This window comes from Nicotiana sylvestris, chromosome 5 (assembly GCF_000393655.2).
Source record: "Nicotiana sylvestris chromosome 5, ASM39365v2, whole genome shotgun sequence".
Lineage (NCBI taxonomy): Eukaryota > Viridiplantae > Streptophyta > Magnoliopsida > Solanales > Solanaceae > Nicotiana > Nicotiana sylvestris.
Window position 1 is genome coordinate 18653787 of NC_091061.1, and position 72089 is coordinate 18725875.

At 36.8% G+C, this 72089-nt stretch overlaps 3 protein-coding genes across 3 annotated transcripts; 2 read left to right on the forward strand and 1 right to left on the reverse strand.

Annotated features, from left to right (window-relative positions):
* Positions 1-15436: 15436 nt before the first annotated feature.
* LOC104234644 (uncharacterized) lies at positions 15437-21112 on the forward strand. Its single transcript, XM_070174282.1, has 2 exons — positions 15437-16030; positions 20483-21112. The coding sequence occupies exons 1-2, from the start codon at positions 15567-15569 to the stop codon at positions 20913-20915; spliced, it is 897 nt and encodes a 298-aa protein (XP_070030383.1). The 5' UTR covers positions 15437-15566; the 3' UTR covers positions 20916-21112.
* Positions 21113-29752: 8640 nt separating this feature from the next.
* On the reverse strand, positions 29753-30786 carry LOC138868327 (uncharacterized mitochondrial protein AtMg00810-like). Its single transcript, XM_070145874.1, has 3 exons — positions 30632-30786; positions 30298-30492; positions 29753-30197 (listed from the first exon to the last, which is right to left on the reverse strand). Exons 1-3 carry the CDS (start codon positions 30784-30786, stop codon positions 29753-29755), a joined length of 795 nt encoding a protein of 264 aa, XP_070001975.1.
* Positions 30787-39189: 8403 nt separating this feature from the next.
* On the forward strand, positions 39190-41627 carry LOC138868328 (uncharacterized). The gene is made up of 4 exons (XM_070145875.1): positions 39190-39387; positions 40165-41162; positions 41248-41345; positions 41458-41627. The coding sequence occupies exons 1-4, from the start codon at positions 39190-39192 to the stop codon at positions 41625-41627; spliced, it is 1464 nt and encodes a 487-aa protein (XP_070001976.1).
* The last annotated feature ends 30462 nt before the right edge of the window (positions 41628-72089 follow it).

A 72089-nucleotide genomic window follows, 5' to 3' on the forward strand; every position in this document is an offset into this window, starting at 1 on the left:
GGATATAGACATACAGAACAGGAGGAGATCTGAGAAAAAAAGAGACCCAGAGAGTTAGAGGTTAGAAAAGAGAGATATACAAACTGGACCTTGAGAGCTAAAAAAGAAAAACACACACACAGAGAAGAGAGCAAAAGAGAAAAGGATACCACCTGGTATTAAGGAGAGGACATACACCGTGAGGATAGAAGAGAAAAGATAGAACTGATTTTAGGAAAACACAGATAGAGAGAGGTTAAGAGATAGAAGGTGTACAATCAACAACCAGAAACTGTTTCCTCTTATTATTATTTGGGTTTCAGTTGTTCAACTTGTCCAAATCAATTCTGATTCTTTGAAGTTCCAGTTGTGTCTACTAGTCGAGTGTTTTTCATTGGTTTACTACTGGTTTGGTCTGTCTGGAGTTCTGATTCTACTCTACTGGGTGTTGCTGTCATTTGGCTACTGTTTTTTCTATCGGCCATAGTTGCATTTCTGCACTCGAGCCTGTTCTTGCTGCTGCTATTTTGCTCACTATTGCTGCTGCATTTCTGTCCTGCTGCTACTGCTATTCTGCTTCCTGCTGTTGCTGATTTCCCTATCTTCTTCCTCTTCTCTTTGGCATTTTCAGTTTGTTTTCAGGTACACATCTCAAGTCTCACATTGGTGTAGCTGAATGTAACATTGAAAAAGCATGAATAGAAAGATTTGAAGGAGTTATAATCACCCGTTTACTGACTACCTTTTCATAAATATTGTTAAGTTTATGTAAATTGTAGTTTATAGCTGATAGAGAATACATTATTAAGCTTGTACTTGTTGATTTGAACTGTGGTGTTCGATTCGTTTAGTGGCATACAGAATGTAAATGGAACTCTTGGAATGTGAAATTATTTAATGTGATTGTTAAAAATTAAATTCACTCCTTCAGCATGTATTGAATAAGTAAGGGCAAATGACTATTAAAATAATGTGGTTTTGAACTGCCCGGTTTTCGATTTTTTTAGGCCTTTACAGGATTAGTTTTTTATCGGTAGTATTCTTCAATAAGGAATTCTATTAACCCTGTTTAAGCAAGTTAATCTAATTTTGACCTAAAGATGTTTGTTCGGATTAAGTGTCGTAGTTCATTAGAATAAGCGGATTTCCTCTGTCAAACTAAAGCAATTTTCCATTGAAGAGTAGTGTTTTCTCTACTTTGTAAATAATTAATCAGGAATTGGTAAGAATCCGGATTAGGCAAAAGCATATAGTTAAATTAGCATGTACCTTTTCTTCTAGTTTTAGAGACAAATGCATTAGAAATGTAGCCACTTTAGGACATCCTTTCTAAAATAGAGATGAGCCTCGCCAAATAAAGATGCAAAATTGCGGGGCCCTCAATAAATAACCATGATAATTATTTAGAATTCAGGATAGGCCATTTAATAAATTTCATGGCCTTCTACAAAATAATAACGCGTTAGACTCTTTAGGCGCGGCTTAATTAAATCATATTCTTAAATTCGGGTGCACATTGATGTGACCCAAATCCAAATCTCAACGAAGTCCAAATGTGTCGACGATCACGGGTGCATTGATTGTGACGTGGTTCGAGATGCATTTTCACGACGTTGCAATTCTATAAAAAATAAGTGACAATGATAAAAGCGGTTTAAACTTAATAAAAGCACGGAAGTCATAACATGTATTTAAATCAGATATTTAGCCATTATAACAATTTAAGCGACCGTGCTAGAACCACGGGATTCGAGGGTGCCTAACACCTTCCCTCGGGTCAACAGAATTCCTTACTTAGAATTTCTGGTTCGCAGACTTCATTTGGAAAAGTCTAAAATTTCCTCGATTTGGGATTCAAGATAAACCGGTGACTTGGGACACCAAAAGCCAAACCTTTCCCAAGTGGCGACTCCGAATTAAATAAATAATCTCATTTCGAATATTGTCACTTAAATTGGAAAAACTCCACCCGCGCATTTAACCCTTCGGGGCCGGGCGCGCAAAAAGGAGATGTGACAGAGCCGGTGAAGGTTAAGGGTGTTTCATATGGTGCTTGTAAGTATTGCGATCGCCGGTATAAAAATGCTAGGGATTGTGGGGCAAAATCTATGTTAGATCACATGCTTAAGTGTCCTAATAGGCCAAGAAATGCACAAAATGAGGGCGATACCGGGGGTGGTTATTTTGATCAAGATGTTTCACGTAAAAAAACTTGCACATGCCATTATTTTACACGAGTATCCACTCTCTACAGTTGATCATGTGGGATTTAGGAACTTTATTGCGAGTCTTCAACCTATGTTTAAGATGGTTTCCAGAAATACAATCAAGAATGACATAATAAAAATCTTTGACAATTTGAAATTGCAAACTTCTATGTTGTTGGAAAAAGTCTCGAGTAGAATTGCAACAACAATCGATATGTGGACTTCCAATAGTAACAAAAAAGGGTTCATGGCTATTACTGGTCATTTCATTGATGATTCATGGAGGCTTCAAAGTCATATTTTGAGATTTGCTTATGTCCCTGCTCCACATGATAAAGATGTTTTGTGTGGTGCTTTGGTTAATTGTTTGTTTGATTGGAATCTTGAACAAAAACTATCGACTATCACAGTTGATAATTGTAGCACAAATAATGCTATGATTAAAACTTTACTGGATGAGAAACTTAATAAAAAAGATTTGTTGTTGAGTGGTCGAGTATTTCACGTGCGTTGTGCTGCACATATTTTAATCATAGCATTATTTGATTAAAACTTTATTGAATATTCTTCATCTCTAAAGCCAAGTCTAGCAGACTGGAGCAAATTAGGCATAAGATCTTTCACATATGGATAAAAACCAGATCCGAGACAACTAAGGAGCTCCGCCCATGCCTTCCACACTTAAGTACAAGAAAATTATGTACATTTTTCATTTTCTTCAAATGGTTTGGATCATACATACTCGTAGAAGGGTGACTTTCAAACTATGATCATCCTCTGATAGATACCATCGCACAGACAAGAGAAGGGCCATGACCTTACATACATGAAAGTTCTCAATAAAATTACGTCGATAGACCTTAAATACAACAGATTTGAGTGCTTGTAAAAGCAGTAACAGAGAAAAATCACCTCTGCAGCATCTTTCTTAAATATATCCTTCCCAACAACCATTGCAACTGTCCAAATGCACTCAACAACATTGTCTTGCAACCGATGGCCAAATCATAGCATCAGCTAGAAATTTCTTTAGGTAAGTGATGACCAGATCATAGCATTTAGCGAAGAGATCCTGTCGAAGACTTTTAATAGTCATGTAAAAGAATGCCTGAGAAAGTTGTAGATGCATGGTTATGAGTCTAAGTGGGAGATTGTTGGGGCATATACTATTAACCATGCATTTGGATATAGTATATTCTAATAATTATCATGGTTAAAAGTCTAAGTGGGAGATTGTTGGGATATATACTATTAACCATGAGTTTGGTTTAGATATAGTATTTATTATGAAATAATTGTTTATTCAGTTTTAATAAAGTTTTAAATAGATCATATAATAGTCTGTGTCCTTTGCTTATATAGTAGATGATTTAGTGTATAGAGTTTAGCTTATACACGGAAGATTAAATCATCGGTTCTTATAAGTATAAAGTTTGAGTTCACAATCTAATGATGGAATTGGACAAACCATCAGGAATGATTGTAGCACAAGATTAAATATAATTAATCTTGATTATGGGAATGGTTTAATTCCAACTTCTTGTGCTAGTACATTTTGTATGTATTGAACGGACCAGGTAGAGATAAGTATTTTATACTGACTTAATAAAATAAACTCTCTAGCCATTAAATGTACTTATACTCTTAATCTTGATATAATTATTATTAGTTGTGTATATTATTATTGTTTTGATTTATTAAAAGGCGAGATTCTTTCGTGGGTCAATATGCCTGGTAAATTGGATAATAATAATATACATTGGCGAAGTAATAGTTAGTTGATGGAATCCATGTCTCGGTTTAGAGATTGATGATATACCTTTATGAAAGCTTATAAGTTTGCATGTGTAAACCCGGCCGGTGGATTTTGTATCCGACACATGAAATAAGTTAAGCGAAAGTCTAAAGGAAATAATCAATAAATTAAATCGTCAGTAATTTAATTTAATTGATTCGTATCTGAATCTTAACATGGGGAGTTAAATAAGATTTAATGGATGAATTTCGAAATTGAATAAGGAGTGTAATTACGAATTTTTAGTGGAATAATTCGTAATTAATTATGGTGGATATTAATTTCGAAAATTACAAATTAATTCCATAATTGGAAGCCTTGTTAATTAAATTCTGTGGTCCCTACTGTGCCTAAATAATAGGAAATAAAGGAATCCTTTTTCTGGTGGAAAAGAAAACCTAACAGGTTTTGGAAAAGGGTCTTAACCCTTAAAACTTGTGCTATAAATACATAAGGTTTTCCACCTAGAGGGATGAGTAGATGGTGGCTGAAATTTTCAGCCAAGTTTTCCTAGAAATTTCGCCCACACGAAATTGCTATTTTCGGGTATTATTTGGGTAACACAGTAGAAGACCGTGGAACGTTCGAGGATCACGATTGTGCGGGTGATGGAGATTCCATTGAGAAGTTATGGAACTGAAGGCTCACGTGGTAGAAGAGATATGTTCACGCTTCAAGAGGTAACCCGTGAAATCCCGTTTATGCTAGTTGTCTAAATTACATGTGATTTTGATACTGGGATTGCTTCCGCTGCATATAATAATCCATCAATTGGTATCAGAGCTCACTCACATCTAATTAGATAACTAAGTTTTTCATGAAACAAGAATATGGTGTTTATGTGCATTTTTTGAATTACATATATATGTGGTTTTCTGAAAAACTGCACTGCTGTTTTGTGAATTAACTGTGCATAATTTATGGATTATTCTTATAATCATGAGATATATGTTTTCTTATTGATATTTGATTGAGATTATCTGAATTTTTTGGGGTAAACCCTAGAAAAACGCAAAACCTGTTTTTGACCGAATAGCCGGAATTTTCGGAGGTCGGCGAACTTGACGGACTCCGATTGAGCTGAAATTTGGTGGGTCCATCGGAAACGCCGTGGTGAGAAAAACTCACTGCTTTAGCAATGAATCATGGTATTTTTCGGCGTTTTGAGGTCGTTTAGACTGTGTTTTGGACGTTTTTCTATTTTCTGGAAATTATTTCTTAATAATTTTAATTCTTTTTTAATTCAATGGTGTTGGGGATGACTCCCCATGGTCCCCATGATTAAATACTAGTCATATAATAGGTTTACACATTGACTATTAGCAAATAAACGTGTTGTTGTATTAAATTCAATAATAGAGGTGTAAGATTTTATTGACTAGGTCTTACAAGGTATAATTCATATTGTGTAATGATATAATTATTTTGTAAGAAAGTAAAATTCTCTATTTGATATCCTGGATGACTAATGATTGGAGCGTTTGGCATGTTTGTGCATAAAAAATTTCTCAAATTTAAGTTTATATTTTCATGCCCTACGTGATTACTAGTTTGGATTTTCGATGAAGAATTTTGTTCTCTGATTGGAGGTTCTAATTAAGTGAAATATGACGGTATGTTGTATGAGTTTTATAATGTTGGTATGACTTTTAAGCTATGGTCTACCATAAAATAATTTTATGAGCTAAATATATATTCACTTGTAAATTGAGAATTTTATGAGTAATAAATAGTTACCACTGAAGTGGTTTGTTTATTTGAACTCATGAAAAATTCTTAGTAAATTTGTACATGTGAAATTATATCTATTCATGGATTGAGCATTATGATTAATAAGTAGGATCCACAAAATGGTCTATTTATTTGAGTCATTGAAATATGTTTAATATACCATGTGAAAATTATCCTTGAGAAATCTACATTAATGGTGGAGGTTCATAACTAGAAAAAGAGTATTTATCTTTGGGTACTAGTGAAACTAACTCCACCCATGAGAAGAGATATTGGGGTTTTCACTGAACGGGAGAAAATATAATATCTCAGGTTCTTATGTATTTAATAAAAGGATAATTTATTGCAAAAGGAGATATTATATATCCTAGAAATAGGAAGAAAATAATATATGCCTTCAGCTCATAGTGTAATTATAAGGAGAATGGAAATCAATATCATATTTATTTTAATTCATGAAACTACTTAAAACGGTTATTCTCCGAGTTTGGTTACAGGCTAGTGGTCATGAATTTGACGGACTCCGATTAACCTGAAACTTGGTGAGTTCATCGAAAACGATCTAGTGAAAAAAAACTCCTTGCTATGCAGTGAATCGTGTTGTTTTTTTTGGCATTTTGAGGTCGTTTAGATGAGTTTTCAAGCAGTTTATTAAATTGAATTTGTTATAAATATGAAAAATTATTCTTTATATATCGGCTATATTTGTGTTAAATCTGAAACATGATGATTTAACTTGATATGATATATATCAAGAATGCAAATCACATGGATTTAATCCTGACTACGCCAAAAAAAAAAATTATTCGAATTTGGTCTAGTTTTTGGCGATCATGAATTTCACGATCTCCGAATGACCTGAAATTCGGTAGGATCATTGGAAACGATCATTTAAGAACAACTTACTGCTATGCAGTAAATCACATCGTATTTTGACGATTTGGGATCGTTTAGGTGAGTTTTTTGGAGGTTTGACGGATTAAAATGTGATTTACATACGAAAAGTCATTCTTTCTATCATTTTATATGTCTAATCTGGAACATGATAACACATGTTGATTTGACATGAATTGGTATATGATAAAAAAAATGTAGGTCATATTTTAAATTCTTAAAAAAATGCTTAAAATGATAATTTTCCAAATTTGGTCGCAATTTTTGATTGATATGAAATTTGGTAGATTTATCAGAAATAGTCCAGTCAACAATAATCACCACTATACAGTGTGAAATATTAATTTTAGTATTTTAAGACTGTTTAAATGGGTATTGAGCATTTTTTTAATATGAAACTTAATCCTCAGAGAAAAGTTCGTGGTTGTGATAAAGTGGTGATGAGAATAAACCCCTATGGTCTTCATTTTTTTTATTTATAGTGAGATAATAAATTTATGCGTTGACATTAGGTCTTCCTCCATATTGGATAAATTTATTATGAACTCACTGGCTATAGTTACTAGTTATTGATAACCAGTATTAACTCTCCATCTGAGCTTAAAGGGTTGAATCAATTTTGTAACTACAATACAATCATGATTAAGTGGTGATAGAAATATATTTCTATGGTCTTCCACTATTAATTTCAAGTGAGTAATAAATTTATGCGTTGACTTTAGGTCTTCCTCCATATCGGATAAATTTATTGTAAGCTCACTAGGTGAAATACTAGTAATTGATATCGTGTACTTACTCTCCATCTGAGTATACATGTTGGATCAATGAAACTAGAGCTATTAAAAATGATGTTCACTTGACTTAAATTAACAGTATACTCTCCATCTGAGTTGGGTCTGTTTTAATTATTGGAGTGAATAATCTGGCATTGCATATGTATGTTGCATGAGTAGTTCTTTCCCATCGAAATTGCTATTCAAGATGCATGACATATATGTGTAGTGTGTTTTAAAATTTTTGTATTAAAAAGTTATATACAATTGACTGAAAATAATAGTATGCTCTCCATCTGAGTTGGTTCTATTTATTTTTGGATTGTATAATTCTTGCATTATATAATATACTTTGCATGAATAATTCTTTTCCCATCGAAATTTATTATTCCAGATGCATGTATGTATATAAATATTGAATGCAGTCTGAATTTTACTATTCAGTGTTTTGACTTATTATGATCTATTTAATATTTTTATCTCAACTCCACAATGATTTTATGCAATTTGTCGTATTACTTGTTAAAATTTTCTTTTAGTGATAAGACATTAATTTTAAGGATGCAATATATGTACTTTTGTTAGAAGGAATTTAATTCCGGTTTCTGGGCAAAATAAGAGATGAATATTTGTTTTATTTTTCGAATAACTCTTGAGTTATTGAGCTTAATAAACACTTTATCTCTTGTGGTACATGAATGCATGACCTTGTTATTATATATTGATGTCTCTCCTGAACAGAACAATATTAGTCTACCTCATAAGAGAATATGTTCTTCAAAATTGAGTAAAACTTATCTGTGCACTTTTATCTAAGTCATATTAATCTGGATAGGATTTCAAGTTGGTCAAGTATGGACCTTAAGGTTCATTGAAAGTAGAGGCACTACCAACTTGTGGATCCTGTTTGGAAGGAAATTTGACTAAAAGATGTTTCCCTTTAAAAGGAAATAAAACTAGTGATAAGCTAGAATGAATCCTTTCTGATTTGTATGGTTAAATGAACATACTCGTAAGAGATAGATTTTGAGTATTTTATGACGTTCATAAATGATTACTCAAAATATTAATATATTTATTTGATGCACTGTAAGTCTTAATGAATTAAGTAATTCAAGGTTTTTAAGACTTGAAATAGAGAAGCACCAAAGAAATATATTAAGTTACTACAATTTGATTGTAGTGGCGAGCATCTCTCTAAAGAGTTTTTTAGTTACATATCAGAATAGGGATTACATCTCAATTGACTACACCGTAAACTCCATAATAGAGTCGTGTAGTAGAAAGAAGAAATAAGTCTCTTTTGGATATGGATAGACTAATGACGTGTTATTCAGATTTGCCTTATTTATTTTTGGAATATTTCCTGGAAACTTCAAATTACATTCTGAATTTAGTTCCTTCTAAGCTAGTACCTGGGACATCTATAGAACTGTGGACTGAATGTAAGCTTGGTCTGTGGCATGTTCAGATATAGGATTATCCCGCATATGTGCTGAAAGGGAAAGCAGATATGTAAGTTGGAACTAAGGATGGATAGGTGCATGTTTATCGAATATCCAAGAAAACGAATGAAGCTTTATTTTATTGTCCTAAAGAAAATAAGGCAATTGTTAAAACAAATGCATTTTTCTAGATAAGGACTGTTTAATAAAACATGTTCCTAGAAGTAAACTATTTTTACAGGAACTGGGCAAAGAAATAACTAGATGTTCAAGAACATCAAAACCCACACGTCAGAATTGACGTTCCATTGCATTTAAGTAGTGGGAGAACGTTAATAGACATAATATGCCTTTATCGAGTGGGAGTGATGTTTGAACATTGAACACTATAGTAAGAAGTCACTAATATTTCAATGTCGTGAGGTAACGAAGGTAATATTAGTGGTACTTCGTCTTAGTGGGAGAAAGCTAAAGAAAATTATAGTTCGGTGTTCATTCTTGGGATAGTTTCGGTAACAGGATCTCTGAAGAGTTTAATACCAAACTAGATAATTACGACAAAGTACTACTGGACAAATATTGCATCAGATATAACTTGGCAAGATTCTTTAACAAAACCTTATTTGGTGAAGACTTTTAATAGTCATGTAAAAGAATGCCTGAGAAAGTTGTAGATGCATGGTTATGAGTCTAAGTGGGAGATTGTTGGGGCATATACTATTAACCATGCATTTGGATATAGTATATTCTAATAATTATCATGGTTAAAAGTCTAAGTGGGAGATTGTTGGGATATATACTATTAACCATGAGTTTGGTTTAGATATAGTATTTATTATGAAATAATTGTTTATTCAGTTTTAATAAAGTTTTAAATAGATCATATAATAGTCTGTGTCCTTTGCTTATATAGTAGATGATTTAGTGTATAGAGTTTAGCTTATACACGGAAGATTAAATCATCGGTTCTTATAAGTATAAAGTTTGAGTTCACAATCTAATGATGGAATTGGACAAACCATCAGGAATGATTGTAGCACAAGATTAAATATAATTAATCTTGATTATGGGAATGGTTTAATTCCAACTTCTTGTGCTAGTACATTTTGTATGTATTGAACGGACCAGGTAGAGATAAGTATTTTATACTGACTTAATAAAATAAACTCTCTAGCCATTAAATGTACTTATACTCTTAATCTTGATATAATTATTATTAGTTGTGTATATTATTATTGTTTTGATTTATTAAAAGGCGAGATTCTTTCGTGGGTCAATATGCCTGGTAAATTGGATAATAATAATATACATTGGCGAAGTAATAGTTAGTTGATGGAATCCATGTCTCGGTTTAGAGATTGATGATATACCTTTATGAAAGCTTATAAGTTTGCATGTGTAAACCCGACCGGTGGATTTTGTATCCGACACATGAAATAAGTTAAGCGAAAGTCTAAAGGAAATAATCAATAAATTAAATCGTCAGTAATTTAATTTAATTGATTCGTATCTGAATTTTAACATGAGGAGTTAAATAAGATTTAATGGATGAATTTCGAAATTGAATAAAGAGTGTAATTACGAATTTTTAGTGGAATAATTCGTAATTAATTATGGTGTATATTAATTTCGAAAATTACAAATTAATTCCATAATTGGAAGCCTTGTTAATTAAATTCTGTGGTCCCTACTGTGCATAAATAAAAGGAAATAAAGGAATCCTTTTTCTGGTGGAAAAGAAAACCTAACAGGTTTTGGAAAAGGGTCTTAACCCTTAAAACTTGTGCTATAAATACATAAGGTTTTCCACCTAGACGGATGAGTAGATGGTGGCTGAAATTTTCAGCCAAGTTTTCCTAGAAATTTCGCCCACACGAAATTGCTATTTTCGGGTATTATTTGGGTAACACAGTAGAAGACCGTGGAACGTTCGAGGATCACGATTGTGCAGGTGATGGAGATTCCATTGAGAAGTTATGGAACTGAAGGCTCACATGGTAGAAGAGATATGTTTACGCTTCAAGAGGTAACCCGTAAAATCCCGTTTATGCTAGTTGTCTAAATTACATGTGATTTTGATACTGGGATTGCTTCCGTTGCATATAATAATCCATCAGATCTTGCCACTGATGCTAGAGTATTTAAGGCCTCGGCTTGCAGCACAGGACTTGGACTCTAACGGGAAGTTAAACAAAAGCAAACAACATGTTTAAGCTAAAGGAAATGCCAATTCAAATCTAAACACCTTCAAATTAGCACAAAATGGTATATCTTTTTCCTAGAAACCTTTAAGCTGATCTAATTCAAAGTTATCAGTGTAATGGAACAGTACTTTTCATTCATTAAATTCATAGTCCAACACATTATAAACTGTCTAAAGTAAAATATAGGAGCGTAATTTGCTATAAACTGTGTACCTGGATGAGGGCAAGTAATTTGCTCACAATTTTGTCCAAGTAAGGTTCTAAAATGCATGACTTGCAGCCCTCACAAAGGTAATTCATTGCCGAAGCAGCATCAGCCTACAAAAAATGATTTTTTGTCAGAAAACAATAAGAGAGTTCATAATAAGGAGGATGGTCATAGCAGCATATCATCAGAATTACGACTTAAAGTAAACGAACAAAACTCTGTCGTAGTTGATTTCATGTCAAAATGATACTGACAAGGAAAAACCATTAAATATTTGAATTTGGCTATTAGCACAGATTAGTCTTCCTCACCTCTCTGTGGGGATAGTGGTCATCTGCAAGCGCCAAATATAGCGAAGCAATAAGCCTGTGACCGTGTTTATCTTGCAGATCTGGAGACAGTTCTAAACTCATAGCTTTAATTGTTCCAATAGCAGCAAGACGAAGATGGGGAGAAGAATCTAGCATTGATTTCAAGACCATATTCATCACTTCAGAAAGATGATCCCTCATCGCCTGAGAGTAATAAAAGCATACCAACGGTTCTTTAGGTAAAAATGGAGTCACAACTTATAAAGAAAAGGTCTTGCAACTTCTAACCAATTGATCCATGAGCCAATTCAGAGGTTCAAACACTCTTAACGATATAAAGCATGAAAAATTTCTGTAATTTCCATTGACATAACAAGAACTTTTGGGGGGAAAAAATAAATAAACATTCGTTCTCCAAACCAACTATCCTATCATATACATGTTCTGCATGAAATGTATATGTGTATATGCTTAGCAATCAACTTGTAGAAGTGACCATTTTTAGCAATCAATTTTCTGATCAAACAGCACATATCCAGGAGAGGAGCATATACCTTCGCGCATCCTTTTGCAATGACACCAATGACTGTAACTGCTGCATATCGTTTCTGCCATTCTGGTGCAGCCATATACGTTGGTATTACCTTGAGTAAAACAGGCATACGAATTTGATCATTGAAATCCTATACATAAAAGTTACTCCAAGAAGATAATTCCGCGAAGTTCCCAAACATAAACCATTCACATAGTCTACATCACCCATTGGTTCATCCTCAATACGCGAAATCATGCCAACCAACACAGAAAACAGCCTTCTTAGGATCTTTTTATGTACCCGTTTTATCACGTTATCATCAAAAAACACTCATCATTTCTACAGCAGGATATCTTGTATCTTCTCCGAATTGATTATTCTCAGCAATGGTAACCATAGTATCAAACACTTCATCCAAATGTGACTCGAAAAATCTTGGTTCAACCCATACTAACTCGACTAATTTCCTTAGACTTTCCTGCGCATACTTCTCCTCGTTATCATTAATGAGAAAACTCAAGACCCCTTTTACCATTGGCATTAGTAGACCATTTAACAGAAAATAATAATCACTAGATTTGTCCAACAAGATGAATTGAAGCAGCCAAGGCTAAAACTTTTCTCATTCCATTACAAGAATTAAGTTTATCCAAGAAGTCTAAATAGAGATAGTTAACATAAGGTTCCAATTGTTTACGTAGATTCATTGGCAACTTCAAAAAGAACATAAGGGCGAAATCTTGAACGAACCATGGACCCGAATGTAAACGCTCGTAAAAGCAACTGAACATACCCGGCCACTCGCCTTGTTTCTTGGTAATAATACAGTTGAATACCGCAGATACTGTCTTCCAGATTGGCTTACAAATTCTACTGGAATTTTCATGTCTAAGAATTTCAAGAAACGCAATTTTTAAGATCGGTTTTGATCATGGGGGAGATGGAATTCCACACACTCTCGTAATGACTAGGCGAATCGAGCAGATTCTGAAGAAGAGATGCAGATTCGGATTTGATTTTAGGGCGAGTCAGAGAGTGAAGTAAAACCTTTGAAATTTTCAAAGACAATGCATTTGGGTATTCACGCATTAAGAAATAGTACAAGTTTTCGGCTTCTGATAAAACTGTTTCAGTAGGTGATGCTAATTTAGAAATGAGTGTTTCTATGGCGTCATGATTTGGAGAGCCAAGAATGTCTCTGGCTTGCATTCGAAGATCGTCTTTTGCGAAATTTCGAGGAGCTCTGGCTTTCTTCCGGGACTTGTTATCATCATTAGCCATTACAGGGCGGAGCTTGTCGTTTCTTTTTGGAAGAATATCTGATTTTACAGGAAGGAGTTTGTCAATTTTGGAGTTCGGAGGAGAAGCCATTGTTGCAGAGAAACAGAGAAGAGAGTGAAGTGTAAAGAGAAGGGATTTTGGCGGGATTTAATGAATTCAGTTACAGCCGTTTACTCATTTGGCGGTTATTGACGGCTTTTACCCGCCTACTTGGAATAAAGACAAGAAAGGTTCTTTTATTTATTTTTGAGTATAAATTTTCAAAATATTTGTTTGGTTAATATACTAATTATGTGAGATTGTAAGGCATGAATTATTTATGTAGTACTAATAATAATAAATTGGTTGTGATTATGTAGATAAATTATAGTGTAAAGATTATTTGATGTTGTGAATAAAATATAGTACTCTACCTCGGGGTAAGAGTAAGGTTTGCGTACACACTACCGTCCTCAAACCCCACACGTAAGATTATACTGGATTGTTGTTGTTGTTGTTGTTGTCATGAATAAAATATAGTGTAAATATTATTTTGCAGTGAACGATAATATTTGTAATGTTATGTCGGGAGTTACTTTATCCTTATGAATAGATTTTTTGCATATATATATAGTATGGGATACAAACGCAACGCGCGTACCTTAAGACTAGTATATTAAAATATTTTCTATCCCCTCTAAACAAATGACCCCTAAAGTTTTCCTTATTCCAAGGCTTGTAATTACTTGTATACGCAACTACAACGAGAAAATTATGCTAGCTAATTTTTTTTTTTTTTTTTGGGTCCTTTTTAATTTCTTGACATCTATTTATACGCATGTTCGTGTGCTCTTCGACTTATTTGTGTGGCTGTATGCATTATTTTTTAATGAACCTATGGCTTATGTGTTAGATAAAGTATGTTCTCTATGACTCTATATTGAATAGCTGCTGCATTATAATATGTTGACCAAATTTTCTTTTTGCGTAAATGCTTTTCAAAAATGTGCTTTTTGAGAGTAGTAATTTGTGTTTGATTAATTAATTTAAAAAATATTTTTGCTAATTTTAGAGCGGCAATTAATTCTTGATCAAAGTTCAAAATATGCTTTTCAAGAAAAGCTATTTTTTCAATTTCTGCTGCTATCCAAAAGTTTTTTTCCCATCAAGAGCTTGGCCAAACACTTAAACTCTCTAAAATATTTTTTTTTTTTTTAAAAAAAGCACTTTTGACTTTTCAAAAGCTTGGAAAAAGATACTTTTGATTTCCCAAAAGCTTGATGAAACAGGCAAATACTAGGCATTTGGACATGATTTACTTGTGATTTGATAAAAATAGTATTTGGAGTTAAAATTGAATTGTAAGTCCAAATTATGTCTGGACATAAAAAAATAAAGTTCAAGGTTTGTGCGTGAAAAGTTGCAAAAAATTTCTAAAACATGTTCTTAAAATCGCAAAGGCTATATTTCAAGTTTGAAGCTAAATAATAGGCCAATTCAATAAATAAATAGTCTTTTGAAATAATCTTCAAATATTATTTCAATTATTACTTGCAATTCAAATTAGTAGAAGCTCCAAAACAAGTACGGAACACCATGGTGAAAAAGCAAATACTATTTATTATTACTACTAGCCTGTTTGGCCAAACTTCTTTTTGGTCAAAAGTGTTTTTTTTTGTTGCCAAAAGCACTTTTGGCCAAAAATTGATGTGTTTAGCCAAACTTTTGGAAGGAAAAAAAGTACTTTTGAGGAGAAGCAAAAAAAGTAGCTTTTCTCCAAAAGAACTTTTTTGAGAAACACTTTTGAGAAAAATACACTTAGAAGCAATTTCTTAAAGCTTGGCCAAACACTAATTGCTGCTTAGAAGTGATTTTCAAACTAATTAGCCAAACACAAACTGCTTCTCACCAAAAATACTTTTAAAAAAAGCATTTCTTAAAATAAGCTGATTTTTGCAGCTTGGCCAAACAGGCTATACAATCACTACAACTTTATCCTTCTAACATGTAGGTTTAAGATTCAAAACTAAAATAAAATTGAGAAATACACACGACGTCGTTCGATGCACTCGATAACTACTGAACCCCGAAAATCTGAACAAAGCGAAAAGCTTCTCGTATAAACTTCTGAAATTGCTCTCCTTCTAGGGTTTAAGATTTTCCCCCAAATCCCCAACTGAAAAATCTATAGGGTTTCAGTTCTTGGCAATTCACAGAACCAGCCATGGCGCGTAATGAAGAGAAAGCTCAGTCAATGTTAAATCGATTCATCACAATGAAAGAAGAAGAAAAGAAAAAGCCCAAAGAACGGCGCCCATATTTAGCCTCAGAGTGTCGAGATTTAGCTGAAGCAGACAAATGGAGGCAGCAAATTATGCGAGAAATCGGTCGAAAAGTAGCCGAGATCCAAAACGAAGGATTAGGAGAACACAGATTAAGAGACCTAAATGATGAGATTAATAAGTTGATTAGAGAAAAAGGACATTGGGAAAGGAGGATTATTGAACTTGGTGGGCCTAATTATACTAAGCATTCGGCTAAAATGACGGATTTGGAAGGGAATATTGTTGATGTTCCAAACCCGGGTGGACGTGGTCCTGGGTATAGGTATTTTGGTGCTGCGAAGAAGTTGCCTGGTGTTAGGGAGTTGTTTGAGAAACCTCCTGAATTGCGAAAACGAAGAACAAGGTAAGTATTTATATGCTTACGAGCATTTGTATAAGTGATTTTTTACTAGCTTGATATTGACTCGTAGTTGTTTGATTGATTGATTGATTGATTTTGGCCTCATTGGTGCTACATTGTGTTATCTGGTTTACGTATCCTTATTGGTGCTTGTTTAGTACAACCGTTATGTTAGGTATCACGAGTAGCTTTTCAGAATTAGTAGAAATTTTTTTATAGGAATTTATTAAAAATGACTAATTTTTTTATATGATACAAACTACCCGAAAATAGTCCCCAGGGCTTAGTTCAGGTGGCAAAGGCTCGGGAACTTGGGACTTAGGCCACATGTTCAAGCATTGTGCGATGCAAACTAAGCTTGGTATTTAAGTAGATAAGGGTAGAGGGGTGGGCCATTATCCCTGAATTTCGAAGGCTACAGTTGGTCCCAAGGTTGCCTGTCAACTTGGCTGCTGACAGATTTCATGGGCATCAAAAAACAAAAGAAGAAAAAAAAACTAACCTAAGACAGCTGGGTTTTGAATTCTCGTTGTACTGATGTTTAGAGATTACATTGAAAGTAGTTGAAGCATATACAAAGTTATATTTTTGCTTTGGCAAAATGCAAATTACTGAAACTTTTACATAGGAAGTAGGGTTTTCAATATTGAGTTAGCTGCCTAGGAAATCCACCTACCCTTCCTAACAATTAAAGGAGATCAGAAGACAATGAAAGGGCGACATGCTCTCGTAAATTGATGAAACACTGTCATTTCAATTGGTTGTTATATTTTGATTTCTTTCTCAAAAATAACAGCCAGTGGTGAATGTGGACATTTCAGTGATCTGAGCACACACTTGAAGTCGGATAGAAAGAAAACATGTTTGCTTAACATATTTAAAATAGAGGTGTTGCGGCCAAAAATTGCTTTTTCAACTTTTTTGGTTGATCAGTTTATTAAATGTCAGTGATATATTCGAAAACGGTGTTTTGACATAGTTCATATTCTATAAATAAGGTCGTGTTGGAAAACTATGAATTGACTTGAGATTGCCTTGGCTACTCAAGCAGTAAAAAGCAATCAATACAAGTATGCAATAGGCTTCCAAAAATTTAGCCAACTACTTACAACAACAACAACATACCCAGTATTATCCCACACCGTGGGGTCCGGGGAGGGTAGTGTGTATGCAGACCTTACCCCTACCTTGTGAGGATAGAGAGGCTGTTTCCAATAGACCCTCGGCTCAGGAAAGCATAAGCACTACATTAATGAAAATACAGACCAGAAGGGACAACACAAAAAAAAAAATACAAATAATGAACAAATTATGTAAAGGGGGCGGGTCTTCTACAAGTTTTTTCTTCTAGCATCTCTGTTGTCTCTACCATTGTCCCTGTGGATACCCATTGGACGATGAGAAGCTTAAAAGGAATAAGGGAATTATTGACATGTATCTGAACCATTTCTAGTAGTACTCATCAGACATCGAAAATGCAGAGTACTATGGCCCATTATTCCGAAGCAAACCACAATGGAACAAAAGATAATCCATGTCCTTTCCATGATTCTGGAATCAATAAAACCATCTAACAGCTAAGTGTCTCCTCCTTTTAAAATGTTCGTTTGTCACTGGCTATACTTCATCCCTAAAAAACATGCTGTCGATATTGTGTCCTCATATTGCCCACAATTTTAAACATGCTACTTTTTTGATAAGGTAAATAATTTTATTGATGATGTGGAAGCCCCGTATACTAGTTGTATACCAAAAGTAGAGAACCTACAACAATTAAACATGCTACTTATGGGTGCCTTCAGTTTCCGTAGAGGCATCCAAATGCGTCTTGAGACAGCTTTGTCAACAAATAGATTATAATATGACTTTACATAAGAACACCGGGAGGAAGATCCTTCCACTATATTATCAACATTTCCAGACTTGTGAAACTGTAAAGTTTGTGCAGGAGTCTCACCACATCTATCTCGCGGTCTTGTAAATTTCTCCTAAGGTGTACTCGCATGCAATTTGCCTTCTATGCTCGCTAAAAGCTCAGCAAAGTGGCCTCTTTTGGCTTTTGCATTTGCAATAGAGAAAAGATGGGAAATTCACGTCTTGGGAACCTTAGCTTAATAGGTTAGAAATCTTTCTCTTGCCAATGCAATCAATAGAAATACAAGATCTTGAGATAAAAACAGTGTAAAAAGGCACTATTTTTAAAAATAGAAGAATTAATCTGCTTTTTTTTTTAAATGACCTTAATATAATGTCTCTTATATATGGAAGAAGTCATAACATTGTCTTCTTATTCAATGATTAAAAGAAGTTAAAAGTATTTCATATCTGATATCTAATTTAGCGATGTTTCAAACCTATGTTGAAGTTAAAAATACTTCCTTATATATAAGTTAAAAGGCGCTTTTTATACGGACTTAATTATGCTTGCAAATTATTGTGATTAAACAAAAAATGGCTAGAACGGGGGTATTATGGACATTTCATATGTGTAAAATGTTTATTATACTATTCATAAAAAAAGTAAGGTTTTGCAGCAGAAGAGCCTCTCTCCTCCTCGAGTTCTAAATCAGCAAGAGAAGAGGGACCTATATGACAGCAAGGAAGTTTGATTTACATAAAACCTCTCGCAAGAAGATTTGGTTTTCTCTCATCAAATTAATTGTCTTATGTTTCCAATGCATTAGTTGATAGTACTATTTTATTTCTTCAATGCATTGGGTGGGAATATAGGCATAAAGAAATAAAATAATTGTTATATTTCACCTATTTCCATTTCAAAAAGAAATAGAATATACTAATGGCGGGAAAAATGCTTTTTGTTGCATGCCACATACATTGAAAAAGTAAGTAGTTATAGCTCCTTTATTCTTTTACAAAGATAACTAATGGAAGGTGTACGGTAAGATGTTTTCGATGCACCTAAACAAAAATTAAGCAGAGAAGCCATATTTGATGGAAGTCCTATAGCGTGCAGCCGTGCCCCTAAATGAAAAGAAGAACCGAAGTAGTTGCCCTTTGTGATAACTAATGGAAGATGTATAAGGTGTTTTGCATGAACATAAATGAAAAAGAAGAGAAGCTATAATTAATGGATGCATGTTATACACCTTATTCCTAAATGAAAAAGAAGAATAGAGGAGCTAATATAACTACTTAATTTCTTCAACGTATGTCTCGTGCTACAAAAAGTTAAAAATAAATCCCTAATATTTTATCCTTCAATGCATTGGGAACATATGATATAATTAACTTGATGAGAGAATCAAATTCAAATTTTAAATTGCAAAATTCTACCTTTTTTACTTCACAAAGGGCATGATAGACTTTTTATACATATGAAATGTCTATAATACCATTCTGACAATTTCAAATGTAGGACATAGTTTTGCTTAGAGCCTTAACAAAGGTTGGCGCTTTCATGTACCTTCCACTTTTGACAACTTCGATGGTCCTTATTAATTAGAGTCATTAGAACTTAAACAGCCCTATTCTCCATTGTGAAGGTGGAGAACTGACCAAGAAGTCTATTTGTTCATCATTAATGAATCACAGTCCGCTGTCAATTATGGGCTTCCCTCTGCAAAACCGTAGAACATTTTTCGAGGAATGAAAATAAGAAGAACGCCCTTCCTCTACATGAGCTTTTCCCTACCAGATGAAAATATTTGCTCGTGTAAAATGCATAGTGCTGTTGTTGGATGAAGATGAATATGTAGAAAACACAAATAAACACATCTTGTGAATGTGTGTGAAGTTGAGAAAGAAGGTTGACAACCCATCTGTTGGCACTTCTTCCAGCCTGCTCACAGTTATCAAGTAAGCAGGTTTTAAAGCTGCAGCCAAAGTCTATAAGCAGTGGTATTTGCTTCATTTCATTTAAGATTGGCATCTTAGTCCTGCTACACTTATCAAATAGCATTTCTTACAGCCACTAGCCTTGTCACCAATTTAATGACCCGCTTCTTTAACTGACATCCTTATGCATGGTCAGTACGAAAGTGATATTAGTAAAAGAAAGCTTGTTAAGATTTTTTCCTTAAAAAATATTAGGAATATGGACAGATTGTTAGTTTAGTAGGTTGCAAGTTTTATTTATGACTTATGAACTTTAGTTTATCAGAAATTTTGCGTAGTTTTAATCTGTTTATGCATGTATGATGGCATCTCATCGACCACAAGTCAGTATCACCCATGCTCATTCTTCATTCTTGGAAGAGTAAACTACATTCTTGGAAAAAAACAGATTTGTTTTTTTAAGTGCAATGTAGCCATTTACATTTTGTTGTATTTGACAATCTAAGTTTGAATAAAAGAGCTTTGGTTGGATACTTCTTTTTCATGCTGTAAATATTACTTTGTTATTTAATGATTTTTGTGGGGATACATGTTAGATCTTTTTATGCTTTATATTATTTCGCCAATCCTTATGTTGATTTGTTTGCTGAAATTCTGCAGGTATGATATATACAAGAGGATTGATGCCAGCTACTACGGGTACAGAGATGAAGAGGATGGAATATTGGAGAAGTTGGAGGGACCAGCAGAGAAGAAGATGCAGGCTGCAGCTGTGAAAGAATGGATGGAGATGGAAGAGATAAAGAGGGAAGCCATGAAGGCGGTAAAAAGTGGGGAGGTAGTGGAGGTGGGTTTGGGATCAAAGATATTGTTCGAGGAGGAAGAGGATGTGATCGAGGAGGAGAGGAGGCAAAAGGAGAGGGAGGAGGAGAAAGAAAAAGAATTTGTGGTACATGTACCATTGCCGGACGAGAAGGAGATTGAAAGGATGGTAGTGGAGCAGAAGAAGATGGAGCTCTTGAGCAAGTATGCTAGTGAGGATTTAATGGAAGAGCAAATGGAAGCTAAGGCCATGCTCAACATTCAAAGGTAGGTGATAACGCCAGGCCTTAGTTAAACTATTACATAGAGCATGTGTTTCTACTCTGATGTAAAGAGGAGACTCTGTTTAGGAGTTCTTGTTGCCTTTCCCCGCAGATCTGGGATTAATGCTACCGTAGTAGCGCGTTTGTACTTCTTTCAAGTGTAGCAATGAATAGAATGATAATTTCAAGCTTCTGTTTTCTCCCAGACCACGAGGCTTCAGTTAATGCTATAGTTCCAATGCTTTCTATAGTTCATTTGCATTTCAAATCATCTATAGCATTGATTTTCCAGTTGCAGAATAATATGAAGAAATGCATCAAATGTGGTATAGTCAATCGAATTTACTTCAATGCCACAAAATCAACGATATTATTCCTTTGTATATTCGAACTGTTTTGACACCTCTAGGGATGTTTAGCTTGTCGATGCTGAAAATGTACAGAAACCACTCCCACGATTTCTTCTCTGAGCTTTAAGCATCAAGTAATTATTTGTTGTATTTTAGTATCAACTATCTATTTGCGTTTCATATGTTATCTGTGGTTTGTGCGGCTCTCTCGACACTGCACATTTTAGCTACATGCCCCTCCAAATCTTTACATTAGTCCATATAAAATTTGAATAAAGGAAAACCCTCCAAATGAAACGAAATGCATAATTAACTCAGATTTCAAGTCTCATAAACTTCTTGACTTCCTTTAGAGAAGCCTATAATTTATCATAAGGGAAATTCAAAGTAGTAAAGGAAATATTGATCTGATTTCCAATGCATGCGAAGGGTCGAGGGAAACCATCAAATGGCTTAGAAGAAGAATTATCATTAGGTCATTGGGTATTGGGAATAAACTTGCTTCCTTATACTAGAACTGGAAGTTGTGCCGCCAATGTGAATCAAGATAGGAAAAAGGCAAGGTTCTAATCAAGAGGTTGTGAGTTCGAGTTATCCCAAGAGCAAGGTGGGGAGTTTTTGGAGGAAGGGATGCCGATGGTCTATTGGAAACAGCTTTTCTACCCTAGGATAGAGGTAAGGTCTGCGTACAGACTACCCTCCCCAGACCCTACTAGTGAAATTATACTGAGTTGTTGCTGTCGTTGTTCTAATCACATTCGTCTAAATTTTTAGTAAGCAGAATTACCTGGTACATATTGCGGTGGGTGCTCGTAAGTTGATTTAGATACCGCGATTATTTAAAAATAAAAAGGTTCCAACCACAATTCTAAAGTGATGGAATACAGCTTGAAATCACTCTCATACTATGATCTCAAGGTCAACTTCACTCGGATCAAGATGAGTCAGTAACACCACCAAAAGATCAGAAGAGACATCTTTCCCATCAGCTATCAGTAACAGATGTGATTTCCAATGGTTTGCCATTTTTCAATTAATACTCTGAGTTCAACGTCTGTCTCTGATTTCTTCCCTTGCCAAAGTTCCTGATTTCCATGCTTACTAAACTTAGGAGCAACAGTTATTATATTATTTCCACTGTACGTACACTCAAGTTCAAAGTAAAGACCTTTTATTTAGCTAGGGTAGTGCAGTGGCCATAATATATTGTGCTGCATCCATGTTTTATACAGTGATCAATTGAACGAAATTTTCCCAGAAAAGACGTGACACAATCTTGTGTATAGGTTTTTTTAGTATATAATTTTCATCACAATCATCAACTGGAAATAATAAATCCCAAAAACCAGCTAGTATTTATTACATGGTCTAAGCCAAGAAGGTTTGTCGCACGAAACAAGCCCATTTTGTCTTTGACATTGAATTGTCAAATCCCTTATTGTCTGCTTCTTGGACCATAACACAAGGAAAGATCACATAATTAATTAATTCGATACGACTACCTCAATATTGTTGTATTTTTATTTTTTATATTTGCTTTGGGCATCCAAAATTCACTGACTCGATTAATCAGAAAATAATTGACCGGATTAATCTTAAACCTGTTTAAAAAAAGGACAACTCGATACACGAGTCATCTTGTATTTACACAGGGTCCGAGGAAGGGTTGCATCCCAAGAGGGTGTGATTTAGGCAACCCACCTAGATGTAAACATTAATCGTTGATTCCACAGCTCGAACTCGTGACCTATAATTTTAAACCCGTTAATCCTACTAATTGGATTTGTGCCAAAGAGGTATACCAAAGGAGAGTAAAACACGATCTAATAAGAAATTTTACATTCCCAAATTTCGAACCTGAAACCTCAGGATCCCAATCATCCCACCATCCCATTTCTAACTTTTGGTTGTATGTGAGTGCCTCAATTGTGTGGAAAAAAGGTAGGAAGGAACTAGACTACTATAGATGCTCAACTTGTTGAGCCAATGGCTTTATGACAGGTCCATAGCCTGAGTACTACTTGAATTTTGGCTTTGGAATAATCAAACAAAATCATATAAGATGGACAAAGTAATTTGGACTCAAAAAGAATGTTGTAAACACTCCCTACTTAGCAACTTACTTTGTGGTTTTTGTACAAAAAAAAAAAAAAAACCATTGTAGGAAAAAAAACAACTGGAATTGCTGAAGGAAATAAGGACTTGTATAAAACAAAGGTCAAAATTCCATTTACACATGCAAAAGTCAATAGTAATACTTAAAAAAGCTCAAGTTTTAACTATCTTCTTTGCCTTTATTAGAGTCTTTCGAGATTTTTGCAAACATTTAATCCTCTCCATTACAAATGACATAAATAAAGGCTGTGACAGATACCCAGTTTATGAAAATTTGGGTCCTCTCAAATACTCACATACTGCAAAATCAAGAGGTCAAAGGACAGTCTGATACACAAAGCATCCAAGTTTATACATATGAAATATCACACTCCAAGGTGTGTGATGTAGCGCAAGCATTAGTGTTTGATTCTGCGGTTCGAACCAGTGACCTACAAGTCACACCAAGATAACTTTATTGCTCCAAAGCTCCCCTTTGGGGACAACAAAATCAAAAGAATAAACATAGTAAAAGAAAAACAAAAAGAAAATAAAAAAGGGTTAAGCAAGAATTCTTCCAGGGAGCAGAGCAATTGGTTTGAAGAACAGCAATAAAACAACCATAATAATTATCCTCCAATTCCAGACTGTTCGATTTAAATTAATTCATTTTTGAAAAAAATAATAATTAAAAGTTGCATGTAAAATGTTACAGCTAGTGCAATGTGAAAATGTTCATTCCAAATTATTAAAAGTTGTAGCTGTAATTTAATTTCATATTGATTGATTCCCAAATAAACAATTTAACAATCTTGACGTGGAAAAAGTACTAAATACACTTCTTCATTCCAATTCTTGGTCACCTTATCTTCCGAGTGTCAATTTGAAATTGAGAATCGACAAATTTATTACTATTTTAAAATAACATTAGTTACTTAGAAGCTGAATGAGAAATAATACGATCTAATGTTTTTGTTTAAAAGAGAAAAGAGGATAGCACTTGAAAAATCTTGTCCAAATAATAAAATATTCTTGAAAATGTTATATATAAAAAGTGACAAGTGATTCAAGACAAATAGAATAATGACCCTCCAAACAAATATTAAAAATAGGTGTAAGATGTGTGCAGTAGTACATTACGTTACAATATTACAATGTGACAGTACGTGCATGATATTGGCTTTAAATGCGAGGTAGACAATACGGAAGCTCCCTTACCCACCCACCCCCCTCTAACCCCCCCCCCCCCACAAGGGCAGCTCTATATTATTAGGTGTGGTTCGTGCCTTCACGCGAACTCAATAATTTTTGTATAAATCTTATTTTTATATTAAAAATTAACCTAATATATAAGAATATTTAGCTCGAAATCTAATTTGTTGGTTCGATTATTATTGTATATTAATTTAAAATCGTTATAAAATCTATAAACTTCAAATTTATATTCGCGTTTGTCACCCAACAATCCAAGGATGTCAAAATTCATTTATACATCCTTCACATAAACTTTTGCCCAAAGAGATACCATTGGAAAATATTACATTGGGTGTTGTTAGGTAAATATTATATATAAATTATTGAATTTCCTAAACACAACATAATATTTTTAATCCTTTTTATGAAATTTCTGATCCGGCTATTGATATTATGGACTTATTTTCCTTCCTTTTTTTCTTTTAACATTTCCCCTATCTCTATCTGGGTAAATCAAGGAGACCTGTTCGATGGAGGGGGTTAGGGGAGCCACTAGTGGATGTTAAGACTAGGGGTGTTCATAAAAATCCGAAAAACCGAACCAAACCGAAAATCAAACTAAACCGACCAAAAAACCGATATTTTTTGGTTTGGTTTGGTTTTGGTTTTGAAATTTAAAAACCGATCAAATTTGGTTTGGTTTTGGTTTTAATAAAAAATAAATCGAACCAAACCGAATATAGGAGTAGCTATTTGAAATTTAGAATTACACCTATATATATGTATACTTTTATACAAAGTTTCAAAATTTTTATAGTAAATGTTAATCGTTTGCACTTTTAGTAAAGTTCTTTACCTTTACATTCTAGTTTAATTGGTAGTTTTCTTTTGTTAAGTGTAAGAATCTATTTCATGTTAAAAATAATAAATTTTTAATTGAGTCCTTAAATTATTCATCACTATTTGATTCATTATCATCAATATATCTTGGTAAATAATAGATTTCTCAAATGACAATTGATTTGATAGTGTTACGTTAAAAATGTGATCGCCGAAATATATATTTGGTAGTGTATGTCTTATATTTAAGAAAAAACCCGACAAATAATCGAAAAACCGAAAAACAAACATAAACCGAATCGAGAAAAACCGACTTAATTGACTTAGTTTCATTCTAATATTTGAAAAACCGACTTACTTGGTTTGATTTTTTTTAGAGAAACCGATCCAAACCGAACCATGAACACCCTTAGTTAAGACGTACTCCCTCCGTTTTAATTTATGTAAACCTACTTCTTTTTTAGTCTATGTCAAAAAGAATGATTCATTTCTAAATTTTAAAACAGTTTACCTTTATGCAACAATTTATAGTCTAACAAAATGTATTTACTATATTTTATAATTTATATCATAAATTCAAAAGTTATTTTTTTTTTTCCTTAAATTTCATGTCAAGTCAAATACAATGCAAATTGAAATGGCGGGAGTAATAAATACAGCTGCAACAATTCTATTTTCTCATCATAGTGCCATCATGACTACAAAAGTAAAGTCAAAAAAGTAAAATTAGCTTTAATTAGGACAGCCTTTTTTCTTACTTTTCTTTGACATATACTTTAATTTGGACTTCAATCATAAAGCAATCGATTACAAAATGATATACTCTCTCACATCCATCTTTTTCTGCTTTGCCTGGAAAAAGACCTGTACCCTTCTGTCTTTCATTTATTACCTTCCTCTCTTTTCTCTCAATTATCGTCTCTTTTTATGTCAACTCAATTGTCGTCCTATTTTATAGTAGTATGAATTATTAAGTGGGCGTTAGGACATAAGAATTATAAAATTTGAAAAAAGTGAAAAGTAATTTCTAAGTAAAAATAGTATTTAAAAATTAATAGGCGATTGGACATAAGAATTATAAAATTCCCAAAAAAGTAAAAAAAAAAATTCAAGTAAAAATGGTATTTGAAAATTAGAGTTGTGTCTGGACATGAATATAATTTTGGGTTGTTTTGAAATTTTTGTGAATGATCTGAGTGAAAATGTTGAAAAATAGTTTTTTTGTAGTTTTTCAAATTTTCAAAAAATTCCAAAATTCATCTTCAAGCAAAAATTAAAAATTTTATGGCCAAACACAGCTTTCAAAAAAATGTCAAAAATTTTCAAAAAAAAATAAAAATCTTATGTCCAAACGAGCTCTTAGAGTTGTGTTTGGACATGAATATAATTTTGGGTTGTTTTTGAATTTTTGTGAGTGACTTGAGTGAAAAATTTGAAAAACATCTTTTTGGAGTTTTTCAAATTTTTGAAAAATTCAAAAATTCATCTCGAAAATTTTATGGCCAAACACGGATTTCAAAAAATGTGATTTTTTTTTAAAAAGAAGTGAAAAATCTTTCATGGCTAAATGGGCTCTAGAACGGTCAAATTTAGGGGGAAGTGCACAATTAGCCAGTAATAACACATGTATTTACTTTTAAGCCACTATTTAAAATATCTTTAGTATTTAGCCACTGCTTTAATAGATTGTTACCCGCCCCCGGACGAAAATACTCTTTTGCTCATAAAGTTCAGGACCAAGTGTCCTTAACTTATGAGTTTGTTACTGTAAGTTCAGTACTAGCTGTCCTTAATTTATGAGCTTATAAGTCTAAGTTTAGGACTACGTGTCCTTAACTTTTGAACTTGTAACTCTAAGTTTAGGACTACATGTCCTTAACTTTTGAACTTGGAACTCGAAGTTCAGGACTACCTGTCCTTAATTTCTGTGCTTATAACTCTAAGTTAAGGACTACTTGTCCTTAATTTCTGTGCTTGTAACTTTAAGTTAAGGACCAAGTGTCCTTAAATTTTGAACTTCCAACTCTAAGTTGAGGACCAAGTGTCTTTAAATCATGAGCTTGTTACTATAAGTTCAGGACTAGATGTCCTTAATTTATGAGCTTGTTAGTCTAAGTTAAGGACTACTTGTCCTTAGTTTTGAGCTTGTAACTCTAAGTTTAGGACTATCTTTCCTTAACTTTTGAACTTGTAACTTTAAGTTGAGGACTACATGTCCTTATTTTTTGAATTTGGAACTCTAAGTTCAGGACTACCTGTCCTTAATTTCTGTGCTTGTAACTCTAAATTAATGACTACATGTCCTTAATTTCTATGCTTGTAACTGTAAGTTAAGGACTAGCTATCGTATGCTAGGTATTGAAATATTTTGTACTAAATCACTTTTCCCAGATCCTCATGCTCTGCAAAGATAGAGAAGGATGTAAATGAAATTGATGAGTGAAAGAATGTTGGTTACTGTGACATATTCAAATGTGATACACAGATTGCCCTGAACATTGTGAACATGTTAATGAAAATGTCATGTTGCAGTAGACAGTGTACAACATATGTAGCCGAGTTTGTATGAACATGCTATCAAACTCTTTTTTCTAAATAAGCAACGTTCCTGCAGAACGGGAGAAAGAGTTTTGAAATTTAGAGGGTTTGGGAAGGTAAAGAGATAGAAGAAAGGGTAACATCCTCTTTTTATATTAATTTTAATAGACTAATGGCTATTTTTGCTCAGCATTAAAAATACTGGATAAAAAATAAATATCATTTTAAAAAGTGGCTGCCCTACGCAATTTTTACTCAAATTTACACAAAATGCAAAGACTAGCGAACTTGTTCCCACTTTGTACGCAGACTAATATTTCACCAAGATTACAATATTTTATTTTGTTAAATTACAATATTACTAGTGTTAAGAACAGCAAATGATATATGTGTCACAACAAGGAAGATTGAGTAATTTCATAACAATAAAACATTGTAACAATTAAATATGGTCTTCTTTCAATCTCAAATAGATTCCTCATTCAGCATTATTTGCTCACAATCATTGATCCACATTTTTGCAAAAAATTAAAAAATAATAAATTGAGGGAAAAATATTCAGCTAAATTTGTCTCTATTTCATTTTTCCTAGACAACAAACGTACCTAACTGCAGTTATTGGAGCTTAATATTGGTATATTTGTCTGAACATAAGAATCAATAAAAAGAAATACTTCGAAGTTTCTTGAATACAACTATGCAAAGAGCAAAGCCATAAGAAGAAAATCAATATGATTGTGGTGGGGTGGATAAGATTTCTCCACTCTTAATAAAAGATCTTATATTCGATCCATGTTTATGGAAAAAATCTTGTTAGTGAGCGTTCCCCCTTAAATGAGCCTTATGCGGTATGAATCCAGAAATAATCAGGCTCCAATATGAATACTGAATATCGAATAGGAAACAAAAAAATTAAGAAAAAACCTCCACGCGAAAATTGGAATTAAGTAAAAGCAAATTCCAATCAAATTGACCTTTATGGGGTTATAATGAACAGACTAATAGCGTACTTCTTTTGTTTTTTGCCTTTTTCTATAGAAGGTTACCTAGCAATGTTGACTTATAACAACCTTCTACTCCGTTATTAGTTTTCTTTTTGGAAAAGTAGAAAGCAGTTTATGCACAAAATTATTTAAAAGCAACAATAATGTTTATAGGTCACAGATACCCGAAAAGTAAAGATTGTATGTGTTTTTTGGACAAAAAGAAAGAGTGACACGTGTTGGGTGTGCGAACAAAGTTCCATATAATTGGTAGTAAAAATATTAGGAGCATACATATAAGGTGTAAGGATCTCTTAATGGTGTGAGGCCTTTGTTGAAGAGCTCAACCAAGCAGAAGAGAGAAAAAAGCCGGTGGAGAAGAAGCTTCATTTCTATGTATTGAAAATGCCAAATATATATTGGAAGAGTATTGTACACGTCTAACTATTTTTACTATTTATAACAACCAATCAACTAACTAACTAACTAACTAAACTAACACTACTAATTACACTGTATTAACTTAATACTGGACCCCACATCTATTCTTTCTACCCCCTCAAGCTGAAGGATGAAAATAGTTTTTTTCATTCTCGGCTTGCTTACTAAGTAGTCGTGTTGTGGATTGCATAGACTCTTAGTGAAAATGTCTGCTAGTTGTTCCCTTGTGCCAACATGCTGAGTCTTGATCATTCCCTCTTGGATTTTTTCTTTTACAAAGTGACATTCAATGTGTATATGCTTAGTTCTCTCATGAAATATAGGATGAGCTGAAATTTGAATTGTAGCTTTACTATCACAGTAAAGCTAAATTGGAAGTTCGACTACAGTTCCCAGTTCCTCAAACTACCCAACTAACCATTTGATCTCTGCAACAGTAGTGGCCATACTTCTGAATTTTGCCTCAGATACACTTCTTGATACTGTTCCTTGATTTTTGTATTTCCGGGAAATCAAAGCATTACCAAACTTCACAGCATAACTTGTGACTGACTTTCTTGTTTTCATACATGCACCCCAGTCTGACTCACAGAATGCAACCAGCTTCTGAGTGCCACCTGCTGGTAAGAACAGTCCAAGCCCAGGATTTCCTTTAATGTATTTGATTACTCTCATAGCAGCATCTAGATGTGATTGCTTAGGAGCATGCATGAATTGACTTAGCACCTGTACTACAAAGGCTATGTCAGGTCTAGTCATAGTCAAATATAGTAATCTTCCCACTATTCTTTGATAACCACTTCTGTCTTCAAGTAGTCTCTCATCAAACAATCTTTCCTTGTTGAACACACTGTCAAATTCTACAGAGGTAAGTTTGTGATTAAACTCTAGTGGAGTAACCACTGGCTTTCCCCCCTGATAGCCCAGTTTCAGATTACTCAAGGGCATACTTTCTTTGGCACATATGAATGCCTTTCTCTGATCTTGAAAACTCTATGCCAAGAAAGTACTTCAACTCCCCTAAGTCTTTCATCTTAAACCTGTTCTGCAGATTCTTCCTAGCCTTCTCAATCAAATTCAGGTTATTATCAGTAACTAATAGATCATCTACATAGACAAGTACAATCACCAAATCTTCTCCCTTCCTATTGTGAATTAGGAATAGTCATAGTGTGATTGTACAAATCTCAGATTTGTCAATACTTCTGTCAACTTCAAGTTCCACTGCATGGGGGGGAGGGGGGCTTGTTTAAGCCCCTACAAGGACTTATTCAACTTGCACACCTTCTGATACTCCTCCTAACTTGAAAAGCCATCATGAATTTGCATATAAACTTCTTCACATAAATGACCATGAAGAATGCATTATGAACATCCATTTGAAAGATAAACCAGTGTGACACGGCAACAAAAGCTACTATAGATCTTATTGTAACCATCTTAGCTATAAGAGAGAAGGTTTTAGTATAGTCTAAACCTTCCTACTGGCTGTAGCCCTTGGTTACAAGCCTTGCTTTATATCTTTTCACCCCTATTGCGAATTTATACTTTACTTTAAACACCCATTTGCATCCTATATGGGCCTTGTATGGAGGAAGGTCTACAATTGTCCAAGTATTATCACTCTCAAGTGCTGAAATCTCAAATTTCATAGCAGCCATGCAAAGTGGATTGACACTAGCTTCTGCATAAGTTCTACGCTCCACAATTGCTGGATAAGATGCTAATGAGGCCATGCAGGCAGGAGTAAAATGATCAAACACCACATAATTAGATAATGAATATGAACAAGAAGATTTATGTTGAACTACATAATCTCTCATCCAAATAGGTGGTCTAGATTCCTTTGAAGATCTTCTAAGTTGTACTGCATGAGGAGAAGGAGTAGGATCTCTGGTAACAGGAGATGGTGAAGATTGCAAGACATTATATGTAGTTGAATGGTATGATGAAGGTAGATGTGCGGTTACAACAGAAGGATCAGATTCCACTAGTTGCAGTACTGGGAATATAGGTGAAGAGACAGTACTCATATTCTTAAAGGGAAAGATGTCTTCTTTAAAGACAGTGTCTCTACTTATAAAGAACTTCTTGGAGGTCAGATCATAGATATGATAACCCTTCTGAGTAGTTGAATATCCAAGATGAACAGCTGGGATTGCCCTTGGACTGAACTTGTCACCTTTCTTCAAAATTGTAGCATAACATAGACTACTAAACACCTTGAGATGCTGCAGTGAAGGAGCTATATGGAATAACTTTTGGAAGGGTGACTGGCATTTCAACAGGATAGTGAGTAGTCTATTAAGCAAATATATAGCAGTGGACACACACTCTCCCCAAAATCTCAAAGGCACAAAGTGTTGAAACCTTAGTGCCCTTGCCGTTCCCAGAATATATCTATGTCTCCTTTCAACAACAACATTCTATTATGGTGTATATACATAAGATATTTGATGTACAATACCATAATCTTTTAGTAAACTGTTTACTTGATCATGGAAGAATTATGAGCCACTGTCTGTTCTAAGACACTTCACACCACAGGTAAACTGATTTTTAACAAACAATAGGAAGTTCCTTAGCACTACAATAGAGTCTGCTTTAGTAGGTATTAAAAAAATTCAAGTGTGTATAGAGAAATCATCTACTAGAGTCAAGAAGTATCTTTTACCATTATGAGTGGGAACTCTATAAGTTCCCCAAACATCAGCATGCACAAGATCAGAAGGATTAACAGAACACGTAGTACTTAGAAGAAAGGACAGTCTTGCATGTTTAGTAATAGGGCATACAGAGCATATGTGATCCTTCAGTTAAGTCTTACACAAGCCATCTATCCTTCAGTTAGGTTGGACAAGTAGAAGCCCAAAATTGGGCAGCCCATTCCTTTCCTTAACCCAACCCTTTGACCCGCCGGATCGACCCAGAATCCGCTCCGTTTTGATTTTTAATCTCAGCCATTCATCCCTTTTAATCCTATGGACGAGATTAATCCCCAACCCCCATGTAAAACCTAACATTTCACAAACCCTAAATCTAAGATACCCACTAACCCACCCTTCTCCTCCATGAAACTGTCGCCGCACAACCATGTCCAACTCGCCCGAATCACACCCAAAATCGGGCGAATCGACTCGCTGAGTTTGCTGGTCCCCCCAACCTCTCTCTCTCTCTCTCTCTCTCTCTTCACCACTTCATCCAAACCACGTGAAGAATATTCTCGAACTAATTTCTTTCTTCTCACTCGTTTTTTGCACGTGCGACTGAGAATCTCTTCGAGTATGTGACATGACGAATGGGAAGCGTGGGATTAATCTAAATCGATCCTAGCCTTCCATTCAACCACGCGCTTACTTGGTTGAGAGATTTTTCGGTTCCTTGGAGAGAAAGGCTGGAGGTTTCCAGGTTCGATATATAAGGGGTTTGTTTACATATTTGGGAGGGGGGATTTCTTGAGAGAAAAGCTAGGATTTTGGGGTTTTGATTTTGAGTCCTCCTCTTCAGCTAATTTTCAGTTTGTTCATAGATAAAAAAGGGCTCTGTTTCGTGTTGATAATCAGAAAATATTTAAAAAAAAAAAAGTTAGCTCTTTCTGGTTCTTGTTTATATTTTTAGAAGTCAGAAAAATAAAAAAAAAAGAACAACACAAAAAAAAATATAGTCCATTTTTTCTCTTGAATGCCAATTTCTGATTTAAGCATGGAGTTTGATTGAACTTTGGTGTTGTTCGAATTTTTGGAGTCGCCGCTATGTTTCGGGTTGTGGCTCGTGGTTTCTGTTCGAAGATCCTGCTGAGTTTCTCTGTTCCGGATTCGCTCGATCCAAGGTTGTAACTGCAGAAATTTTGTTAATTGAAGCTGCATTTTCAGGTTCATTTTAAACTTTTCTCTTCTCTACTTGAATATATGTGGAACAAAGTAATTGTTGCTTGGCTTAAGTCATTAGTAATTTCTAAAACCTTGTTTAATTTCTCTTTGATTTAGTTTGCGTTGTGTTGAGTATGTGTTTGAGTCTTATCTTCCGGCAACACTTTCGTTCAGATGTGTTTAAGGTCCTTGCATCTTTGCCTTTGTGATTGTGCACGTACTTTTCCTTTAGCAATATTATTGAAATTCTATACAAAGCTTAGCAGTATGCCTGCTCTTATGCTATTGAATGACTCAAAAAATGGAAATATGAAGTTTGTACAGTGGGTCTGTTTTTACATAAATCGACACTTCTTTTTGTAGTTTTTCTTTTTAAAAGGGTTTTTCTACATAGTGTCTAGCTAATATATCTTTAGCTCTTTTAGATTCTCCACTGGTTCCATATTACATCTGTTAAAAGAAATTTAACAATCTGCTTAAAGTTTTGTTCGGACTTCGTGTCGTGTTAGTTGGCTTTGTATGAGTTTAGTAAACATTTAGAAGTTTTGCTCATCCTCTGCTGAATATCACAAGTTTAGCGCATAGGAGACTGAAATGGAATGGTGTTAGTTTGGAAATAGAGATGGTAAGGATATGGAAATTTTGAGGATCATGTCGTTAATATCCCCCCCTTTTGCGCCTTTCTTTCTTAATTAGTTTTCTCAATTAGTTTTCTTTAGGTCAATTCCCTCTCTTTAGCTATATTTCCACTTTAAGGATCAAGTTTGCAGTATTTCATACGGTGACATCATTTGACTGCTTTAAATATGATATTATTATCAGTAGTGTGTTTAGTGTGCCTTCCAAGACTCACGACTCTAACCCATTGTTCTTCGCCTATTTGTCATTACACTTTTAGTTTTTCATTAGTTTCTATCTTCTTTAAATATTTGTCTGTCATGCCCGTGGAATGCGAAATTGAACATGGGGGAGGAATTGGACCTTAAATATCTTATTACTCTTGTTTATTGCTTTATCACTCGCTAGGAGCATGCTTAGGCCGACAACATTCGAGTAGGCATTATTAGGATTTTTCTATTTGTTTGCTTTTAATTTTGTGGCAAGAGGTCGTTCCCCTAGTTGAATTTATCCGGGGAATGCCCCGAGGGGTTTATATATATTATTATCCGGGGTATGCCCCGAAGAACTATGTAAATATTCTGGAGGCCTTGACGAGCATGGTGGAGAAGTCGTAGTATAGGTTAGCCTAAGATTTTTCTTTTCCTTTCCTTTTTATTTTCTTTTATTAGGCGGGGACGACCTCAAGCCTTGTGTGCGTTTATTCTGCTTTTCAGTGATTTTACCTTAACTAGAATATTCTGAAAGCCAACTAGATTGAATACGCAACCGTACTAGTTACGGGACATGGGGAGTGCCTAACACCTTCTTTCCGAGTCAAATGAACCCCTTACCCAAACCTCTGGTGCGGACTTAGCTTTGAGTCCAAGTGTTTTAAAGAAAAAATATTTTCTAAAAAAACGGTGGCCTGGCATACCAAAATCAAATGTTAGGTGGCGACTTTGAGTTTTCCTTTTGAATACAATCTTTGTCACTTTCAGAAATTGAAAATCCTTTTCAGCTTTACTACAATCTTTTTATTTATTTAAGGGGGTTTAGTAAGGTTTGGAATGAAAAAAGGGGTGTGACATCTCTAGCGACTCTGCTGGGGAATGGACTTGCGGGTTCGAGTTAGTACTTGATTTTGTTGGCTTTTAGAATATTTGGTTGAGGTTTTTATATTTTTTCATTAGCTTTACATAATTTTTATTATGTTTTTATATTTTGTTATTTGCTAGTGTTTATGTGTTTACAGTTTTTGCTTTATGTGTTTACTGCTTTATAACTGTCATCATATGCATTACCCGGTCAATTCTTTGTGCAACAAGTCTCAGAGTACGCGTCGCGTACACGAACTCTTCGTTGGGTCACCCTTATTCTAGGAGGGGGGAGGGCCGTCGGACGTATGGAGTGGGTGGAAATCTTGAGCAGCCACCATCGACCATACGCTCCCTCGAATTGCATTGTTAGTGAACGCCAAACTTAGGTCAGCCTTTAAGTTATTTTTATTTGCATCATGTCATTTAGACCTAGTAGGGCTCGGTCCTAGGTGTCGTGTCTCTTTGTAGGAAGCCTGTCCGAATTTTGTCAAAATGGGCTCGTGACCCAAAATGACATTTAATCATCCTATGTGCTAAATGTTGCATCTGTGAGGGTAAAAAGGTCATTTGGCAGACTGATGTCTTAGAAAGAAGAGTGAAAAATGAAGCAAGTTGGGCATACTCGCATCTTTCTTTCATAGTTATCCAAAAATAAAATAAAAAATTGATTGAAAATGAAAAATCCAAAAATTCAAAAAATGAAAAGAAAATCCAAAAGTTTTTACATTTTTGTCATTTTTCGAAAAGACAAAAAATATAGTTTTTTTCAAATTAGTTGCATATTCCCGAACTACGCGAACCTGATTCTGGTCTTTCGGGGCGGAATACGTAGGCAACCCACATAGGGTCCGGTCTTCCTAGTAGGTCCTAGGTTTTTGGCTTCTGGGGTCGTAGCCAAATCTTGTATGTATAGCCATATTTGGCCACATCCGCCGTTTTTGCAAAATAGGAGTATTTTTCTCAAAGTAGTTTGTTATCTTCTATCTTAAAGCCCTGAGTCACAATAAAGTGTCCTCTCAACAGGTTCATTCCTGTCAAATTTGCATGTCTAGCCACTTTTGGCCACATCGACCATTCTTGCAAAGTAGGGTTATTTTCGCAAAAGTGGTTCAATTACCCATGTATTAGGATCTTGAGTTTCATCTTGGTGTCATATCACTTTAAGGTCCATCCATGTCGTGTTTGCGTCCCTAGCCACATTTTGCCATATCGGCCATTTTTGCAAAAAAGGTCAATTTTTGCAAAGTAATTTTTAAGGCCGTGATCGTTGGGATGTTGGAGTCATATAAGCTTTAAATGGAGTATTTTTCATGCATTAGAGGTCAACTTTGTCAAGTTTGCACTAATAGTCACTTTTAGCCACTTAGGCCAATCTGCAAAATATAGCCTAATTGTGTCTTGCATTTGTCCACTAGGAAATGTTGTTGTGTCATGTAGTGTCCCGAGTTGCTAAACATGTTCTCTTCGTTCAGGTATGGACCCGCTGATTCGATCCAAAGTGCTGATGGTAGTAAACATTCCCAGAAAATTGATCAAGTGGTGGAAAATGTTTTCATTGTTAGGCAACATGAGTTAATGCAAAAATTAGGCACCCTAACTTATTTTCTTGATATCACATCTCTCCCAGACTTAGCGGAGGCGATGCTGACTTATTGGGATCCGCAAAATTTTATTTTCAGATTTGGATAGTGTGAGATGACTCCTACCTTGGCGGAAATATCTGGTCTCACTCGTTTAAGCTATATAGGCAAGGACATGATACTTCCCCGAGACCACTCTAGGAAAAGATTACTCAGCGACCTCGGCCTGAAAGATAATAAGCATTTAAAATGTCTCGAGCAGTCCTGGATATCCTTGGATTATTTGTTTGCTAGATTTGGACCATATGATAGTTTTGACGTCTTTTGGGATGAGTTCTGCACAACCAAGGAAAAGTGGCAAATACATCGCCTCGAAGCTTTCAACCTTGCTTTGTTGGGATTATTGGTTTTTCTATTAGATGAGAGGCACATTAGCACCCGTCTGCAGTCAGTGGTAATGGCACTATTTCATGAGAAGCAACGCAAAACCGTTACCATTGTGCCGATGATCTTAGCAGAGTTGTACCGATCCCTGAGTGAGGTTAGGGGAGGTGTCAGATATTTTGAGGGAAGTAACCTTTTGCTACAACTTTGGATGATTAAGCATTTGCACACCACTTCCTTACTTTGTCCCATTGACCGTGCCTTGAGGGATCGGGTGGTATGCATCGAGCGTAGGATGAAATCTCCTAAGTTTACATACCAGTAGGCGTCACGTCTTGGATTGAGTTCCTTGGTTTGAGGACAAATGGGAATGTTTTGTGGGCTTACCTTTGGCTACCTTTGGATGATATCTTGGTAGGGTGCCTCATGCAGCCTTTCCTGATGCTGATAGGACTCAAGTGTGTCAAGACGTACACCCCCGTTAGGGTAATGCGGCAGTTGGGCAGAAGATAAGAGGAGCCTCCAACTTTGAATCTTCGGAAGCACATTATGAATTTTAGCAAAAAGGCGGCTGACGAAATCAAGTATGTGCAATACTGGAACAATACAAAGAGGATGAAGAAAAATACATTAGTAGAGGACGTTGGCAGGCCCAAGTGTACTCAGGAGCACTTGATTTGGTTACAGTCCATCCCGCCAGGGGTCAGCACCCCATTGCCAGCACAACTTAGGGGTCGGGCATTTCAGACAAATGATTTTGAGGAGGCATCGGACCAAGATCCCTGGGATAAGCTTGAGTTGATAAAGTCTCAGTTAGCAGAATTGGCAGCAAACGTGGAGCAGCATGGCCATTATTTGTTTAGGGTCGGCCTTTAGGATGCGGGGGCACACGCCGGAGCCTTTATTCCCAGCATCGGTGTTTCTTTACGAGGCATGTTACAGAGTTTGAGCATGACAGACAACCCAGGACCATCCCAGTCAGGACCGTCGCATTCAGGAGCAGCTTGAAGAGTCATTCTATTTAGGTGTTTTGAGATTGTCTTATGTTGTCTTTTACTTTCGCTTCTTGTCTAGGAGTACTGAGTCCTTTAGGTAGCGGCAGAGTCTGTCATAGTGTAGTCAAGTCTGTTATGTCTTTCATTATCGTACTTCTCTTTGTATTTTAATATCGAAAAAAGTTTTAATCGAAAAATCCCAAAAAGCTTTTGTTTTTAGTTTATTTTCCATCACTTTTCCAGACTACGCTTGGTTTGATTCATGAGGGACATGATATGTAGGCGACCTACTGCGGGTTCGATCAAATCATTGTTGGTTCAAAGAGAGAGAGAGAGAGAGAGAGAGAGAGAGAGAGAGAAGAGATAAAAAAAGAAAAATGGATAAGAGGTGTTGGAAAAGAAAGAGAAGGAAGGATCGAAATGAGCAAATCGGGATGATGCCCTATGACCCTGCGACCCTCAAAGCCATTTTAGAACCGTTAATTGTTGCTAGGTGCATTGCACGTAATGTGATATTATTATTTGATAAATGTCCTAACGCTAACGTGGTGGTTTTGTGTTGTTGTCCTCTGTTATCTTTATTTAATAAAAGGAAGGTTGTTAGTTTGTTGGTATCCTGGCAAGTCATCCATACAACACCCGATCAAAGCGTCAAACAGTCATGACTAGCAAGGAAAAAAACACTGGAGTTGTAGACCCACCAAGGGAGATTGTTGAGTCGGAATCGAAATTGCAAGAGGAGGTCCGGAGGTTGAAGCACCAGATGGCGGAAATGTATCAGGCCTGGATTAAGGGACACCCTCCACCTCGTTCCCTACGAACTACACAGAAAACCCTGCTTCCATTCCACCACTCTCTCAATCCCAGATTCCCAATACCATTGATCTTTCCCTACAACACGCACCTGGATTTACCCCTTACCACAACTACCCCGGCACTTCAACCCAAACTGTTTACGCTCCGCCAGCCAAAATAACCTCGTACCTTGCTCCGTAATCTGCTCCTATTTTTGTACCCCCTCCACAAGCTACCCTCCACCGATCCTCTAGTGAGCCCGCATTCCCCGCTACAGATGCCCACTACTTTGCACCAGAGCCCACATTCAAAGTCCCAGATCCTTACTCTTACACTCCCCAATTTGAGCCTCATGTTGAAACTGACAAACCACCCAAGAACGCAGAGCAAGAAAAGATGTTTAGGAAGGTACAGAGTCTGGAGAAATCATTGATAAATATGTAAGGGTTGGGAAACCAGGTGAGTGTGGCCTATAAGGATTTGTGTTTGTTCCCCGATGTCAAATTGCCTGTCGGGTTCAAGATGCCCAAGTTTGACTTGTATGACGGACATGGGGACCCTGTAGCTCATCTGAGGGGTTATTGCAGTAAAATGAGGGGCGCCGGGGGAAAAGACGAATTGCTAATGGAATACTTCGGCCAAAGTCTAAATGTGGCAGCTTTAGAATGGTACACCCGCCAGGATGCTAGCAGGTGGTACACATGGGACGATATGGCTCAGGTCTTTGCCCGACACTTTCAGTACAATATAGACATTGTTCCAGACCGCCTATATTTGACCAAGGTGGAAAAGAAACCCAGTGAAAGCTTTAGAGAATATGGGTTCTGATGGAGGGAGCAAGCTGCACGAGTCAATCCTCTGATGGAAGAAGACGAGATGGTTAAATACTTTCTTCAAGCCCTGGAGCCCACTTACTATGACCACTTGATCTCAGCCATTGGTAAGTCTTTCAATGATATGGTAAAGATGGGAGAAATGGTGGAATATGGGCTCAAGTCGAGTAAGATCATGAGCTATTCTGCTATAAAAGCAACCACCCAGGCAATCTAGAGTGGTACCGGAAGTTTGCTAGGCAAGAAGAAGAAGGAAGATGTCGTTATGGTTGTCTTCGGATTATGGCATGGCCAGAGGGGTTCACCTCATCAATACACCCATCCTCGACCCCGACCTCAAACCTACGCCCAAGATCCATTTAATCTACCCCAACATTACTTTTCCCCGCAAAACCCCCAATACTCAGCCATACCATCCCAATACCTTGTTCACCATGCACAAGCATATGCTCAACCCCCTCCTTACCCACAATGGCGTGCCCCAGTCCCACAGAATACCTACCCAGCTCCACAAAATTCCTATCCACCTCCACAACCTTACCAAAACCCTACTGGTTCAAATTTTCGATCAAGGCCAGAGTATAAAAGAGAGAGGCAGCAACGAAAACAAACTTTTACCCCGCTTGGAGAATCCTATGCTAGTTTATTTCAAAGGTTATGGCAGTTGGACGTCTTGAGGCCGATTGAGTCAAAGATACCAAATCCTCCTCCAAAGAACCCCGATTATTCCCTGAGGCGCGCCTATTGTTCTGATGCTCCAAGGCATGACATAGAGAAGTGCTGGCATTTGAAAAGGGCAATCCAGGAGCTCATTGATACAAACCAAATTGTAGTCCAAAGCCCAGACGTGCCAAACATCAACCAAAACCCTTTGCCAGCCCATGAAGAGACACATATGATTGAAATAGTTCACAAGGATGGGGAGCCCAAGAAGTCTTCTAAGTCCGTCATGATGATTCGGGCCAGTGAAAGTAATTTGGTTAAAGCTCCAGACTCTACCAAAGCAATGCCCTTGACAGTTGAAGGGATGACAGAAAAGCCGAGCTCACTCAATTCGAAACCACCAGTGTTGGTCGTGAAAGGGTTGTCGAAAGATATCGGAGCAAGTCCGGAAAGTTCAAAAGTGGTAGTACCAGGGATTCCAAGTAAGCCTGTCATAGTTGTGAAGGGGGCTCCTATTACCCCTATCATCATTAAACTAGTAATCCAGCTGCTAGTGGTGGACGCCAAGGCTGTTCCGTGGAATTATAAGCAAGTGATAGTGACATACAAAGGAAAAGAAATAGAGGAAGAAGTTAATGAAACTGGAGGATTGACTCGTTCTGGGAGATGTTTCACCCAAGAAAAATTAAGGAAAGCCAGGATATTCAAGGATAGACAAATGCCAACAAAGAAATTGGTCACCGAGGAAGAGGCTGAGGAGTTCCTGAAAAAGATGATAGTGCAGGATTATTCCATTGTGGAGCAGTTAAGGAAAACACCAACTCAAATTTCTTTTTTGTCTTTGCTGATACATTCAGATGAATATCGCAGGGTCTTGATGAAGATTTTGAATGAGGCACATGTTCTTGATAAGATCACAGTGAACCACTTGGAAAAGATAGCTGGAAAGATATTCGAAGCAAATAGGATCACTTTCTCGGAGATGAACTTCTGTGGAGGGTACATAACACAATCGAGCTCTTTATCTCACGGTGAAGTGCGAAGATTCTATTATCTCAAGAGTTTTTGTTGACAATGGTTCTAGTGCGAATATTTGTCCCCTGTATACTTTGCAAAAATTGAAGATTGGCACCGAAAGAATCCACTTGAATAATGTGTGTGTTCGAGGCTTTGATGGGGGAGGTAAAGATTCTATTGGAGATACAATGATCGAATTGTCGATTGGGCCAGTTGAGTTTACCATGGAATTCCAAGTGTTAGATGTGGTTGTATCCTACAATCTGTTGTTGGGCAGGCCCTGGATACATGCTGCTAAGGCAGTCCCGTCTTCTCTTCCAAATGGTGAAGTTTGAATGGGACAGGCAGGAAATAGTTGTGCACGGTGATGAGGACTTGTCAGCTTGCAATGACACATTTGTTCCATTTATTGAAGCTGAAGATGATAAGGGACCTTGGGTCTATTAGACTTTCGAAATAGTGTATGTCGAGAAAATTCCCGAAGGAAAATGCATTCCGGGTCCTAAGCTATCCTCCGCGTCCGTCATGGTTGCGAATGAAATGTTGAAGAATGGTTTTGTGTCGGGCAAGGGTCTGGGCTCATCTCTGCAGGGTATTGTGCACCCAGTGCGCCCCAATAGGAATCCTGGTATGTTTGGTTTGGGATTCACGCCCACAGAGAAGGACGTGAAAAGGGTTAAAAATCTGAAATAGAAGGTATGGTCGCTCCCCAAGCCCGTCCTACACATCTCTAAGTCTTTTGTCAAGCCAGGGGCCGAAAAACCTCCAACCTCCTCAATCCCAAATCCTATGGTCGATGTTGATGAAGAGTTGATCAAGAGGTTCCAAAGTCTGTTCGATGAGGTTAATATGGTAGAAGTTGGTGAAGGCTCTAGTAAAGCAAATGTGCAACTCGTTGGCCCAAATGTGAAGCTTAGCAATTGGGAAGCCACTCCTCTCCCCACCAGGAAGGAGTTTTGGTAGTTTGTTTTGTTTTCCTTTCTGTTATCTGGGTTATTCCAAGGTTGTAATCCAGATTTTTAGTTTTTGCTTGTTTTGATGTTCAAACCCTTCTATCCTTTTATTTTCAATGAAATAAAATTTTCCGTTTTCTGTTATTCTTAATAGTGTTTTATTTTGTTCCTTTTTTCTTTTGTACAGTTCTTTTTATGCTGGTTGCAGTGACATGACATGCATGAAGAATTTTCAGCCGATTCTTAAAAGCCAATCTAATTCTAAAATAACAATCCAAGAAGTAGAATATGATGATGAAATAGAATATGATGAAGAAGCAGCATTTGAGGAAATCAGTAAAGAGCTAAAACAATTTGAAGAAAAACCAAAGCCTAATTTGAGTGAAACCGAAACAACCAATTTAGGGGACCAGGATGATGTTAGGGAGACCAAAATAAGTGTACATTTAGAACCGCAAGTTAAGGAGGAGATAATCAAAACACTGTTTGAGTACAAAAATGTCTTTGCATGGCCATATGATGATATGCCAGGCCTGAGCACTGATCTGGTAGTTCATAAATTGCCAACTAATCCAGCATTCCCTCATGTCAAGCAAAAGTTGCGAAAGTTCAAGACTGACATGAGTGTGAAGATCAAAGAAGAAATCACAAAGCAACTTACTGCAAAGATCATTCGGGTCATTCGATATGCCACTTGGTTAGCCAACGTTGTGCCAGTACCAAAGAAGGATGTTAAGACTAGGGTCTGTGTTGATTACCGCGATCTTAACAAAGCAAGCCCAAAGGATGATTTTCCATTGCCGAACATTCACATTCTGATCAATAATTGTGCCAAGCATGAGATTAGGTCTTTTGTGGACTGTTATGCTGGATATCACCAGATCTTGATGGATGAGGAAGATGCAGAAAAGACAGCATTCATCATGCCATGGGGAACATACTGTTATTGGGTAATGCCATTTGGTTTGAAGAATGCTGGGGCAACTTATATAAGGGCGATGACCACCATATTTCATGACATGATACATAGAGAGATCGAGGTTTATGTAGATGATGTGATTATAAAGTCAAAGAAGTAATCTGATCATGTCAAAGACCTGAGGAAGTTTTTCCAAAGGCTCTGCAGGTACAACCTCAAGCTCAATCCAGCGAAATGTGCATTTGGTGTCCCGTCTGGGAAACTGCTGGGATTCGTGGTCAGTAGACGTGGTATTGAGTTGGATCCGTCGAAGATCAAAGCCATTCAAGAGTTACCGCCACCAAAGAACAAAACAGAGGTGATGAGTTTGCTTGGAAGGTTAAATTACATCAACAGGTTTATTGCTGAACTCACGACAACCTGTGAGCCCATCTTTAAGCTGCTGAAGAAGAATGCTGCAGTCAAGTGGACTGACGAGTGTCAAGAAGTATTTGATAAGATTAAGAGGTACATGTCGAATCCACTTGTATTGGTCCCACTAGAGCCTAGAATACCTTTAATTCTCTATTTGACAGTCTTGGATAATTCTTTTGGGTTGTGTATTGGGTCAACATGACATCACAGGAAAGAAGGAGCAAGCAATCTGTTATCTCAGTAAGAAGTTCACTCCCTATGAGGTTAAGTACACTCTGCTTGAAAGGACATATTGCACCCTGACGTGGGTGGCACAAAAGTTGAAGCATTATCTTTCGTCCTACACTACTTACCTCATTTCTCGCATGGATCCTCTAAAGTATATCTTTCAGAAGCCTATACCTACGGAGACTTGCAAAGTGGCAAATTTTACTTACAGAGTTTGACATCATCTGTGTGACTCGGACCGCGATGAAAGCCCAAGCCTTGGCCGACCACTTGGCCGAGAATTTGGTGGATGATGAATGTGAGCCATTGAAGACTTATTTTCCTGATGAAGAGGTCATATGTGTTGACGAGGTTGACCACGATAAAAAGCCAGGTTGGAAATTCTTCTTCGATGGAGCTGCTAACATGAAAGGTGTCGGGATAGAGGCTTTACTTATCTCTGAAACAGGGCAACACTACCCTGTGACAGCCCAACTTTGATTTCATTGCACCAACAACATGGCCGAGTATGAAGCATGCATTCTGGGTTTGAGGTTAGCTGTAGACATGGGAGTCCACGAAATACTGGTTCTGGGAGATTCAGATTTGTTGGTTCACCAGATTCAAGGAGAATGTGAGACTCGAGATTTGAAGATCATACCGTACTGACAGTGCCTGCATAATCTGTGTCAACGATTCAGGTCAGTTAAATTTAGACATATTCCCAGGATTCATAATGAGATTGATGATGCCTTGGCTACTCTGGCGTCAATGTTACATCATCCGGACAAGGCTTATATCGACCCCATGCATATCCAAGTTCATGATCAATATGCTTATTGTAATGTGGTGGAAGAGGAAATCGATGGCGAACTTGGTTCCATGATATCAAGGAATACATCAGGTCAGGGGTATATCCAATACATGCTACAGGTGGCCAAAAGAGAACCATTCGACATCTGGCTAGTGGATTTTTCTTGAGTGGAGGAATCTTGTACAAGAGGACTCCGAATTTAGGACTGCTAAGGTGTATAGATGCTAAAGAAGCTTCAACTATCATGGCCGAAGTGCATTGTGGAGTTGCGGGCCGCTTATGAACGGGTATGTCTTGGCAAAGAAGATACTTCGAGCAGGTTATTATTGGCTCACCATGGAACGAGATTGTATCAATTTTGTTCGTAAGTGTCATTAATTAAAGGTACACGGTGATTTGATTCATTCTTCCCCATCTGAGTTACACACAATGTCTGCACCTTGGCCCTTTGTTACTTAGGGCATGGACGTTATTGGACCAATTGAGCCGGCAGCGTCAAACGGGCATAGGTTTATCCTGATGGCCATTGATTACTTTACCAAGTAGGTCAAAGCTGTAACTTTGAAGTCCGTGACCAAGAAGGCAGTGGTGGATTTTGTGCATTCAAACATCATTTGTCGGTTCAGAATTCCCAAGGTGATCATCACAGACAATGCTGCTAGTCTCAACAGTCATTTGATGAAAGAGGTATGCCAACAATTTAAGATCATGCATCGGAACTCCACTCCGTATCGCCCTAAGGCAAATGGAGCTGTTGAGGCTGCTAACAAGAACATAAAGAAGATACTTTGTAAGATGGTGCAAGGTTCTAGGCAATGGCATGAAAAGTTGCCTTTTCCCTTACTGGGTTATCGCACTACTGTTCACACTTCAGTAGGTGCAACTCCTTATTCGCTAGTATATGGAACTGAGGTAGTTATACCTGCAGAAGTCGAGATTCCATCCCTTCGGATCGTTGCAGAAGCTGAAATTGATGATGATGAATGGGTCAAAACCCGGCTTGAGCAGTTGAGTTTGATTGATGAGAAAAGATTGGCTGCAGTATGTCATGGTAAATTGTATCAGAAGAGAATGGCAAGAGCATACAACAAAAAGATGCGTCCTCGGAAATTCGAAGTGGGCCAGATGGTATTGAAACGCATCCTTCCTCACTAGGTGAAAGCTAAAGGCAAGTTCGCCCCAAACTGGCAGGGGCCATTCGTTGTGACAAGAGTGTTGCCCAATGGTTCTTTGTATTTAACAGACGTAGAAGGCAAATGTGTAGATATGGCTATCAACTCTGATGCAGTTAAGAGGTAATATGTATGATTTCTTTGCTTACCTTCAGTTGTATTTTGTACTTGGCATGATTGAAATGACGAAGGCGTTTTGTTCCGCTACCCAAACACTTTCATCCTTTGCTACCCCTTTTGAGCTTTATTTATTTTCTTTCATACCCCTCTTTTGGAATCAGTAGCAGAAGTAGAGAGTGAAAAAATGATGATGATGAATGAGTGAAAATAAGAAAAATGGAAGAAAAAAAAAGAAGAAAAAAGAAAAGAAAAAGAAAAAAAAAGAAAAAAAGAAAAAGAAGAAAAGAAAAGTAAAAGCAACAAAAACAAACAACTTTCTTTTGAACTATGTTCGACCTGATTCCTTTTTAAGGATACATAGGCAGCCTTACGGTTCGGTCCCATCAAAATAAAAATTAAATTTCCCTAGACCCAAAGAAACTAGGGTAGAAATTTTGGTTTTGAAAAGATCTGATTCCAAAAGTTGTAGTTTTGACCCCTTTTTCATCTTAAATTAGTTTGAGCCTTCATGCTACCCTTTCTTTCTAACCCTGTCCAAAAACCTACATTACGGTCCAAAGAAAGCCCTTCCGATCAATCTTTGAGGATTCCAAGTCAAGCGAGATATAGGTATGATTTACATCATGGGTAACACTTTGTTCATGGGCACAAGGAAAAAATGAATAAAATGAGAGAGTCTTATTGGTGAAAACCCTCATGGGCACTGTAAGGCGACAGTGAGCTGAGAGAAAATTTAAAATGAGAGAATCTTATTGGTGAAAACCCTTTAGGACACTACAAGTCGAATGAGGCTCATGACTTTACAGAGAAATTGGATTAGTGAAAGTCCGGGTTTTGAAGTATGAAGACATGACATGAACTGAAAATATGATTGGTTGGACAGGTTAGGCTGATCAGTCCGAAATGCGTGTCATGATCATTGGAGCTGGCTGCTTCCCTTAGATAAGTCTTCTTTTTCTCATTGTTCTTCATATAGCCATCTGTGTTCAAAATTTTCCTTTGTTCCTTTTGTCGAAAATCATTTCACTTTGCTCTTTGAGTCTATCCTTATGAGTCTCTTTCGAGTTAGCCCTTGTTGAACAAGTAGGAAAGGATTTCAAAGCCTATTACCAGCTTCTAAATTGCACAAAGCGGAGTGTGGCCAGGCACATCACAATTGACTTGATTTAGAATAAGCAGTATGGTGATAACTGAGGTTGAGGCAATCAAGCGAATCTTGAATTTTGAGAAAATACAAGGATTCAGCAACTTTCAAAATGAAAACATAATGCAACAAGTGAGCGTGAGAGATTCAGGTCATGCAGAGGTTTTGTGGTCCAGTTCCAATTAAAAGGTCAAACAACTCCTTGCTAGCCCGAAACAGCTAATCAGAATGAAGCATAGCAGTGGCGGAAGCAGACGCTCAGCAATGATACCACAAACTAACCTCCACGTTTCAAACTAACAAGATTTTATTTGTCTGAAATAGGGATTTTTTTTTTAATCCACAGGGACCTCCCATGGAAAAGCATGGTTCACAAAGCAAGAAATTCTGTTCAGAATCCTCCAACATGAGAGCATGACTCAGGTAAGTTCATTCTCAATCTCAGGACCCTCCTGGATCATGGGATTTAATTTTAAAAAGTTTTCAGGACCCTCATGGATAATGAGATTTAATTTTAAGTTTTCAGGACCCTCCTAGATAATGGGATTTAATTTAAAAAAGTTTTCAGGACCCTCCTGGATAATGCGATTTAATTTTAAAAGTTCTCAGGACCCTCCTGGATAATGAGATTTAAATTTAAAAATTTTCAGGACCCTCCTGGATAATGGGATTTAATTTTAAGTTTTCAGGACCCACCTGGATAATGAGATTTAATTTTAAAAGTTCTCAGGACCCTCCTGGATAATGAGATTTTAATTTAAAAGTTTTCAGGATCCTCCTGGATAATGAGATTTAATTTTAAGTTTTCAGGACTCTCCTGGATAATGTGATTTAATTTTCGAGTTTGCAGGACCCTCCTAGATAATGGAATTTAATTTTCAAGTTTGCAGGACCCTCCTGGATAAAGTAATTTAATTTTAAGTTTTCAGGACCTTCCTAGATAATGAGATTTAATTTTCAAGTTTGCAGGACCCTCCTGGATAATGAGATTTAATTTTAAAAGTTTTCAGGACCCTCCTGGATAATGGGATTTAATTTTAAAAGTTTTCAGGACCCTCCTAGATAATGGGATTTAATTTTAAGTTTTTAGGACCCTCCTTGATAATAGGATTTAATTTTAAAAGTTCTCAGGACCCTCCTGGATAATGAGATTTAAATTTAAAAGTTTTCAGGACCCTCCTGGATAATGGGATTTAATTTTTGAGTTTTCAGGACCCTCATGGATAATGGGATTTAATTTTCGAGTTTGCAGGACCCTCCTGGATAGTGGAAGTTAATTTTAAGTTTTCTGGACTCTCCTATATAATGAAATTTAATTTTCAAGTTTGCAGGACCCTCCTAGATAATGAGATTTAATTTTAAAAGTTCTCAGAACCTTCCTGGATAATGAGATTTAATTTAAAATTTTCAGGACCCCTCTGGATAATGGGATTTAATTTTTAAATTTTCAGGATCCTTCTAGATAATGGGATTTAATTTAAAGTTTTCTGGACCCTCCTTGATAATGGGATTTAGTTTTAATTTTAGCGTAAGTTCTCCCTTTAGAAAATATAATTTAGCTTTAAAGTTATCACTCTTAAGATGAGATTTAATTTGAAATTTTCAGGGCCCTCCTAGATAATGAGATTTAGCTTTTAAATTCTTAGAGCTCTGTAGGTAACATGATCCAATTAACACTCACAAATATGCCCAGATCCCAAACTGGGGCAGAAAAATTTCTTTTGTTTTGTCTGTTTTGTTGCAATATCAGGCACCCACTGGATAACGAGGGAATACAGATTCAAGTTTTGGTAATCAGGCGCCCACCTGGATAACGAGGGAATACGTTTCAAGTTTTAGCAATCAGGCGCCCACCTAGATAACGAGGGAATACAATTTTAAGTTTTAGCAATCAGACGCCCACCTGGATAACGAGGGAATACAATTTCAACTTTTAGCAATCAGGCGCCCACCTGGATAACGAGGGAATACAGTTTTAAGTTTTAGCAATGAGGTGCCCACCTGGATAACGAGGGAATACAATTCAAGTTTTTGGTAATAAGGCGCCCACCTGGATAACGAGGGAATACACTTCAAGTTTTGATAATCAGGCACCCACCTGGATAACGAGAGAATACAATTCAAGTTGTTGGTAATCAGGCACCCACCTGGATAACGAGGGAATACAATTCAAGTTGTTGGTAATCAGGCGCCCACCTGGATAATGAGGGAATACAATTCAAGTTGTTGGTAATCAGGAACCCACCTGGATAACGAGAGAATACAGTTCAAGTTGTTGGTAATCAGGCACCCACCTGGATAACGAGGGAATACAATTCAAGTTGTTGGTGATCAGGTGCCCACCTAGAGAACGAGAGAATCCATTTCAGAATTATTGTGATTTTCAAGTCACGAACATGCGCCCACCTGGAGAATGAGGGAAATCATCTCAAGTTTCAAGTTTTAATGGCAGCCGCCCACCTGGATAACGAGGGAATACAATTCAAGTTTTGGTAATCAGGCACCCACCTGGATAATGAGGGAGTACAGTTCAAGTTGTTGGTAATCAGGCACCCACCTGGATAACGAGGGAATACAATTCAAGTTGTTGGTAATCAGGCGCCCACCTGGAGAACGGGGGAATCCATTTTCATAGTTACTTCAATTCGCAAATTTAATAAGCATCAGGAGCCCGCCTGAAGAACAGGGTCCATTTTTCAGTTTCATATTGAAGATCAAGTAGAGATTCACGGAAGATTCGAGACAAGAAGTAGATAGGATCTTGTATTTTTCTTTTACTTTTGCTGTAATTTTTCCCTTTTATTTTTGATGTAATGGCAGGAACCACGACGACACTTCACTCGGCTCTCCACCTCGGTATATTCCATCGCTCTTCTCATTTCGAACTACACGTGGCCTGATTCCTTTATAGCTAAGGATATGTAGGCAGCTTAGATACCAGGGCTCGGTCACATTCTCTTTTCTTTAGTTTTGTCTCTCTAAATAAGGATCGAGTCAAAAAACATGTCTTGTTGTTCTTTGTCCGAAAACACTTTGTGTTTCCCGTCAAAAGGGGGCAGCTGTAGACATGTAATTTTTGACCCGCACAGTTTTAAAGTTAGTTTTCGTATTTTTTATGTTTTAAAATATCTACTTGAGTTATTATGTAATTTTAGCCTATTTTATTTTTAATTTCAAATCAAATTTAAAAAAAGAAAAAAAAGAAAAAAAGGAAAGTTTCAATTTATCTTATTAGATATGTTTGTTTTTATTTTTATTTATTTAAGTTCATTAGTATTTTTATAGTAGTATTATGCTAAGTTTGCCATGGTTTTTATATTTTTTATTTTAGTATAATCCTTGAAAAATACAAAAAAAAATTAAATTAATAAATATTTATATATAGTTTCATGTTTACCTTATTTCTATGTAGTTTAGGTTATTAAGATTTTTATAGCCATATATTTTATTTTTACTATGATTTTCACTTTTACTTTTAATTTATATAAAATATGATATATTAAAAAATATATATAGTTTCATATTATCACATAGTTTATTTAATTGAAATTAGTTTAGTTTTAATTTAAGAAATTGAGTTTGTCCTTTAATGGACCTTTTAAAAATTGAAGGAATCCAAATTTAGAGGCCCAATTTGGACAAGTAGAAGCCCAAAATCGGGCAGTCCATTCCCTTCCTTAACCCAACCCTTTGACCCGCCGGATCGACCCAGAACCCACCCCGTTTTAATTTTTAATCTCAGCCATTCATCCCTTTTAATCCTATGGACGAGATTAATCCCCACCCCTATGTAAAACCTAACATTTTACAAACCCTAAATCTAAGATACCCACCGACCCACCCTTCTCCTCCATGAAGCTGTCGCCGCACAACCATATCCAACTCGCCCGAATCACACCCAAAAATCGGGAGAATCGACTCGCTGAGTTTGCTGGTCCCCCCAACCTCTCTCTCTCTTCTCCACTTCATCCAAACCACGTGAAGAATATTCTCAAACTAATTTCTTTCTTCTCACTCGTTTTTTGCACGCGCGACTGAGAATCTCTTTGAGTATGTGACGGGACGAATGGGAAGCGTGGGATTGATCTAAATCGATCCTAGCCTTCCATTCAACCACGCGCTTACTTGGTTGAGAGATTTTTCGGTTCCTTGGAGAGAAAGGCTGGAGGTTTCTGGGTTCGATATATAAGGGGTTCGTTTTCAGATTTGGGAGGGGGGATTTCTTGAGAGAAAAGATAGGGTTTTGGGGTTTTGATTTTGAGTCCTCCTCTTCATCTAATTTTCAGTTTGTTCATAGATAAAAAAAGGGTTCTGTTTCGTGTTGATAATCAGAAAATATTTTCAAAAAAAAAAGTTAGCTCTTTCTGGTTCTTGTTCATATTTTTACAAGTCAGAAAAATCAAAAAAAAGAACAACACAAAAAAAAATATAGTCCATTTTTTCTCTTGAATGCCAGTTTCTGATTTAAGCATGGAGTTTGATTGAACTCTGGTGGTGTTCGAATTTTTGGAGTCGCCGCTATGTTTTGGGTTGTGGCTCGTGGTTTCTGTTCGAAGATTCTGCTGAGTTTCTCTGTTCCGGATTCGCTCGATCCAAGGTTGTAACTGCAAAATTTTTGTTAATTGGAGCTGCATTTTCAGGTTCATTTTAAACTTTTCTCTTCTCTACTTGAATATATGTGGAACAAAATAATTGTTGCTTGGCTTAAGCTATTAGTAATTTCTGAAACCTTGTTTAATTTCTCTTTGATTTAGTTTGCGTTGTGTTGAGTGTGTGTTTGAGTCTTATCTTCCGGCGACACTTTCGTTCAGATGTGTTTAAGGTGCTTGCATCTTTGACTTTGTGATTGTTCACGTACTTTTCCTTTAGCAATATTGTTGAAATTCTATACGAAGCTTAGTAGTATGCCTGCTCTTATGCTATTGAATGACTCAAAAAATGGAAATATAAAGTTTGTACAGTGGGTCTGATTTTACATAAATCGACACTTGTTTTTGTAGTTTTTCTTTTTAAAAGGGTTTATCTACATAGTGTCTAGATAATATATCTTTAGATCTTTTAGATTCTCCACTGGTTCCATATTACATTTGTTAAAAGAAATTTGGCAATCTACTTAAAGTTTTGTTCGGACTTGGTGTCGTGTTAGTTGGCTTTGTTTGAGTTTAGTAAACATTTAGAAGTTTTGTTCATTCTCTGCTGAATATCACAAGTTTAGCGCATAGGAGAGTGAAATGGAATGGTGTTAGTTTGAGAATAGAGATGGTAAGGATATGGAAATTTTGAGAATTATGTCGTTAATTTCCCCCCTTTTGCGCCTTTCTTTCTTAATTAGTTTTCTAAATTAGTTTCTTTAGGTCAATTCCCTCTCTTTAGCTATATTACCACTTTAAGGATCAAGTTTGTAGTATTTCATAGGTTGACATCATTTGACTGCTTTAGATATGATATTATTATCAGTGGTGTGTTTAGTGTGCCTTCCAAGACTCACGACTCTAACCCATTGTTCTTCGCCTATTTGTCGTTACTCTTTTAGTTTTTCATTAGTTTCTATCTTCCTTAAATATTTGTCTGTCATGCCCGTGGAATGCGAAATTGAACATGGGGGAGGAATTGGACCTTAAATATCTTATTACTCTTGTTTATTGCTTTATCACTCGCTAGGAGCATGCTTAGGCCGACAACATTCGAGTAGGCAATATTTGGATTTTTCTATTTATTTGCTTTTAATTTCGAGGCAAGAGGTTGTTCCCCTAGTTGAATTTATCCGGGGAATGCCCCGAGGGGTTTGTATATATTATTATCCGGGGTATGCCCCGAAGAACTATGTAAATATTCTGGAGGCCTTGACGAGCATGGTGGAGAAGTCGTAATATAGGTTAGCCTAGAATTTTTCTTTTCCTTTCCTTTTTATTTTCTTTTATTAGGCGGGGACGACCTCAAACCTTGTGTATGTTTATTCTGCTTTTCTGTGATTTTACCTTAACTAGAATATTCTAAAAGCCAACTATATTGGATACGCAACCGTACTAGTTACGGGACTTGGGGAGTGCCTAACACCTTCTCCCCGAGTCAAATGAACCCCCTTACCCAAACCTCTGGTGCAGACTTAGCTTTGAGTCCAAGTGTTTTCAAGGAAAAATATTTTCTAAAAAATTGGTGGCCTGACACACTGAAATCAAATGGCAGGTGGCGACTCTGAGTTTTTCTTTTGAATACAATCTTTGTCACTTTCAAAAATTGAAAATCCTTTTCAGCTTTACTACAATCTTTTTATTTATTTAAGGGAGTTTTAGTAAGGTTTGGAATGAAAAAAAGGGTGGGTAAATTTTTACCAGTACTAGTGTTACCACCATTGTTATTCCCTCTACTACTTAACAGAGCAGTAGCATCATTGCCATCAATGCCAATATTAGTGTTGATCCCACAATTGTCATTATTCCTTTGACTCTCTATATTCACTATTATAGCATAGTCCTAATTTATATTTGGTAATGGTCGTGTCATAAGAATTTGATCTTTTACATTTTCATAGGACTCATTAAGACCAGTTAAAAACTTATATAACTTTTATAACTGATAGTGGTTAGTATGTTCTACTCTGGGAATCCACATGAAGGGGGGGGGGAGGGTAAGTGTCTCATGCTCATCCCATAGTTCCCTAAGTTTTAAAAATACACAGACACATATGATATAACTTGAGTAAGGGCAGCAATTTCCTTGTGCAAGTAGCAAGCTCTGGAGGCATTTACTTTATCAAACTTCTCTTTGAGGTCTTCCTAGACCTTATGTGCATCAGAATCATAAATTGCAGTGCTAAAAAAGACATTGTGACACAGTGTTCTTTATCCAAGCTAAGACAATAGTATTGCATTTGTCCTAGAGTTCATGTAAACTAGGATCATACATTTCTTTTCTACAAGTTCCTAGAACAAAGCCTAGTTCATTTTCACCATGCAAATCAATCTTCATCGACCGAGTCCAAATCGAGTAATTTTCAGAACCTTGAAGTTGAATTGAAATGAGAACAAAACCTTATGTATCTGAGGGATGAATATACAAAGGATGATTGTGATGCACCAAATTTGGATGTTGAGTGTTCAACATCTGAGTTGCAGTCGGAATTTGAGGAGCTGAGGAAGTAGAAATTTATTCATCATTCGCCATTGCATTTGATTGATTCACACGACAAGAATTGAGTAGATTAGAGGTAAAACACACACACATCTTCTGAATTTTTGGATGAATTGCATTGGAAATTGACGCAGATGAAAGCAAGCCCTAATTGTAGGAATTTTGCCAAAACTGACTTAAATAGCTGGGAAAGGATCAACGAGCGAGTTGCAGTTAGTGAAATTTCCCTTCCGATGTTGCTGAGCTAATCGATCTCGCCTGGGAGCTCTGATACCATGTTGAAGAGCTCAATCATTGCAAAAGAGAGAGAAAAGTCGGTGGAGAAGAAGTTCCATTTTTATGTATTGAAAATGCCAACTGTATATTGAAAGAGTATTGTACACGTCTAACTACTTTCACTATTTATGACAATCAATCAACTAACTAACTAATAACTGAATTAACAATATTAATTACAATGTATCAACTTAACTACTGGACCCTACATCTATTCTTTCTACAGCCTTTTCGAAAAATCGTGCGGGCTTGGCCCAAAGTGAATAATATTGCACCATGTTAACGATGTCATTGGGATGTTTTATCCCAACAATTGGTATCAGAGGCCAGGTTTAGTGGAACGAGTATGAAGATGGCAAAAGTAATGGTGCGGGTCAGCGTGCACACTAGAAGAAGCTAGTTGCGGGGAGATTTTTGCTTGTGCGCATAAAGTCCCACATTGGTAGCTGAAAAAAGATTGTGAGCCTACATATAAAGTGTAAGGATCTCTTAATGGTGTGAGGTCTTTTAAAAAAACGTGCGATCTGACCTAAAGCGGACAATATCACGCCATGTTAAGACGTTCTAACCTAACAATACATGGGAGGAGGGAGGGTAGGGTGGTTTATTATGTTATGGAGTTTAGGTATTATAAGGTACGTAATTATAGATATGCGATTAATTTGTTTATAAGGTAATTTATCTATATTATATTAAAAATCACGAAGGCCCTTTGTGAAATATTGTTCACCTTTTTTACCCTCTAAAAAAAGATTTCACATTGAACATAATTGTAATTTAAATTACTTTCCTAATATTAAGGACTTTAAAATCAATTAAAACTTTGATATCTTTTCTTCGTTGAAATATTTATGGAGTCCTAATATTTAGGACTTTAAAATCACTTAAGATTTACATTACATAAATTCATTTCCTAATCGAAGTATATAACATAAGTATGTATAATTAGTCGTAGTAAAAATGAATTTTTTTTAAGGCAAAACGTTACTTGTCAAGAAGACAAGTAAAAAAGAGTAGGCATAAAATTTTTATCGCAAAATATATAATTTGTTTATGATGTTTTATCTAAGATTTAATATACATATTCAATTTTAGACGAAACTTTATTCCAAACGAAATGCCAGTATTCTTTTTTCAGTTATTGATCAAACGAATGATAAATTCATTTATCATTTATATGTTTAATTATTTATTGAGATCTACAAAGAATTTTCATTCTTTTTGGAACATGTAATGCATGGATAATTTTTTACCTAATTGATTTTTACTATTTGAAAAAGGATTCGTATTGAATAAAAATATAATCAACTATACACAATCAATATTCATCATTTTCAGGAATTTTTATTTTTAATTTATAACTCAAAGAAAAATTTAAATAAATATTTTTTAGTGAGATAGGGTACACGCGCAAAGCGCGTACACTAAGACTAGTTATAGATAAATCTTTATAATAATTATTAATAGGTTATCCAGTAAAACCGGTAATAAATTTGCTACAACAAATTAAACTATACGATACTGCAAGAATTCTTACTGTCAATATATATATTTCATTATACGAACGGAAAAGGGCTAAATATACCCATCTACTTTCAAATATTGTTTACCTGTACCCTTCGTTATACTATTGAGATATCCATACCCCTACCGTCATACTTTGGAACAAAAATACCCCTATTGTCATACTTTGAAACAAAAATACCCCTATTTTGGATGGAGTGCCACGTGAAAACACCAGATTAAAATGACCCATTTCTTTTTTTTTTACCCGATCCGTTTTTAAAAAGAAACCCACAACCCGACCCCTATTTTCATTTTTTTCCAGTTTTTTTTTTTTTAATTTCAGTTTTTAAAAAACGAAAATATTTTGTTAAAAAACAAAAAAAATTCTGTTTTTACAAATTTGTTTTTCCAGGTTTTACAAAACAAAATTCTTTTTAAAAACTGAAAAATGAAAAAAAAACTATTTTTCAAAAACAAAAATATTTTGTTGAAAATAATGTTTTCAGTTTTTAAAAAATGAAAATATTTTTTTTCTGTTTTATCTCTTTTTATCCCCATATTTATACACATTAATTTTTCTATATTACCCAAAATTACCCCCCCCCCACCCCCCACACACATACACCCCCAGCACTCTCTTCCTTCTTTTTCGTTTCATATGTTAAATAAAATTTCATATACCTTATAAAAAAATCCTTTATTTATAGAACCCAAAGAAGCTAAAACCCTTTACAAAAAAAAATTCAGTTTATAACAAAATATTTTCGTTTTTTTTTAAAACTGAAAACATTATTTTCAACAAAATATTTTCGTTTTTGAAAAATATTTTTTTTCATTTTTTTAGTTTTTTAAAAAAATTTTGTTTTGTAAAAACTAGAAAAACAAATTTGTAAAAATAGAATTTTTTTTTTGTTTTGTTTTTTTAACGAAATGTTTTCGTTTTTTAAAAACTGAAATTTTAAAAAAAAATGGAAAAAATGAAAATAGGGGTCGGGTTGTGGGTTTTTTTAAAAACGGATCGGATAAAAAAGAAATGGGTCGTTTTAATCTGGTGTTGCCACGTGGCACTCCATCCAAAATAGGGGTATTTTTGTTTTAAAGTATGACAATAGGGGTATTTTCGTTCCAAAGTATGACGGTAGAAGTATAGATAGAACAATAGTATAACGAAGAGTACATGTAAACAATATTTGAAAGTATATTTAGTCCTTTGCCGTTATACGAAATGCGACACATATCAAAGATATTCCTCCAAGCAAAAAAGGGATTAAAAGCAAGGATAGAAAGAAAGAGCGGATGTCACCAGAAAGAAATGACTCAATGCGAGCAACACTCCTCTTTTTCTTTTTCCTTTTTCACTTTATAGAAAAGTTACTAGTAGTTATTTTTTTCAGTACAAGTTTTGCTTTTTACGAGCACAACTATATTTATTTTCTTGTTTCTTTGATCTCACTTACCTTAATGAAAATGAAAACATTAGCTAGACACTGATAACATAACATGTTGCAAATAAAAGGATCCAATTAATTGAATTACAAGTAAAGTAAAAAATAATTATTTTTATTTATATGTAAATTGTTGAATTCCTTGAGATAAGGGAATATTTTAATATAGTGTCAAAAGGGCCCAAGAGTTAATTAGGTCACAAATTCAAATCCAATGTGAAATTCTAGCATTTTTTAAATTTTCTTGTTCATACTTTTTGGCTTCGCCACAGATTTCTAAGACTTTATTTGGCTCAAAATAACGCATCCGTTGCGTTGTTTTCAAAGGGTACTATATTTACATTTATTTTAAAATATATATTATTTATGCATATTAAGTAGTGAATTTCTTAGGGAAGCCAGAGGAATTTTGGAACAACAATAAAGTTATCTTTATGTGATCTATAAGTCACGGGCTCAAGCCATACCAATATTTAGTAAAAATAGTACGGGCTAGCCAGTTTTCGGACTGGTCATTCAAAAATAGTCAGCGTTTGCAAAGTCATTGAAACATAACCACTATTTTGCTGCAACACGGTAAGTTCCAGCATAATATACTGGAGATCAGTGCACCTATGTATGAACTTCCAGCAAATTATGCTAGAACTCCAACACGCGGATAGTTCCAACATAATATACCGATGCTCCAATCTCCCGTATATTATGCTGGACCGGTATATTATACTGGAGTTTCAGTATAATATACTAGGGTTCCAGTATATTTATGCTGGAGTTTCAGTATATTATACTGGAGTATTTTTCCGGATTTTGAACAGTGTTTTCATTCAGATTTATCTTTACATGAAAGTGGCTAAATTTCGATTACTTTTAAAGCTGTGACTATTTTAAATGACCACTTATAAATCTGGTTATTTTTAAATTTCTCCCAAATATTATGAACGTGGGATGGTACACTGAGCGGCCTTGGAATTGGATAACGCTTCTTTGTATAGGAACGTAGGGTGGTTTAGGTTTCATTGTGGAACAAAGAACAAGAGACAGGTGGGGACAAAACATAAAGCTAAAAATAAACAGGACTAGATTGAGGGAAACAGCTGCTAAGACCGTAAATGTTGGGATGTCCTACTGAAATTTGTTTTTGGTGCGAAAACAAAATAAATAGAAAAGAATAAGAAGCACTAGAAAAAAAAGAGAGTCTAACAGATGGGCCAGAATCATCGGAGAATTTCAATCTCCAATATATTCTCACTTTGTTATAATCTACACTTATAGTATATTTTGGGTAGAGAGCGCTTCCCCGAACCAGACCCTACGCAATGCGAATTCGGATATAATCGGGGTCCAATACGAATATCGGATATGGATTGAGAAATCAAAAAATAAAGTATATCTTTGTGGGAGTAGGAACATAAGCGGAGCCAAAGCCGGACCTACATATAAATGAGAGAGGTCACCGGAACCCGCTAGCCTCAGCAAAAATAATGTGATGGCGCCTATCGTATTACAAGGCAAGCCTATTTCCCAAAATATTACTAAATCGATTATAAGAATTTAATAAAATATTTTTTAACATTTAAATTTCTCACACTAAATCAACTCTGAATATAATCAATATAAAATACGGAAATGAGCCCCAAACATCGGGGTGTCACGAAGTCATGAGCGTCTAAAACTATGAACTAAGATATATAACTGTCTAAAAGAAGAAACGACAAAAGGAGTAACAAGGTCCTGCGGATGCTAGCAGCCACGTTGCAGTCTCCAAAGATAGCTGGCCTAAACTTAACGATCATCGCGCTCTAACTCACCTGGATCTGCACATAAAGTGCAGAGTGTACTATGAGTACAACCCACTCAGTAGTAACAGAAATAACTAAGGAACTGAGTAGTAGTGATGAGCTAAGTAAAACAGTCCCATTATTTATATTCACAATTTAAAAATAAATAGAAATAAACAGGTAAATTCCATAACTCAGTAAATGCCAACAAGAAATTTAACAGATAAATGCAGCAAGAGCAAAAGTAAATGCAACCTCACAGCAATGTCACTTAATCACTCATCACTCGCACTCAGCGCTCAATACACTCAACACTCTGCGCTCACTAGGGGTGTGTACAGACTCCGGAGGGGCTCCCAAAGCCCAAGCGCTAAGCACGGATAGCTCACGTGCTATAATATCAATACTCGGATCACACGGTCAGCTCACGTGCTACGCGGACAACTCACGCGCTATGGTTTTAATACCTGGACCCGCACGGTCAGCTCACGTGCTACACGAACAGATCACGCGCTATGGTTTAATATCCTCACAATCAGGCCCTTGGCCTCACTCAATCATGTACCTCACTAGCCTCACCATCATCAACAAATAAGAGAACACATCCCACATCAAGTATCACAACATATTAGGAAATAATAGCGATTGAGGTAAATATGTACAATAATTTCTATGACTGAGTACAAATAATGTGAGCATGAATGAAGCCTAAACATGATCTCTAATGTGAAGGCAGACAAGTTCACCAACAAGTAAATGCATAAGCACAGATAATGATTATTAGGCCTCACAACCTCATGGGACGGACCAAGTGTCAATCCCCCGATATATACACCCACACACCCGCCACCTAGCGTGGGTATCACCTCCGAATAGTCACAAGACATCAAATTCTCTAGTTTATACCCTCAAATGGGATTGTTTTACTTAGCTCGTCACTACTACTCAGTTCCTTAGTTATTTCTGTTATTACTGAGTCGGTTGTACTCATACTACACCCTGCACTTTATGTGCAGATCCAGGTGAGTTAGAGCGCGATGATCGTTGAGTTCAGGCCGACTACCTTTAGAGATTGCAAGGTAGTTGCTAGCATCCGTAGGACCTTGTTACTCTTTTTGTCGTTTCTTCTTTTAGACAGTTATATATCTTAGTTCATAGTTTTAGACGCTCATGACTTAGTAACACAACGATGTTTGGGGCTCGTTTTCGCATTTTATATTGATTATATTAAGAGTTTATTTAGTGTGAGAAATTTAAATGTTGAAAAATATTTTATTAAATTCTTATAATCGATTTAGTAGTAATATTTTGGGAAATAGGCTTGCCTTGTAACACGATAGGTGCCATCATGACCTGGGTTGAATTTTGGGTCATGACAAGTTGGTATCAGAGCCTAGGTTACATAGGTTTCACGAGTCATGAGTGGGTTTAGTAGAGTCTTGAGGATCGATACGGAGATGTCTGTACTTATCTTCGAGAGGCTGCAAAGCCTTTAGGAAAACTTCACCTTCTTGAATTCTTATCGTGCGGTATTAATTCAGCTTGAAGTGTAACTCTTTGAATTCCTTCCACGCATTCGTATGCGCACATGAGCGCTCGGTATCAATTGTGCATCGACGGATTGTGATTCCATGGATGAGGTGTGAGATATGATTTTTGTATGTTGATGTTGGGCCAGTTTGGAGGACTTGAGGCTGATTTTGACTGTAGATTGAGCACTGAGGTGTTGATTGTGTGAGCGCGTACTTGTGGACCTATATGTCCGGTAGTATCCCTATTAGTGGAAATGATGGCTGGATAGATACGTGATGAGTATGATGTGACCGCGAGATGAGTTCATATGATTTGAATGTGATGAGAAGGTATTGCTGAAATTTTCACCTATTTAAGAGGGGGAGGATGTAACCACCCGGTCGTTTGTTCTAAGAGTTATAGCCTTATTTTCCCCATATATGCTTATTTATATGTTGTTCAGCTGTGTTGAGTTGTATCGAGTTAGTTGGTTTGGTTCAGAGTAGTTTTGGAGTGAACTGAACACTTAGTCTCTTAGTTAGAAAGCTAAGTTAGAAAAGTCAACCGGAAGTTGACTTATGAGTAAACAAATTCGGATTTGGATTTTTATGATTCGATTAGCTTCGTTGGGTGATTTTAGACTTAGGAGTGTGTTCGGAATATAATTCGGAAGTCCGTGGTAGAATTAGGCTTGAATTGGCGAAAGTTGGAAGTTTAGAAGTTCTTAGGCTTGAATTTGAGGTTGACTTGGTGTTTTGGTATTGTTTTGGGTGTTCCGGAGGTTCAACTAAGTTCGGGTAGTGATATATGGCTTGTTGGAATTACTGGTTAATGTCCCGAGGGCCTCGGGTGAGTTTCGGATAGGTTTGGATTGTGTTGCCTTCGTTTTTCTTATGTTTCGATGTCGTTTCTTCAAGCATAAATGATATCATATTAAACATATGAGCTCCGATTTCTTTTTTAATTTAAGAATTAGAACCGTATCGTAATTACGGACCCGTAGTAAAAAAGAATCATCGAATTTAGACATCGTATGAGGATTTTATGGTCATTTTACTAAGAATTAGGTTGCCAGATTTTTCAGATTAATTACGAAATTGCCACTGACTGCATATTTAAAAATCTGCACTATTTGCAAATATTGAAACCAACATATCTCATTCATTATAAGGTCAAATGGAGTGATTCAAAAGCCTAACTTGACTAGAATTTCACAAGGAATCCATTGAAGGCATAAAAAGCCAGTTTCGGGATCATTTGGTATGAGAAACGAGGCAGAAAATCTGGCAGAAAAATATATAAAATAAGGGTTTGTTCATTCGGTCATATTTTGAGTTGAGGAGCTCGGATTTAGGTGGTTTTGGAGGCGATTTTCACCATAGGGATTGTGGTAAGTGTTCTCTACTCGGATTTGGGATTTGATTGATGATTTCAAAGTGAAATTGAGGGAGTTAGGACTTGAGTTTTGGAGAGTTTTAAGTGAGGATTTGAGGGACCAAACGGAGTCCGATTTTGAAAAATTTTATACGGTTTGACTCGGGAGAGGACGAGGATTATTATTATGCTATTTTTGTCTTCGGGGCCGAATTTTGGCTGGTTTTGGATTTTTGGCCTATTTATATAGTTTTTATTGTGGAATTCGATTCTTTAACCTATATTAATAATATTATTCTGATTATGGATAGATTTGGAGCTCTTGGAGATCGAGTCGAGGGTCGAGGGCATCCCACAGTGGGATTTCACGCTGTTAAGGTAAGTAACAGTTTTAACTCTGGCTTTGAGGGTATAAACCTGGAGAATTTGATGTCACGTGACTGTTCGGAGGTGATACCCATGCTAGGTGACGGGCGTATGGGTGTATACCTCGAGGGATTGAGACTTGGTTCGTCCCGTGAGGTTGTGAGGCCTAATAACCATTATCCGTGTTTATGAATTTACTTATTGGTGAACTTGTCTGCCTTCACGTTAGAGATCATGTTAGGCTTCATTCATGCTCACGTTATTTGTACTCAGTCATAGAAATTATTTTACATGTTTACCTCAGTCTCTATTATTTGCTAATATGCTATGATACTTGATATGGGTTGTGTTTTCTTATTTGTTGATGATGGTGAGGCTAGTGAGGTACATGATTGAGTGAGGCCGAGGACATGGTTGTGAGGATGTTAATACCATAGCGCATGAGCTGTTCGCGTAGCACGTGAGTTGACCGTGCGGGTTCAGGTACATTTTCATTTACACTAAGGAATCTTATTGGGACAGCTGTCTAATCGCCTAGAACGGATTCGTACTAGGTTGTACGAATAAATTCCAAACTTTACGCCACGATCTTGGGGATATGGCGAGAATCTTGTCCTTATATAACAAACTCATAATGGCATTATCTCGAGGCCGGTCACATTCGGCCTCGATGCTCATCAGACACTTTGATCTTTGAAGCCTCCCATCGGGCTCGCTCCTGGTCTATTTTAATCTCGCTCTTGAAGTGACCCTCGAGCCCACAAAATCGAGTAGCCCCAATTTCTACCATATACACATAGTCCTCGCGTTTCTTAGAGTATAACGACAAGAAACAAATTGAGTCCTTGATCTTTACCCCGATTTGCCACGACATCGTCATCGTGACGTAAGCGACTGAGTAAACGAAAGCTTGGAAGTTGGCCTTTCCCGAAGAAAACTTCGAGAACTTTTAGCGAGTCCGGCGGTGGGGAAGGTTCTGAGGGCGAAGACACTTCTGCCGATAAGGACCATGCTGCTTAGGTTTCGTGCTCTTAGTAATTTTTTGCTTTTGAGGCTGATCGGCCCTTGCGAGGAACTCTTGATCGTGACCTATAGCTCTTGTAAAAAGGTTTATACCAACCTTTTTTCCTACCATGGCTTCTGAATCTGTTACCCTTTTGTGCGGGTCAAAGTGCCTCATCATAAATTCCTTTTGAATGTCCAAAGTTTGAGATGGTAATGACCGATAATAAGTCCTGCCCTCGAACGTTTCTGATCAATGGCCCCCGATTGACCATCCGAACTTGAGTTTAAGTAGCTCTTAGGCTCAATAGTTGATGAGGTAAGGTAGACCTTAGGCTTGGTAGTTGAGTGAGTGCATGCTCGAACTTGAAATGAAAATAGCCCTTAGGCTTTATAGCCGAGTGAGGATTTGCTCGAACTCAAAGTAAAGTTAGCCCATAGGCTTTATAGATAATTCCCGAGTGAGGGCTTGCTCGAACTCGGGTTAAGATAGCCTTTGGGATTTTATGATCGAGTGAGAACTTGCTCGAACTCGAAATAGAGTTAGCCCTTAGGCTTCATAGATAGTCCCCGAGTGAGAATTTTCTCGAACTCGGGTAGCCCTTGGGCTTAATAGTCGAGTGAGTACCTGCTCGAACTCCAAATGAAATACCCCTTAGGCTTTTTTATATTGGCCCTTAGTCTCTTTTAGATCGGGCCTTAGGCTTTTTAAGTTGGGCCAATTTGGCCTCTAAGATGGCTATAATTTATCCCTCTTTTCTGCTAAAAGACTTAGTGAAAATTTCTTTATGCCTTAGCATGTGTTTTTTGTACCCGTTGGGTTTTTAGAGGGTTCAATCGATCAGAACCCGTTCGTGTTAATACCTCTTGAGGCTTTTTCAAAGGCTGATGTTATCAAAGCCTTTAAATTATTTAAAGGCTGATTTTATCAAAGCCCTTTTTGCTTTTGTCGAGGGTAGCCGAGTTTAACCAGTTTTTTGAAGTATTTAAAGGATTTTAATTTATGGCGGAAGTCGGACATCTCCGAGCCACGTTATTTCGGTTGTAGCCTTTTATATGACCATAGTCTATAATATGACTGTAGTCTTTAATATGGTCGTAGCCTTTAATATTGTCGTAGCCTTCGGGGTATGTCTCTTGGACTTGTTTCTCAATAACCTTTCAAACTTGTCTAAAAGGTTAGTCCCCGAATATGATGGCCTTGGACTTTGCGTCGAGGGATGCCTCTTTGAGGTCTTATAAATTTGAGTTTAGATTCTCGAATGTGTTGATTGTCGATGAGAGTCCTTGAGTATTCGAGGTGTATTTGCGTTTTGGCTCTTGAGCCATTTCTCGTGGAATCACAAGTATGATGTTCGCATTCTAGCAAGTTTCTTTGATACATAAAGTGTTTTGATATAGAAATAATACTTCTTTGGATAATTGATACATGCGTACATGTTTTGCCATCGGGTCTCGACTATTCTATACGGACACGGTTTATCTGGTCGTTTGGCCTATTATAAAGTTTTTCCATCGAGACCCGATGTCCTGAAGTAATTTCCTTGTAACAAAGTAGATATTCAAGGGCAATGCCCTTCAGTACTCGAGGCTTATTGTAGGGAACCTCGGATACTGTTGAATTGCTCTAAGTTAACACAACAATGGTTGTCTTGTTAAAAACCTCGCCGGAAAAACACGTTTGGGATAAAAAGTGGTCTAAGGAAAAAAGAGTGCAACGCGTGCTTTAAGGTCCAAAGCTTCATGCCGATCCTTGTCAAAAACTTGCAAGTGTTAGTCGAAAAAATAGAAAGGATTGAACTGGGGTCGTACCTTCATTCGGATGTTGGATATTTAACGTGATCTTCCTCGACATCAAGCCCCCGTAAATTTTGGCCTCGATCATTTTGCCTCCCATTTCGTGCAAAGATTTTCCCAGACCCGCTGCTTCTATGGTCTGCGTTATACGGTTGATATCGATCACTATTCGACCTCGACTCTCGATCGACGTCTCCTTTGATCCTACCCATGGGCCTGCTAGGATAAACGGACCCCGAAGGAGTCCCTAGTTGATTATCCTCGAGTCTAATCTTCGACTGGTACCAATTATGTACGTAGGCCCAAGTGACACCTGGTTACTCGAGTAAACTTTGCTTCAACTAATGCGAAGCTATAGAACTCCGAGTGTTGAGACCTTGAGTGAAAGCTTGGATAGCCCAGTCATCGGTGACCAGAGGCAAATCCATTCTCTCTTCTTGGAAATGAGATATGAATTCTCTGAGCATCTCGTTATCTTTCTGCCTTACCTTGAAAAGGTCCGACTTCCTCGTTGCAATTTTAATGGCTCCGGTGTGTGCTTTTACAAAAAAATCTACAATCATAGCAAACGAATCAATAGAATTAGGGGGTAAGTTGTGATACCATATCAAGGCACCCTTGGACAGAGTCTCCCTGAACTTCTTCGGCAGTACAGATTAAATTTCGTCATCTTCCAAGTTGTTTCCTTTGATGGCACACGTATATGAGGTGATGTGTTCATTCAGATCGATCGTCCCATTATACTTGGGAATCTCGGGCATACGGAACTTCTTGAGGATTGGCTTCGGATCCGCACTAGGGGGAAGGGTCTTTGCACGAACTTTTTAGAATCTAGTCCTTCTAAGATCGGGGGTGCTCCCGGTATTTGATCAACACAGGAGTTATAAGTTTCCACTTTTTTGTCATTATCCTCAATCTTCTTCTCCCCAGAATCGCTTCTCTTGGTAAGTTCCTCGAGCATCATCATAATTGTAGGGTTAGTCCCCGAGCTATTACCGTTTGATCTCTCCGGCACCGGCTTAGTACGTCGAGTGTTCCCTGGTTCGACCACACTTGGAGTTTTATTCTGATTTTGAAGTTGAGCGACGACAATATGTTGATCTTGTAACATCTCAAATATTACTTGGAGGCTGATTCCCACGTCTCTTATACCCTGTGTTCCTTGGCCACCAGATCTGACTTCCCTGCGTACACTTCCCCCGGGATCTACGCCTAAATTCGCATTTAAAATAATGTGTGAACTAACATCGACTGGTTCCACATTTGGCATTTCTCCAGGGTTAATCGGTGGTACACCGGCTCCCGGAGCAGCTACATTTTCGTTTTTCCCATGAAATCCAAGATCGTCATTACCGTGCACGGGCACGTTTTGTGAGTTTGACATGTTTCAACCTGATATCAAAAAATCTTTGACAAGAACAAGTGTGAAAATAACTTGCGTTACCAGAATCAATATTGAAATAAACACTATTATCTTTAGCCCCACGGTGGGCGCCAAACTGTTTACCTCAAAAATAAGAATAACAATTAATTTGATTTGTGATTTTAAAGATACATGATTTAGTTCAATACCAATTAATAATCAAGAAATATGAAGTATAGATGAAGGAAATAAATAAGACCAAACCAGTATATGGGTCAATATCAACCTCGAGCCTAGTGACTGATCACGTCCAACTATGCCTTATAAAAAGAACAAAGTGGTCCTTGCAAATATAATCTGATTATTTAGCCCAGAGTCGAATCCACAGGGAATTAACCTACCAATTACTCTTGTTAGACTCACTAAATTCTTTGTAATCAACTTCCCAGATATTTTGAATAACAATTGGTGATATTTTTACTAGCTATAACTGAATAACATTAAGTAAACTAAAAGCTAAATATGACTGGGTTGTAAACAAATAAGAGAAGGACCTAAGATTGTGATTTCCCCTATTGACGGAATCCCTTCCTATTATGTTTCACATAGATTTGCCTAATTGTCTTTATCGATCACTCTTACTACTGTAAATCTCTCCAGAGTAATTACGACAATTTACTAGATGCACTCTCCCAAGTTATGCTAGCTGGCTTTTATTACAACTTACTTTAGATCGCACCCAAGGTTTCGTTATCCCTAATCCCACCTTTAAACCTCGGTTATTGATTCCTCATATACTTTGGGAGTGGTGTTGTTCAATAATTACCTAAATATGCATTCTCTCCCGAGTAATACATATTAAATAGGCATAGCTAATTGTGGATCATATCAATTAACTACAACAAGAACGTAGTTGAACAAATAGAGATTAAACTGGGCAAACTATATTAATATAACATGAAGTTCATCCTTCAACAGGTTCCATCAAAACCCTAGACTAAATAATTAGATACTCATAATCGTATTCATACTAACAACAGCAAAATTTATCATAAATGACAAATACAAAAGGAAGAAAGGTAGAACTCGATGTCAAATTATCCTCATTGCCTCTTGCCTTTTGTTGCCTTAAACTAAGCTGTAAAACCTTGGTATTGTCCCTTTGGGCGAGATGGACCTCTTATAGGTTAAGTAGAATTACCCCCGAACTTCCAAGTTTACCCCTGAAATTATATGCTCCGAACTGGACTAGCGCGGTCGCGCTCGTGCCCGCCCTAATGGCCGCGCATATAGCATAGTATTCTGCCTCGATTTCCTGGGCTAGCGCGGTCGCGCTAAGGGTGCGTAATGGCCGCGCTAAGCTGGTACAACACTTTATCTCTTTTTTTCTCTCTTCTTCACACGTACTCAGCTTCGAGGGCTTCCCTTGCTTTAATTTAGATCCAAATACTGTCCTAAGTTCTCATAAGCGCAACTCGCTCCTGCAAAACATGAAATTCACAATTAGAGCCAATTTATCGTCATTTAAACATCCTAGAACAGTGAAGCATAGTCAAGTTGGGGCCTAAACAATCACCAAACTACATGAATCTAGCCTATTATCAACACCCCACACTTAAATCATTGCTAGTCCTCGAGCAATCCACCACTCTATAAAGGTTCCTTCACTAAGCTTTTCCCCTAACGTATCACACCAAGAACAAATCATCAAAGTTACGTCTAGTAGTGTACAATCTTGTCCTCAATAGTCGACTCTCATGTGTCGTGCAATATTCATACTTACTCAAATTACTCTATACAGAGGTCAAGACTTACCTTTCCTTCGTGGATCACATGACCTCACCTCACACAAGAGAGTAGTTCCACAAATAATAATATTAAGAATAATTAGGAACTTAGATAGACAAAATTCGCTCTCTCAAAAAGAACATTCACATGCCACACAGATACACCATAGGCTTGCCCTTAGTGTACTACTCTACTAATCGAGTCCATTCAGTCTAAGATCAATTAGGTCTTCATTTGATTGTAAGGTAGGCTAAGGGATGTGTAGAATATATTTGGATATAGTGACTAACCTCCCTAAGCACTTTTAATATAATCACATTCGCATTCAAAACTATACTTATGTCAGACCAGACATTCCACCACACTTCTATTTATAATATCCCAAACTCCATTAGGTGCAATTATATCAAGTCACCACTTATTAAGTACTACATTTACTCATTCTTTTTTTTCTTTTTCTTTTTAAGTGGTGCTTATTCTTTTACTTTTTCAAAATACTGCACCTTTTCTCTATTTCATCGGTTCCACTCAAAAACCAAACCACCACCCCAAACTTTAGCTTTTGCATATTTCATAACCATTCAAGTTCTCATGGGAGGTAAAGAGGTTCAAACAGATGGGTGGTTCAAACAATTGGGTAAGGTTTGTAATGTGGTTGCCAAAGAAACAGGCTTATAGGCTCAATGGGGTTAACTACGATGCATCGCATTTAGGTGGGTCTACTTTATATAACTGGCTTAACAAAGAAATGCCTATATCACTTTTAAGATTGAATAAAGCTACTATTTCGCTTTGCAAACACACGGGGCAAGTTCTAGGCATCACATGCAGAGCATAGAATACAATACAACTCACACACATGGCACATGACTCACTCCAGATTGGCTTATCAAGACACTCTCGTTTGAGTACTCAAGTCAGTTACAAACATACAATTTAAGGAACTCTAACAAGAATCAACCACTGAGACTAAGCGTCACACTCTAGTGTCTACTGTGTTCAGGTGTATCAACGCCAAGGGCTTCTCTTTCTATTCCAGCTCATAGCCCATCAGTACTAACTAAAAACTAGAAACAAAATAAACAAAAACTAAATATACCCGGTTCAAGCAAACCCATTGGAAAAGAACCATGGCCCAAAGAAAAATCAAGGGGGAGTTACTACTCTACCTAAAATAAAAAAAATCTTTTTGGTATTTTCTTTAGACTTGCTTCCCTCAAGAAAACTGTATCAGGAAGAGTCCAACATATTTCTATTTTTTTTTTTAGATTTTCACGTCAACTTAGACCCTCAAGAACTCCGTTGAAAGAGATCCGTTGTCGGGACAAGTCAACTTACCTAATTTTACTACTACTCAAAACTACAAAAACAATCAAGAAAAACAAAGAAAACATCAAACAATCAAGTTGTTACATATACACACATACATTGAAGTATCCTCCACCCCACACTTCAAAGGAAGACATGTCCTCATGGCATACAAAATAAAAAACAGTGAGGTAAAGGAACTTCCCTAAGTGATCACTCTTGATTGGAGACTGTATCCGGGTTCAGATTGCATGCATGACCCAGAGCTCTCATCCAGCCCAATATTTTCTTCTCCGATTTCACCTGCTGGGTAGCCACTGCATCAATCGAGTACCTAAGTCAGCGACCGAGGTACGCAATCCAGCCACCTCCTGCTCTAAAGCTATGAACTGGGTGACCCGAGCATGCCTAGATGGTCCTGCAACCTCTGCAATCTGCTCATGGGCCGGTGACTCGGCCCTCACTTCCTCCTGCTCAGCCTCCTCTTCCTCAGAGCCATCAGATTCACCACTATCATCACCACCCGCTGCCATCGGCTCTTTCCCAATAGTTATCTTATTAGCGCGGAACTTGGAGTCTTTTGGCACTATCCCATCCACATTCAGATTTTTCGGCACTCGAACTGCCCGGCAAAGTCTTGTAACTAAGGAAGGGAAGAAGAACCCATACCTTTTCACTGGACAATGGGTGAACATCTCCTCATGAATCATCTTGGCCACGTCAAAGTTGTGACCATTCATAAAGCACCAAATCAAAGCCACTCGAGGACCATTTACCTCCGTGGTGTAGGAAGATGGGATCAGGCAGTTGTTGATAACATACAACCAGCACTTCCCTTCAAAGGTTTGCGTCGCGGAGTGAAACTTCTCACCATACTTTATCCATATAATTTCCTTGCCGGGTACACATATTGTTGCAAAGAACCTCTCCCACTGCGTGTGTGATCTGCCACACATATTATAATAGTCTTCATACGGATCCACATGAGCGGGCAGCTGGTATATCCTCTGTATAGCCTCAACAGAGGCATCCACTACTTTTCTGCGCATTGTTACTATGCCATTCACATGTTCTTATACATTGGCGTAGAATTCACGGACAACCATCATATTCCCCTCATCCAGCCCTTCAAGGAAGATTTGTAGCCCCCCCTTACCAGCTCATTATACAAGTTAGGGCAGCCCAGCTGGATCGACCCAATATCTATGCCCCTTTCCGGTATCAGTTTCTTAGGGGCCTTATCCGCAAAGCGGCCCTAAGCCTTGGTAGAGACGAATCTGCTACTATCAAAGGGACGAGCAGGAGCTGACCCGCTCACCCTGGACGATCCAGCTTTACCGCTGGAAGAAGCACCTGTGGTGAGGCGTTTCCTAGATGGATCCATAGTACCTAGAAGAATAATAGCATTAGCACAACACAAAAGGTGTTACTCAATTGCGGTTACTCAGACTTCACTCGCACAATTGGTCACAATTACCCATTTACACTCACTGTGGCATTTAAACAAACACCTTGTGGACTTTATATACCCAACCTCCAATTTAAACATTTTGAAACCCCATGACCACCCAATTGCCCCAAATTCACCCACAAAGTTAAGAAACAACTTCCACCAACATCAACACCCGCAAACACTACATATTACTACTACTAAAAGAAAAGAAAAAGCTACTACGTAGTTAAAAAAAATTAAAATGAAAATCTGCAAAATAAAAAAGAAAAATGGCAAAAGGAAACCTTACCTGTAGTGAGAGAAGGTGGGGAGAAGTGAAGAAGAGTAGTGGAGGGTTGGGCTTGAGCCTTGGGGAATTTGGGAATGGAGAAGAGGGAATTTAGGGTTGGAGTTTTGTGTTTATGCGTTAAGAAAGTGGAGTGAATAATAGGGGAATAGTGATGGTGGGGTTGGAAATAAACCACTAAACAATTAAACATACAAAAAAAATTGTTAAGTTAAATAAAGGGTCAGGCGGACGGGTCTAGCGCAGTCGTACCGCAGTTCGAGCGCAACCGTGTAGTGAAATGTGTACTTGGCCATATATGTGGTCACTAGCGCGGTCGCGCTTCTAGCGCAGTCATAGCATGGGCGCGCTACTGGGTGAGACGCTGAGGCAGAATGTTTACCCCTATGCGCGGCCTGTAGCGAGGTTGGTAGTGCGGGCGCGCTCCTAGGCTCAAAAGTTTTCAGTTTTTTTACTTGTTCCTTCCGCGTCCAATGGACTTATCACTTGACCAAGCTCACCTGCATTGGTTAGTACTTACAAAAATCAAAATTAACAAATACTAACTATACTAAAGGCACTACGCATTGGGTTGCCTCCCAACCAACGCCTTAGTTAATGTCGTGGCATGACAGTTACACCAAATCAATGGGTTGCCTCCCATACAGCGCCTGATTTAACGTCGCGGCACGACGCAAATAAGTGCATTTAAGGCTCGCTCGACCTCTGAGGTTCAGTCAGATGGATCATTGACAGTTTCTTTGGTTCATCCATGCCCACATATGGTTTCAATCTTTGCCCA

Excerpts from the sequence above, each read along its gene's own strand:
- LOC104234644 (XM_070174282.1), top strand. The coding sequence starts at position 15,567 with ATGGCGCGTAATGAAGAGAAAGCTCAGTCAATGTTAAATCGATTCATC. Across the intron at positions 16,031-20,482 it reads TTGCGAAAACGAAGAACAAG|GTATGATATATACAAGAGGA; the intron begins GTAAGTATTTAT and ends GAAATTCTGCAG.
- LOC138868327 (XM_070145874.1), bottom strand. The coding sequence starts at position 30,786 with ATGGTTACAATAAGATCTATAGTAGCTTTTGTTGCCGTGTCACACTGG. Across the intron at positions 30,493-30,631 it reads GTTAGGAGGAGTATCAGAAG|GAAGGGAGAAGATTTGGTGA; the intron begins GTGTGCAAGTTG and ends AATTCACAATAG. Across the intron at positions 30,198-30,297 it reads ATTCATATGTGCCAAAGAAA|TGTGTTCAACAAGGAAAGAT; the intron begins GTATGCCCTTGA and ends AGAATTTGACAG.
- LOC138868328 (XM_070145875.1), top strand. The coding sequence starts at position 39,190 with ATGCCCAAGTTTGACTTGTATGACGGACATGGGGACCCTGTAGCTCAT. Across the intron at positions 39,388-40,164 it reads CATGGGACGATATGGCTCAG|TTGGACGTCTTGAGGCCGAT; the intron begins GTCTTTGCCCGA and ends AGGTTATGGCAG. Across the intron at positions 41,163-41,247 it reads GAGATGAACTTCTGTGGAGG|TGCGAATATTTGTCCCCTGT; the intron begins GTACATAACACA and ends CAATGGTTCTAG.